Genomic DNA, 58,279 nt, shown 5'->3' with positions numbered 1-58,279 from the left:
TCGTCTTCTCCGAGAGAGATCCGGCGACGATATCATAAAATCAAGACTGCTGCTTATGCATCCATGGCTTGTGCTGTAGGGACAAGAAGGGCTTGGAGTAGAGCTCTGCTCTGGAAGATCCAAAACCAAGCGTGCAACGGCGGCGTTGTGAGGAGATCAATTGGCAGTAGCTCTCACTACTCCATGAAGAAAATAGTTGAGCAGAACAAGATAAATGAGCTGCGGAAGGTCGTACCGGGCGGTGAAGGCATGGATACTTGGAGCTTGTTGGAGGAGACTGCTCATTATATGAAGTGCCTTACCACACAGGTAAAGGTGATGAGCACAATTGTGGAAATTTACTCTCCTACTACTTGAGTGATCTTGATCGATAATATATATTCTGATAGCAAGAATAATATTGGAAACAATTGCAGGAAAAAAAAATACAAAAATTTGTATAATTATGCACTTTATGGATGGTATATATAGATCTCAAAATTAAATAAATAAACTGAAAAAAGGAGATTGATACTATATAGAACTTTGATCTGTAATTAATGTAGAAGTGATATTTGTCAATAGAGAATTTATATATGTATGTGCGCGTGACCGGCCGGTGTGATTTTACTTGTAATTAATTGTGTTAAGCTTCACAATCTTCACTTCTGAAATTTTGATCAGCTTCATAAATAAATTTGCATTTATCACCTCATAATCAACAATCAACAATTAAGATATATCTTTTATTTAAAGAAAGGAGATATATAGGAAATTGGCTGTTTGGTTAATCATTGTCCGATGACCCGTGATTTGCTTTGTCCAGTTACTCATCCTTTAGATGTGTCGATAAGAAGTCACAGAATTAATGTTTACTTTGTAGATATTTGCTTCACATGTCTTTCTTGTGGATAATATTCATGTAATTAACTAATCCGAAAAGAATAAGTGTTTGTAACTCAGTTGATTAAGAGCAATCTCCTTCGCACCTACGATCTCGAGTTCAAGTCCCCCTTCCCCAATATGGTTAATTTGTATCCAAAAGCTAAACTGAAAGAAACCAGGAAAAGAAAAACCATTAAAAAGCCTACATGCAAGGCTTATATGAGGAAGACCGAGCATAGTTATGGAAGGTAACGTTTAGACAAATAGCTCTCATATGTTTTGTTTAGTACAGACATCATGAGGAGGCTCCCGCCATTAATTTGCATCTGCTGGATTTGGCTATATATTTGCGTCCATGCAGATAATAAGTATGTAGTAACGAATCTCCAGGTCTGCTTGCAATAGTTGGGATGTGTATGCATGTAGAATTGTTTCTTAGACATATATATATATATATATATATATATATTTTTATGTATGCATTTAGTTTAGAATTTCTTTGCTTGTAACTAATTAAAGACATTTTGTTTGGGGTCGTAGCTAGCTAGCTAGTGTTCTCGCATATATAGTAAGTGTTCCATAAGGAGGCGACTTGGATAGCTTTATTATGTATTTAGGAACAGTATTTTCTGTTTGGGGGATACCATTACCAATTACCAAATTAAGCTTTTTATGCCTAAAATTTTTAAGTTTGCTTGCGTTGATAATATAATTGGTTTAAGTACGCTTGCTGGCGCTAAGCCGCAAGTATATTGACCTTGTTACTGTAAGTGGTTGAGAGAATACTTTATTTTCTAGATGTTGTTAATGTGCCTCCTCTTGGAATTTTATTGGCTCTTTGTGGTTAGAATATGAACTCTTGACAATAAAATTATGTACTAGTTCACATTCTAGGTATTACAACTTTACCTTACTAGATGGATTGCTAAATATAGCACTCTGCTTATCCCATCAAAATTCTCTTAGAGCTTTGGACTTAATTGAACTATGGAGAGGAACATTTTTTTTTTCTTTCTCAACCCAACTTTTATACATGCTAGTGACATGACTTCCGCCCATGGATGTAGTTATCCTTCTTTGATTTGAATTATCAAAACGGTAAAGATATACATTAGCTAGCCAACTACATGAAGATTGAGGAGGTATGTTGATATGTACTTATTATATCAACTATGGCAATCTCGTGTGATCACTTAATGTGGTCTAAAACTAGAGTCCCCTACATTCATACTCTTAAATTAATGAAGTGCAGAACAAAATAATCAGCTAGGAAAGAAAATAAAAAAAGCAACCCCTTCTGTTTACTCCAAACAGTAAGGACCTCATCGTTTGATAGTGGTATGCCGTTTTTTTTTAATTAATGACAAATCTGCTTTGGGATCTTTAGTTGTGTTGGTCCATTGTGGTAGCCGTATAGGGGTTTAAAATTATTTATGAGTGTGCAAATTATCTCCAGACCAAAAATTGGTCACTGAAGCAAATCTGGCACCTATTGTATTTGATTGGCCTTAGTAATGAAACACTCTAAATCGCGTTTGTTATAAGAAAAAGAATCTTTAATCAACATAGATTTTATGCTGGTTTACTATGAGGATAGCTATACTAGTAGTCCACCTTCATAATTGAAGGATGAGAGAGTTGGAGATCCTAGTGAGTTTTGATACAATCTATATACAATAGTAGGGATGAGATTTACAAGGTAAAAACCATCCGCATTGATTGTATAAGGTATACATTATGGTTGCAATGAAATCTATACAAAAGTAGGGTTGCCTGCAACACGCCTGTAGCTCCGACCTTCTATTTGTATATTATATACGTGAAGGCATTACAACAAAAAAAGTTGTTTAGTGAGAAGAAAGATCGTCTCTGCAAATTCTCACTTCATCGATCGTCTTTGCGGGTCTCTTTAACTATTTCAGCTATTTGGAAAGATCAAAACAATTTATTTTTAGGGCCGTTCAATCTCTATCCATTTTCTTTGCATGTCTATCATTTCTGGGCTTGTTCACGGCAAAAGGTTTGTTCTTGGATACTATTAAGGTTTAGATACTCATATCATTTCTTCTATAGGATTCGGTTTATTCCTCAGACTACTAGTATTTCCGTGTTATGGCCTACACCTTGGTATCTTGGATTAAACTTAGTACAGATGGTTTGGCTAAAGCAAATCCTGGTCCTGCTACTTGCGAGGGCATTTTTAGGGATTGTTGTAGTCAGTTTCTTGGTGGTTTCTATCAGGGTATTGGCCATCACAATTCTTCTTTGTTACACAATTATTATTGGTGTTGAATTCTCTTATTAGGGGTTGGCATTGTTTTTGGTTGGAAGTGACTTTTTAGTGTTATTTCCGTTCTCTGTTTGAATGATTTTAATTCTCCTTTGCTTCTTCGTATGCAAAGGTTTAATTATTTGTTTGGCCCGCATTAGCGAGATGTCTTCTTGTTGTTCTCACGTCTTTCAAGAGAAGAATGTTGTTGTAGATAGCTTAGCTAATATAGGTTTGTCTTGTTGGAGTTTGAGACCCTCTTGTCCCACATTGGTCAACAATATTTTTTCACTAGCCTTTATATAGGCTTATTCCTTTTTCTTAGTAATTAGAACTTGGACCATTTGGAAATAGATTGAAGGTTTGGGCCTTATGGTTGTGTGGATTATGCTTGATGATTATACTATAATATTAATATTAATTAATCAAGACAAGGGCCTTGGGCCTTGTGGCACTTGGGGCCAAGGAATTAAAATTAATCTGATCAATTAGTTTTAATTTCGAATTAAGTTTTTAATTAAATTAATTAAAAACGTTTTGATTAATAGACACAACTCTTTGGAAAGAGTTGTATAGCTTCAGATACATCCAAAAGGTGTTTGAAGAGGTATGAAATAGCCTATATAACTGGAGTCCTCAGTTCCATCAAAAATTATCTTTTCTTCCTCCTTATCTTCTGTACAAACTTTCCAGAGAGTAAACACACAAAGCAATTTGCTAGAGTTCTATAATCCAGTGCAGGTTGTAGAATTAGGTAGTTGTATCCTGGTCGAGCAGACATTGTAGAACCATAAGCACACGAGTGGGACGGAAATACTATTCGAAGGACATAGTTTTTGCGCTAGCCTCTACCTTCAATTCATTCAAGTTAGTATTATATTAATTTTTTGTAATTATTGTGTTATTGCATTCTGTATTGCAAGTATTTGTGAATAATAAAGTATAAGTATTTTGGTTCTGTATTTCTGTTATTTTATTGTTTCTAAATTGTTCTCCACATGTCTTCTCCTAATTTGGTTTGCATGATTCTCCTTTGTTGGTGTTCGTGCTGCTTTGTTTTCAGACTTTGCTGGCTTGCCTGACTTCTGCTTCTCAAATTAATGCATATTGCAGCTTTCAGGTGATGGATTGCTTAGCTAATTATGGAGTTGATCATCAAGGTGGTCTTTCGCTTTGCTTGGTTTGGGACCGTGGTTCGAGGAATTTTTTCTTTCTTCATCCATTTTTCTTTTTTCTAGTGCTGTATTATTCTTTCCTTTGCAGGTTTTGGCTTCCTCCCCCTGCTTGAATTTTATTTTTTTATTGCTATTTCTTTATTTAATAAAATTCGGAGATAGATGATAGGGGGTCATTCTATTGGGGAATTAGCCCTTTCTAATTGCTCTGAGTAGGAAGGAAGTAGGCTACTTTGTAGTTAATGACCAAATCCATGGGTCCTAGTTCTTTATGACCACCTTATGCGGGTTTAGAGAGTAAGACTACTTTGGTAGACTAATGACCAAGCCTTATGTGTAGTTTGACTCGCCTAATCCATTATCATCCTTTTCTTAAAAAGATATATAAAAGATTTATAAAAAAAAATATATGAAAGAGAGAGGAGTTGGAGAGGGTGTAATAACCATGAATTTTCTTTTCTAATATTTTCTCTCAATTATTATGCACGAAAGGGTGTAATAGTATTTTTTTTGGCCTTTTAATTGACAAAGAGTATTCTATTAGGAAGGAACATAACAATAAGCTAAAAAGAAATCCTAGGTATGCTTAATGAGGATGCACACACCAAACAATGAGTCAGCATGCATATTAGTGGTCCAAATAATGCTAATTAATTAATTAATTTGGAGGCAGGCACATGCTGGTCCAACTTAATTTGAATATTAAGCCTAATTATGAGTTAGTTAAATAGTCTAATTCTAGAATTTTGGTGAAGGTTATGTCATCTTATATAGGAAAAAATAGGCCCACCCATGTTCTTATTTTGCAACTGATCATATCAAGTGCAGTAGTGGATATTCTTTTGGTTGAAAAGCTCCAATCAAGTGTGCGTTTTGGCATGCATGCATATCTGTCAGTTTGTTCTTTACAAGTTGTTTAAGGTCCTATTTAATAGGACATATGATTAAAGTAAAGTAACTAAAATTTATCCGTTGAAAAAAATTGTCCCTGGCACTTGAAAAGGTGGACTACAGTGGTGAAGCCATTAGCTGCATCTGTTGAAAAAAATTTATCCGTTACTCTTACATAACGATCTTAAAATATTCATGTTGTAATCTTCCTGCATTCGTGCAAGACTTTATTAAACTCTTTTCTTAAATATTGATCCTTATTGGAGCCATAAACATGCGCATTTGTAGGTTAGTAATTTGGTGTCTAATCTAACATCTAATCTAACAAAATCTATGTTTTGACAAAAAAAAAAAAAAAAAAAAACTAGTACTTTGCGATATAATCTTGGAGCCATGTGATCCTTCAACACCACCATGCCTTTATACCGATGAAAAATGATTATTTGAAGTTTTTCTTCTTCTTCTTTTTACAATATATACTAGCATATTAAGACGTGAAAATATTGCATATTAGTCGTTAAGTGTTTAGGGTGAATACTTTTAGACACTTAGCTACAAGCCCTTAGTATGATACGTTTTGTATTTTTGGAGTAGTTAAATGTTTTAGATTTAGGTTTTATAAATATCAATAGAGAATTTGAACTCCATAACAATACATCGTATATAATTTCAACTGCTTAGGGTGAACTTATTAAACATTTGGGCTACAAACTCTTACTATAATATATTTTGGGCGTTCAAAATAACTAGTTAAGTGTTTTAGATGTAGGATTTAAACTGAGCAATGAAACCTTAAAACATAAAAACTTGCATATTTGAACTCCATAACAATTATCCTGATGGTAGGACTTAGTTTGATCTTGGTCACTAGAACGTGTGGCTTGATCATCACCGTTTGCCTTTATCATTTGGTCACTGATTACCAAAAATGAATGACCAAAAATTACAAATTTCAAATATTGCAAAGTTAGCGTAAGCATGTATCCATTTACTAGGAAAGATCCATATAATTAAAAAGAACAAAGAGAGGAAATGAGAAATTAAGGTCCCACAATTAATCCAAGTGGGTATTGCAACCATGTGCTCTCATATGGTGGTTGGCCCTTAGCAACCCCACAAGACCCACTTTTCACCTCCTAAAACCCCAAGCTAGCTAGTAGAAACTCCAAGAAGAATTAATGCATTATTTGTAGTATCTTAATAGAATTTGATTCTTTACGAAGTATTTGTAGCTTAATTGATTAGGAATTTTATTTTGATGTTTGAAGTCTTGAGTTCAAATTTCCTTTTGCAATATTAGTTGTATTATAAAATAATAATAAAAAAATGATTCCTGGTTCTCCTTAATCTTTATACCCTCCCAGTTTCAACCCCTCTCTCTAAATACAAACACAACATGCATAGACATTTGTGTCAGAACTTGATTCTCCTTTTGTCCTTGTGAGCTTTAAGAACTAGAGGATCCCTTGTGTCAGAATAAAATCTATATCTCCCATCTCTTGTTAGTCTTTTGGTCCATCCCTATAAGAGTAAAACCCTATTCCACACCATGAATCCAAAGCGCTTGTCTTTGAGGCCTAATTATACCACGTTTAAATCTAGGTTCGCAAAAGGGTTTCTTCAAGCCTTGAAGAGAATAAATACGCAAAGATCTATATCATCAACGAATGTACTACCACCTTCTCCTAGGGAGGTGTGTAGAAGGTATTTGAGTGTTAAGAATGCTGCTGATGCATCTATGGCTTCGGCTGTTGGGACTAGAAGAGCTTGGAGCCGTGCTTTGCTTACGAAGATTAATCGAAGCTACAAGGGTTCACGGATTTATAATTGTTCATCAAGAAGAACTGACAACAGTAAGAAGATGATGATGATGACAATGATGAAGAAGTGTGATGACGGTGATGAGGAGGAGGAGGAGGAGGAGAAGGAGACTGGTATTGTTTGCGAGGTGAACCAGCTTCGAAAGTTCGTACCAGGTGGGGAAGCCATGGATATTTGCAGCTTGTTAGACGAGGCTGCACATTACATCAAGTGTCTCAACACTCAGGTAAAAGTGATGAGAAAGATTGCAGATATCTGCTCTGCTGCTTGATCAGCTATATATATGTGTGTGTGTGTTTCATTAATCATGGATTGATTCTATAATATAATAAAGCGGGGTTGTTCCGTACTAGTTTTTCTGTCCTGAGATTATTACTTTTACTGTTGATATCTTTGATGTCTCTGTAGACGTTTTGATGTACGGTCTGAAGTATGTCTAATGAATATTGTTATTTTTCATGAAGGAAACTTTTCTTTATACCTACCGGGAATATAGTCACGGAACTTACCATTCTACATAACTCATTTTTCTTTTCTAGTTTTTTCTATTTTATTAAGAAGTTGCTTGATTGCCCGGTGGCCGGTCGCTGGTGGCCATGCCGCCTAGCTAGCTAAGGGGAGGGAGCGAGAGAGGCGTGGCTTATTCCATGCACAAAACCTCCAGGTACCAGCTGCATTGTGATTGTGCAATAGTAGACAATCTGATTAAAAATATAATACGTGGATATCTTTATGTTCGTTAGATGCTGGCTCTAGCTTCTTTTGCGAAGCCAAGAACCAGCAACCAAAAGCTTGCAGATCCAGTAGTTTAAAGCGTGTGCAGGTTATAAAATTTAATTTGAGGCCACAAGAATATAGTCTATATATACACGCCACTGAAGACTTCACTCATTGATACATGCTACTTGTATTCCTATGATACGCTTTTTTCAAATTTACAAAGATCATGTGCACATCATTTTGCATATCTCTAAATTGTTTCATCGATCTTCGTAACAAAGAATTGCATCCATGGTCGAGTGCCTAGCATGAACCCGGATTGATTGTCTGATACCTGTGTCTCTTGCCTCATTCTATGCTCAATTACTTTTTGCTAAAGCTTCCTTATATGACTCATAACCTAGTACTCCTAGTCCCTGTTTGGTGGGCTAGATGAGATATGTTATGATCAATTAAAATAGACTTTAGTTTAGTCAGTTGTTTGTTGTGTCATATGTGAGACAAACATGATTGAACATGATGAGTTATGAGTTCACAATAAAGTGAGTTATCTAACTTATTTTTATACATGAGTTACAAGACCTGTCTTATAAGTCTCTGGCAATCCAATCTTATTCTTAAGGCCCAATCTCATCCAACCCACTAAACGGGATCGTATAGTTCATACAATTTTGTATGTCGCATTTATTCTTATAGATAGGCACCAAAGTGCTTTTTCGCAATTCATTGGAGATCTTCTTCATTTTCAAAATCATATTGAAAAGGTTAGTAAGTCATGCTATACCCGTCTTTCCCATGACCTTCCACACTTCAATCGGCAAATTGTCAAGACCCACTGCTTTTCTATGCTTCATCTTTTTTAGCTTTTCTATGCTTATTCTTATACATAAGCACCATGGATATCAAATTCATGATTCATAATTAAGTAGGCAAATCGCTCAATTAATAATAGAAACATAAGCATATAAACTTTATCAAAATAAGTATATAATTAACTTACAAAATTCTACTCAATTATTAATCTCTAAATCCCTTACCTCGAGTCCATGCAAGCTAAAATCTCTTCCTTAGCTTTCCCTAGTTCTTAAGCACCGTCGAGTCTAAAGCCGAACCTCAGGGGTAAAAGAAACAGGACAAACAAACCAAAATTAAGAATATTGTAACATAAAATCACTTCATTAACCCTACCAAATAGAAATTGCAGAAAATTGAACTTTGTTCTAGTTTTGTGGACATAAAACGAGCAGCCTTTTGCCTAGTCAAATCTCAATGAAAACTTTTGATTTGAGACTTGTTTGAAGCTTGAAGAACCATCTTTCCAACTATATAAATTAAGGAAAACTAATGAAAATTATAAAATAAAGGGTAAAGTGAATAGTACCAAGATTGATTTTTTAGTGTAAAAATATGATTTTTTATTTAAAATAAACAGTACGGTAGACTTTTCGTTAAAACTCCTTATAAATTATGTTAAAAACTGAGCTTTGGAATGAGAGAAATCACGAGTGAAAACAGCAAGTATGTGCAGAAAAGCTACACAGAGTTTTACATGGATTTAAAGGCACCTTTTTGAACATTCCTCGAGCACTGAAGTACTAATTAGTTTGTAATTCTTACCCTTAAGCCTTCCTCTGCAAATTTAAACCTCTTTCTTTCTTCTTCATTGTTCTCACTCAAATTTTCTCTCTGTAAAATAAACTGAAAGAACTTTGCTATGGAAGTTTCTACTCAAATTGCATCTATTTATAGGGAAATATGTCATGATTGGAACCTAGCCCTAGACCTTCCACCACCTGCTTCATAGATTGGGTTACTCAGCTATATAGATTGCTTGTTTACAGAATCTAAAATCACCATGGACTGCCACCTTCTGCTTAAGGTTTCCTTCGTTTTCTATAAATCCGCCACCTTCTCCTTAGATAGCCTTCACTAGTCAGCAATGATAGAAGATATTTACGTAAGAGATAAGAAGGAAAGGTAGATGATACGAGAAAAAAAAATTTCTCATTGTTGGTTTGTAGGTTTAGAGAGAGAGAGAGAGAGAGAGAGAGAGAGAGAGAGAGAGAGAGAGAGAGAGAGAGAGAGTGTGTGTGTGTGGGGCTTCTCTCTCATTTGTTTGGGCTGATTGTAGTCTAATGGCCCTACACAAAGTGTTGGGCTAAGGCTAAAAATAAAATTGGGCTGAAACTATTTTTTTTTTGAGATAAAATAAAAATTATAAATTAAATTCCAGATGTTTACAGTAGGATTAGTACTCTCAATAGTCATCCAAGTTTTAGTCCAAGAAGTCAATAGGCTTGAACTTAACTAAATTCGCTAGAACTTTTTTATTTGTTTCGCACTTAAATTCGAATGCACAATCGCATCATTTGAATTAATTTAATTTAAACTATTTTATGTATAAAAACAAATATGTTGGATATGAATTTTCCGGAAGGTGGTAATAAATACTAAATAGGATATTTTTATCTGGTCCATTTAACTAGTATATTATATTGTACTCGCTTTTGAGTGCGTCTAGATAGCACTCCTCTTGTTATAATTTATGTGCAAGTATAACAGAGTATCATGTGGCTTGGTATCAAGTAATGGTCAATTCAACTATAAAAACTAAATTATAGTCAACCTAAACCAGTTGATTCTGTTATAAAAAAATAAAAAAAATAAACTTCAGTACTTGATGCTTGCAAATGTTTGTAAGTAGTTGAAGATTGTAAATAATCTTGATTGAAGAACAATATGCATATATGTAAGTAGTTGAAGATTGTAAATAATCTTGGTTGGGAACAAGACATTTTAACTTTTGTGCCAACTCAAACAATGTCAAACGCAATTTAAATCTTAATGATTTGTTCAAGCGTGACGTCTGGTCCTCCAATGGAAGCTGTGGTTTGAAATGATAATGGCTGAGAAACCATGTGCATTGTTGGCCTTGATTGCGGTTGCGAATGCCTGCATGCGATTGCGCTAAACTTGCAATGGTTGTCAGTTCATCTTCAACTTCAGGTGTAGGAGGAGGAAGCCGTTAGTCCAATACATCATTCAACAATTTGTTTTCACACATTGATGGAGACGAAAAGGACGAGATTAAACCGCCTAGTCGCTTTCCCATGATCACTTCTAGTGCCAGCATTTCAGAGCTATAAACGTCACATTGCTCAGTTACCTTCATTGTGTAGGCCAACTCTGCATAAAATTAAGGGAGAGCAAAGCATTAGTATATGTTTAACTTTATGTTATCAAATTTAACATTATATTTTTAACTGTTTTACTTTACATGGTGCTACATATCCGTATGTGCCTACAAGGGAGCTCCAAGTCAATGAGTCTGGATTCAAAAGCATAGCAGTGCTGAAGTCTGAAACACAAGGCTTGTAGTTGTAGTCTAGCAAAATGTTGATGCTTGATACGACTCGGTGTACAATTGGCGGCACACAATCATGCCGCATGTAAGATAGTGTCGAAGCAACGCCTTTCACAATTCTCACCCTTCTACTTCAATCCAATTCTTTAGCTTCGTCTTCTTTAATCAAGATTGAAGCCAAACTACCCTTTTCTAGATACTCATAGACCAGAAAAGAGCTGCAAATTTGAACAAAAACCACAATGTTTCAATGTCGTATATTGATTAGTGCACTTATTTCATTGTGGAACTCTTCCTGTGATATCTCCTCGCCATCAAGTTTTTGATGGAGTTTCTTCAATACAACTATGCTGCCTGATGGTAGCTTTGCCTTGTAGACATTTCCAGATCCTCCCTTCCCAATGCAAAATATGTTGTGAAAACCATTGGTTGCCCAATACAATTTTTTTTTTTTTTTTCCATAAAAAGGAAAGATTGAAAAAAACTTCATCATGGATATCATTCTTTTCTGTTTCGGATTTTTTCTTTCTTCTTGTTTTGATGAAGACAATGCAAGTAAAACTGCTCCCAATCATTTGACTAGAAACAGAAATTTCTTATTCTTACTAATCATCATATGGAATTTGAAGAAAAACCATGCACTACATTTGCCTTCTTTGAATACTATAAATTGCCCAACGAAATGAACGTTTTGTGGAAACGTTTTTATGTGGTCATAATGAAAAAAAAAATGATAAAAGAAGAAGATAGTCACTTCAAAGAAAAATGTAATCATAACTACTATTTTTATTGAAGTGTGAATGTGGTCACAATAGTAGCAGTCTTTTGAAAATTTGGAACAAAATCATAACTTATTTTCCCAAACTATTAGTATGAAATTTGTGACCAAAACCCAACTTCAACCTACTACCAATCATTGCTCTTATATGTTACAGCAAGGGTTGTAAAAAGTTGAAAGTCAAAGTATGACTTCAATCCATTCAAGCAAGATTGATAAAGATATTGCGACTTTTCAGTTTTTCAAAGTGTTTTTTTTATGTATTATTATTATTATTTTTTTTTATAGTAAAATTTTGTCTTTTTATATCAAATTCAAGTTATTTTTATTAAATGAAGTTATTAGTGATTTTTTTTTTATTTTAAAAAAGTGAGAAATGTTGTACACCTATGTAATTGAACGAATCTAGGATTTAGAGAAAGAGGGGGGGGGGGGCTACACTTAGAGAGGAGAGATTGATTTAATTGTGATGTGTGTTTGATTCACCCCGTTGTGTATTTATTTATAGTAGTAGGATAGGTAAAAACTTTTCCCCTTAGGATTACAACAATTAATAGGTAATCAACTCCTAATATGAATATAAGATACATTCCCATATCTACTAGGATTTACACAATCACATTCCTATTCTAAATATGACTGCAACACTCCCCCTTGAGTGTATAAATACTTAACAAACCATTGCATCAGATTTTCAGTAGATAAGGTAGAATAGTTGATGAAGTCATCGGCACAATGGGTGATCGCGAGTCTCAAATTTAATTGAAGTATGCATTTATAGTAAAACTCACAAAACCTTGCTATGGTAAAACCCAAGGCATGGGGAAAATCCATAGACTAAGGAGAAAAGTGAGAAGTGTGCATAATGTCTTTAAACAAATGTCAAACAGGACAAAGGTAGTGAACTCAACGGAGTAGGATCATCCCAGGATGGGTGCCTCATTAAAACCTTGTTAGGTAGCAAAAACCCAGTGGGAAAAATGCTCCTAATCATAGGAAAACGAGTACACTAAGATTATGTGAGTATGCTTCTAGATACTCCCCCTGAGTTAGACATAACTTCTAAATAAGAGAACTACAGGCGATTCAACTCAGATAATTTACGCATACCGATTCCTTGGATAAGTTTCTGAAATGTAGACTTAGGCAATAACTTGGTGAAGAGATTAGCCAGGTTGTCCTGGGAACATATTTGCTTGACTTTAATGTTCTGATGTTGATGTGATTAACTGCTCGATACATGTTGCATTGTCTTCAAAGATTGTCGTAGGAAGGTTAACGACTGATGTAAGACCACTAGTGATTTGGATATATTCCATAACTTCTCTCAGCCAAAAGCACTCACGCGATGCTTCATGTAGGGCGAGAATCTCAGCATGGTTCGATGAAGTCGCAACTAGCGTTTGCTTGGTAGACCTCCAAGATATAGCGGTGTCTCCAACGGTAAAGACATAGCATGTTTGAGAACGTGCTCTATGTGGGTCAGACAGATATCCAGCATCTGCGTAACCAACAAAGCGAGAATCAATCCAAGGACCATTGGGGGCAGCAACACTCAGAGATTTGTGGGTATAGAACAAGCCCAAATCCGTTGTACTCTTGAGGTAGCGAAAAAATGTCTTTAACACCATTCCAGTGCTTGGTGTGGGCGTATTGTTGTATCTTGCCAAAAGATTAACAGCAAATGAGATGTTAGGTCTAGTGCATTGAGCTAAGTATAATAAACTCCCAATTACACTTAGGTAAGGAATTTCGTGTTCCAAAATCTTTTCCTCATCCTCTTTTGGACGGAAGAAATCTCGTTTAGCATTTAGAGTCCGAAAGACCATGAGTGTACTCGAAGGCTTCGTTTTATCCTCATTAAAACGTCTCAACACCTTTTGGGTGTAGTTCGATTAATGTACTAGGATTCCATCCGAACAATGCTCGATCTCCAGACCAAGATAGTATCGAGTTTTCCCAAGATCCTTCATCTCAAATTCCGATTTCAAGTGTGCAGCAATTTCCTTAAGCTCTGCATGAGTCATAATGAGGTTCATGTCATCGACATAAACTGCAAAGATTGCAAATCTGGAATGTGACTTCTTTATGAACACGCATGGGCATAATTCGTTGTTCACATAACCTTGACTTGTCAAATATTCACTCAGATGGTTATACCACATCCGCCCGAATTGTTTTAATCCATAGAGTAACCTCCTCAACCTAATTGAAAGAGTGTTCCGTGGTCTATAACTATTTGAACTAGTCAATGGAAGTCCTTCTGGAACTTTCATGTACATTTCCGTATCTAAATCCCTATAGAGATACGCAGTTACTACATCCATAAGCTGCATATTCAGTTTTTCAGAAACTACTAAACTGATTAGGTAACGGAACATTATAATGTCCATTATGGGGGAACATGTCTCCTCGTAATCAATCCTAGGACGCTGAGAGAAGCCTTACGCTACGAGGCGTGCCTTATATCGCACTATTTCATCATTCTCATTATGCTTCCTCACGAAAACCCACTTGTAGCCAACGGGCTTCACATGTGGTGGTGTAAGAACGATAGGTCCAAATACCTTACGTTTCACGAGCGAATCGAGTTCGACTTGGATTGCTTATTTCCAGTTTGACCAATCGGTTCTACGTCGGCATTCATCGGTGAAACGTGGTTCAATGTCATCGTTGAGCATGATGTCAGTAGTTACTGAGTACACGAATGCATCATCAACGATCATCTCATTCCTATTCCAAACCTCATCCAATATTGCATAGTTGACCGAAATCTCGCGATCCTTGGGAGGTCAGCATGTTTCTTCTGAAGCATCATCGTAATCTAAAATAGCCTCATGTGTTGGAATGGATGAGTAAGCGATTGTTGGATTCAAACTAGGGTCACTATTTGGTGTCATTTTCCTCTTCCGGGGTTGTGAATCCTTTGAACCAAGTGGTTTTCCACACTTCAGAGTCGGAGTAGATGATTGGCTAAGCACCAATGTACCTTGCCACGTGGAAGGTGCAACGTCCCCACCTTCGGGGACGGTCCAACCTTCCTAGACGAATTGTTGACATGCGCGGGGTACATCTATCCTTGCAGGTGTGTTTGCAGCGGGTATATGTAATTTTGCCACCTTTGCTAGATCATTAAAAGCATCTGACATGCTTTGAGCAATGCTCTGAAGATTTATAATTCGTCGCACCTCAGTTTCAAACTGGGTAGTTCGAGGATCTAAATGAGACATAGTGGGAGCATACCACGACAATTCACGATGTTCTATGGGAACGTTAGCATGCTTATCTTCCCCTAATGACGAAAAAAATGTCTCATCAAATTGACAATCCGCAAAACGTGCGGTAAAGAGATCTCCTGTCAAGGGTTCTAAGTAGCGAACAATTGATGGCTAATCATAACCGACATAGATTCCTATTTTTCTTTGAGGACCCATTTTGGTACGTAGCGGGGCAGCGCTATTGGCACATAAATGGCGCACCTAAAGACCCGTAAATGCTAGACGTTAGGCTTGTATCCAGTGACTAACTGTAACAGTGAATGTGGTTGAGTAGCGGTGGGCCTCAGGTGGACCAACATAGCTATGTGCAATATTGCATAGCACCAGGCAGATACTGGCAGTTTGATTCTCACAACCAAAGTCCGAGTTATCAATTGAATGTGCTTTATGAAAGCTTCTGCCAAGCCGTTTTGGGTGTGAACATGGGGTACAAGATGCTCCACATTAATCCCTTCTGACATGCAATAATCGTCAAAAGTCTGTGACGTAAACTCTCCAGCATTATCTAGTCAAATCGACTTAATTGGATAATCAAGGTGGTGAGCCCTTAGCTTAATGATTTAAGCTAAGAGTTTAGCAAATGCGGCTTTGCGTGTGGACAACAGGTAAACATGTAACCATTGTGTCAATGCATCAACCAACACCATAAAGTATCTAAATGGTCGGCATGTTGGTTGGATAAGTATACAAATGTCCCCTTGAATCCTTTGAAGAAACTTAGAGGCGTGGTGAATGATCTTTGTATGTGAGGGTTGAGCATTCAACTTCCTCAAAGAACACGCTTTGCATGGCGGAACTCCAACATAGGGATGTAACTTACTCTCGTGTGAAGATTTAAGGATACGGCACATCATGTCACGTCCAGGATGTCCCAAACGGTCATGCCAAAGCAAAAAATTATCTTGGAACTCAGGCATAGGGCTGGCCACACTGTGGGCTTTTATGCCGCAAATGGTTGTGATGTACAACCCACTCGGCAAACGTTCGAACTTCTCATGAATATGTTTCTGGCCATATTTGTACGAAGTGATACAAAGAAATTCAAAAACATTATCTTCATTAGTTTCAAGATGATATTGATTATTTCAAATATCTCTAAAACTCAACAACATTCTTCTGGAAAGTGGAGAATAGAGTGCCTCCTTAATGGTCAAAATTGTACCATTAGACAACATGATATGTTCCTTTCCATGTCTTATTACTGGAAGCTCGAACAGATCAATGTGTGTTCTTGGGATATGTGTTAGGATATAAATGAGTGGTGTGATATCACAAGACAAAAATAAGGCTGTTCATTTATGGGCATGTGATTCATGATGAGAAGGTTTTTCCTTTTCAAGGTTCAGTAAATTTCCAACAATTGAATGAGAGTACTCAATCTACTTGTAAACATCATATCCTTGTTCCAATAGTGTTGCCTGTGCATTCCAGAAGTATATCTCAGTCTTCAAGTATTGGGGTTCCACAACAATTAGCTTAGTCAGTAGGTGATTCACGGGTTTTAGATTCTTCATCAACGGTGTCTACATCTTTGGATCAGCGTTCGAGTGGTTCTTTTCAACTACAGGCCCCATCTCTGAGTACAACTTATTCCTCCTCTCCCTCACAAGATGCCATGTTACCTATCCATAACCCTATTCGAATTGAGGTACCTCTCTCTCTGGAATCTGATCATGCAACTTCTTCAGTTAGTCATACTCAACATCATGAATCTGATGTCCTTGTTTCTACTCATCCGATGCAAACACGACTAAAAACTGGTGCTATTACTAGGAGAGATTATAAAGCTTTTTCTGTTATTACACATGGGTGTGAGAATTCTGATTGGTTATCATGTAATATTTCTTGTATTGGTTTCAATGCGGTTCTAAACATTATTGAACCTACTGAACCATCATCATTTAAGCATGTTGTTGTTATTTCTGAATGGAGAGATGCCATGACTGAAGAGTTTCTTGCTTTACAAAAACAAGGAACTTGGGAGTTAGTGTTGGAAATGTGCCCTAAAACCAATCATATGATGATACTTTACGGACATTTCAAACTAATGTAGTTTAAATGTAAAGGGCAAAGATTATTGTTTGAGCCGTCTCATATAAATGTTATATGCTTAAACGATAAGTCCAAGGAATATGTGATTGGAAGAATGCGATCTAAAGAAGTTAGATTCATGAGACCATTCTTTCGTTGACACATCCTAAACGTTCCTGATCATAGGATTGTCAATTGGGCATTGACAGTCCGTTAAGATCAGTACGTGCTATGTCTTCTCTCAGGGAGAGTGACTAGTCTCGAGTCATTGGTGTGTGTGACATCAAGACAAGTACGTAGGTGCTCAATAGAGAATGAGTTCACTGAACACGATCAACGAAGAGTTCTCATATTCATGTCACATGAGAACTCATGGTTGGGATAATGCAAATTAGTCTTTTGACCTGAGGCATCACAGTTGTCTTGTGGTTAGGTCCTTAATCTTTGATTATGTCAAAGTCACTCCATCAGGAGGGTGTCCACGGCATCGTTGGGGTTAAGCCACTTAGCCATGGAGGCAAGTGAATGCGCAACAAGGGATCTCTAACCTTCAAACTGTTTGAGGGAGAATACTTTATGATATGATTTAGAATCTCTGGCCAGAGTATGAATGAGATGTTGGAATGCGTTCTAGATCACATTCAAGGTAATCATATAAGCACAAGACTCACATTGAATAGTAGACATGAATAAACTATCAAACCAAACAATGTGGTCAAGAGTATTGTATTAGAGAAAGACCGTATTGCATTTGTAATTCTAAAACTGAATAGGTTCTCCACCTCTTCTGATTAGCTTGGGTAACCATGACATGCTGCTAGGCGTCAACCATGGTTTGTGGAAGCCCTAAAAGTGTATTATCACTAACGGGAGAATTGAAAGTAAGTTCCAATTCACAATCGATTTGAAAGAGTTTGAATCGCCCACTGCCTCGCTAAAAGGAACCTAATGGATCGTACACCGTGTAAGGTAGAGATTGAAGATTCAACGGAGATGAGTAAGAATAATTAAATGGTTTAATTATTTATGGCAAGGATTAATTAATATGATTATTAATCAAACGAATAAGTTCGTTAAAAGACCTCGGGATAGTTTTGGACCTTAAGGCCCAATGGGCTTCGAACGTCAAGTCCATTGACTTAAGTTGTGTGACAACTTAATGAATAATGATTCACAAAGGCCCAAATAGCCCAATAAATCTCATGTTAAAGAAGGAGTGGTTTTGGACTTATTTACAAGTTTGCCACTCAAATGAATTAAGGAATAAGTATGACTTAATAGCCAAAATTCATTGAGGGTAATTTTTGGGGAAAGGATGAGAACACAAGCTCTCCTTTCTCTCTAAAATTTCAGCCACCTTGGAGGGATCATCTAGCAATCAAACTCCTCCAAGGTCACTCATTTCTTCTACAATATGCCTTGGTGTGGAGACTTAGAGGTTTTCAATTTTGGGAACTTGGAGAAACCTTTTCATCCATCCAAATCCATGGATCTAAGATGCAAGGAATGAAGGCCCTCTCTTTGGGTGATTAGCCTTTGCTTATGCAAAGAGGAATCTACAAAGGTATTGATTTCTCAACTCACTTTGTTTTGAGTTGAGTCTTGGTTCACCTATCTACTAGGCTTTGAAGTTCATGGGTTAAGTTTTGTTTTTGAGTGCATAAAAACATGATTCCGCCTTTTAATTGTTAATTGCATGTTGTTGATGTTGCTCAAATGAATTTGTTTTTCACAAATCTTCCTTCAGTTAGTTCCTCAACCCTCTAGCAAGAATGTAATTGGTAGTAAATGGGTTTATAAAATTAAGAGAGATCAAGAATGGAAGATATCAAGGTATAAAGCTTGGTTGGTTGCACAAGGGTTTAACCAAAAACAAGGTTTGGATTATGAAGAAACCTTTATTCCTGTTGTCCACCATAGTACTGTGAGGATTGTTTTAGCACTGACAACTGCAAATAAATGGTTTTTAAGGCAATTAGACGTGAAAAATGCCTTTCTTCACGGGGAATTACAAGAGGAAGTTTTCATGAAGCAGCTTCAGGGCTTTAAAGATTCAAACCATCCAGATTATGTGTGCAAATTGGTCAAATCTCTATATGGCCTCAAGCAAGCACCTCATGCTTGGAATTCAAAATTCACATCATATTTGCCATCTTTGGGCTTTATTGTCTTAAATTCTGATACTAGTCTGTTTGTCAAATATGTGAATGGACATATGGTTATTATGCTGCTATATGTTCATGATATAATCATCACTGGATCTGATACTGTGTTAATTCAGCAAGTCATTGATGAATTGGGTGTTGTGTTTGAAATGAAAGACATGGGCAAACTCACTTTCTTTCTTGGGTTGCAGATTACCTTCAAAGATAATTGATGTGAAATATTCTAACACTCAAATTAAAACCCTATGATTATAGTATATGAAAATAAGGATCGTTTTAGACCGGTGATTAGAAGGGATGCTAATCTACTCTAAACTGACTTAAAAACACAAAACAAAACTTAAAAACACTTAACTAGACTTATATGACTCAAAACAAACTAAAAAGACTCAAAACATCACAAAACAATCAAATAGACTCAAACTAGACTCTAAAGGGTGATTTGGACGAATTCTAACTTAACTTTGAGTCAAAACACTTAAAAACATAAATTTGGACAGATTTTGACTAAAAGACACAACCAAGTAAAGGGGGATTGGATTTTGGACGAAATTAAGGTAAAAACAAGCATATTGTAAAGACTCTAAACAACTTGGACGAAATTGGGGAAAAATATGGGTGATAAGCTAGCTAGAGGGTCCTTCTCCACACATGACACACTTGTATACAAATTGATTTCCAGTTGCTTTTCCAATAAACCATGAACCTCAACACCCTAGATTAATCGTGAACAGCACTAATTAACCCTTAGATTTTCCTTAAGTCATTGAATTGGATGGAATACACATCGGCAACCAAATTATTCTTCAATGGTTCCCTACATGAACAGCATAATAGAGATACAATCAAAGATCATTAAGCTTTGTGAAAATCATAAGCATTGACAAGGCATTCATAACTATGAAAAACATGATGTTCTTGCCAGGAATTTACTTAACACAATTGTGACTAGCAACCTCCACTACTTATAAATATAAGTTCATAACAATTAGGTGAAACTCCCTTATATTTTAGCATCAAATTCATGCATGCAAACTAAGCGGGCGCTCTTAATCAACACACAAGAATAAGTTCTTAATCAAATAATTAAGTAAATTGTATTCACGATTTATGAAATCACAACTGAAAGTAATCAATTCATATTGCAAATATAATCATGGTTTCAAAGTCTCCTCTAGCTAAAACAAGTTTAGCTCCTCATGTTCGCAAAACAAAGATAATTAAACTTAAACATTAAAAACAAAGATAGAATACACCTAGAAACACTCCAGGTGGCTCCTCCTTCCTTCCTTGCTGCGCACAATGAGGATTTGTGTGAATTTAGGCTCTTAAGGTGCGGTGTGAAATTGTGGTAGAGGGTGGTGGTTTATGAGTGTTACAGCATCATGTATTTATAGGGTGAAGGGAAAGCACGAATTTGGGCTAAAAAGGAGAGGAATTAGGACTCCAAATCACCAAAGAACAAGGACACTTTCAATCAGATTCCAAGGAGGACAAGGAATGGTCCTTGTGGCAGATTCTAGAACTTCTAGAAAGGTTACATGTAGCATAAGCTTAGGGCACAAAAATAGGGCTTCTAGAACATGATATTTAGGTGATTTAATGTGAAAAGGAGTCCTCTTTGCAGCTGAAATTAAGGTAGGAAAAGATTAGGATAGGATAAGATAAGATAAGGTTGGATAAGGTTTGGATAAAATAAGGAAATTTGGATAATATTCCTTCTTTGTAGCTGATCCCTTATCTTCCAAGTCTTCAATTTAATTCTTCCAGATGTTAATCACATTCCTAGCCTCTCTTGATATTCAAATTCGTCCATCCACCTTGCTCCATGCATGTGCAATCCATTCCAAGCCCAAAACTGCTCCAAATTGCACTTTCAATTGAACCTGAAAACACACGAAAATAGCTTAAAACACTCTAACAAGTAGAAGTTAGCTATGTAAATGCAAGAAAACAAGCTAACTAAGTCGCATAAAATATGCTCCTATCAAATTCCCCTACACTTAGCTTTTGCTAGTCCCCGAGCAAAACAAAACAAACAAAACATAACCTAAACCTTCCAACATTTACCTCAGGGATTTCCAATGCAACATGATATGTTAAAAATCACTACTCCCACAGATTTTAGCTATCCTTACTCTTGAGCATACACTTAACCGTAGTCACCACTTACAGCTCGCATTTAATCAATTAAAACAACATTTTGAATGCAGTAACATGCCTTAGAGAATCCCTCAATTCTTCATTGGATATACTCTCTATTTTCACACAGATTTTCTGACTACTCTCCCTACACTAAGTATATGTGAGAAGATTGATGTAAACATATAGGCTAATACTCACATATGTATAATCAAATAAGGCTCTTTTCTGGAATTATTAACATGTATATGATATGATCTCATGAACGGAATGCCACTACTTAGACGCGAGAACCAGGGATACCATATGCTCTTACCAATTTTAAACTTCACATATTGAAACACATAACAATCAAGATTGAAGTCAAAGGGTTGTAACGGGGCTAAGGTATTGGGTAACAAAGAAAGGTGAGGATAAACAAAAGTTCTTAAAGCAATAGTAAGCAAAGTAAAAAAAATAAACACTTAAAATACACTTTTGAATGCAGAAACCAACTTTAAACACGAAAGGAAGATTCACACATCACTTAGAGCCAGATTCAAACTTTTGGATCCTTTCTTCAACAACCAATACTTGTGAGTTCATTCTCACTTATTTTCAACCTCTTTTTTCTTTCTTTTCTTCAAATTTTTCTTCTTCTTTCTTCTTTTTTTTTTTTCTTTTTCATGTTTTTTCTTTTCTTTTTTTTTTTTTTTTTTTTCGTGTCCTTTTCTTTTTCTTTGGCACATAAAACATGCATCCTCCTAGATTTCCATGAAAAACACCTTCCCCCACACTTGTTTTTCTGCAAATTGTAGATCAAAAGGAATCCCCTCTAAGTCATGCTCCACTATTCTTTAAGAACAAGGGTACGGATAGTCCTATTCTAGGTTAGGTAAGGATAATGTGGCTAACAAATAAAATAGGCTAAATAAGGCTCAAAGGGGCTCAACCTACAATACATATGCAAAGGGTAAGGCTTTTTGGCTTTGGTTTTAACTAAACAACTTCATCTTGTTATATGTTATGCACTCAATTTTATGTTTTGAATGAAACAGGCATGGGTTCTAGTATTTGGAACTATAGTGATAAAACGCATTCTAAGTAGCAACCAAGCAAAGAATAATGAGATCGTGCAATGACTTTAGAAAACAAAAACATCAAGATTAATAACTCTCCAAACAAAGTTTAGGCTCAAGTCTCTCAGGGTTGTAGCATTAGTTTAAGTTCCTTCCTTCAAGCATGTTACAAAAACTGATTTTTTTCCTTTTTGTGATTACATGTGAATTCGTAAATGACAACTACAACTAAGCATAAACCAAAGAGCATATCAAACTTCCATCCATGTTTGTAACTTTCTTTAACAGTCATGCAATTAAAAACCAAATCCTCATCATTATGTTGGAAGGTATCCTAAGACACAAACAAACATAAAAACAAAAACGACTCTAAAAACAATTCTTTTTGGGTTTTTTAAACACTATTTTTCAATTTTTTTTTTCAAATTTTCGGATTTTCTATTTAAGGCACATAAAAAAACTTCAAAACACACTAAAAACACTTAAAAACAGTGAGAAATAACTTTAGAAGTGATAGGTGATAAAATCCAACGAATTTTCATGAAAAACACTTTGTTTACCCCCCCCCCCCCAACACTTAAACCAAACATTGTCCTCAATGTTTCAAACAAAGACTCACACGCAAACAATGAAACAACACAACTAACAAACATGACAATCATGGCAAAGTAAAAGCAATAAAGAGTAGGTTTAGGAACGCAAATCTGGTTGTGGAGCCGGAGATTCCTAGGTCTTCTTTATTTGAATGCATGGATTGCCTCCCAAGAAGCGCTTGCTTTAACGTCTTCCAGCCAGACGATATCTCCTTTTAAGCTACCCTAGGTCCCATGGCATGGAATTGATCTTTGAACGGGAGGTGATACTTGAGATGATCCGGTAATGGTTTAAATTCTAGAGTGGGTGCCTAAATATATTTCCACTTCTGATCAAGTTGCTGATATATTTACCAAGGGACTTCACGGATCATTGTTTTTGCAACATTGTTCAAATCTCAAGCTTGGTTTTCCTAGTTGAATTTGGAAAAGGGGAGTATTGAGTGATGATTGGGTGTTTACTATACCAATCACAAACTAGAATTCTGTGAATTCCCAGTTTGGATTAAAGGAGAGTATTGAGTGAAGATTGGATAGTTAGGAATAATCTTGTAATGCCAAGTATCATCATCTGGTAAACTTAGTTAGTTAGAGAGAAAGCTTACTCATTAAGCTACTAGATTACTATAAATACCAAAGAAGGACTATATTGTAAAGTTAGTTTTGCAGAATACAATACTCTTTCGCATTTCTCTCTTTCTCTCAGTTTATACTTTCTTCTTCATTCTTTCATTTCTGGTTTGTTATGAAATAAAACTGTAGATATCACATGTTGATGAAATTATGTAAATTTATTCTTGTAATTATGGATTTGATGAGAACCACATCACAAAACTCCGCTTTTTAAAGGGTCACAGTGTCGTCGAGCATACTACGGCTAGTTTGGCTGTTGGTCGCTCATGGAAAATGAAGAAGAGAAGAAAGGCCGGCCTTTAAAGGTATGGTTTTTCATGACTAAACCCTAGAACTTTCTCACTATGTTCCTTTCTATCAGTTAATCAGCCAAAAGTTTTTACCGACGATTTGTTGAGAGTATAAATCTCACATCGGGTAAAAAATGAACCTTTCATGTGCTTATAATAAGTAATTGGGTTAGTCTATATTATCAATTGGTTTTATGGTGGAACCTCAACTTCTTCATGGTGTTAAAGTAGGTTGTCCTATGTGTGAAGCCTAATGACCACACCTGCTTCATGTCACCCCGTTTGTGTTATCCACGTGCTAAGCTTGAAAATTCCTCATACGCGTTGGAACGTGTTGAAAATGAATTTGGTGATAGAAAAGACCTTGCATGGGCCTATAAGTAAGTTGGGTTATTGCCCATATTGCCAATTAGTTTTATATATGGTGGAATCTTAACTTCCTTTCAGATACCAGAGGTCTCATGTATGAAGTCCAACGGCCACACATACTTCATATTACCCAATTTGTGTTGACGTGTTAAAATTCGCCACACATGAGGAGGCGAGTTGAGAGTATGAAACCCACATATAGGAAGAAAGTATATTGCATATGCTTATAAGCAATTAGGCTATATAGCCAATTAGTTTAATAGTGGAACCTTAACTTTCTTTCTGATTAATTGTATGAAGTACCTTATTTATAGCATTTCTTTATATGCATGGAATACTTGCCTAACAAGTAAAAAATAATGTAATACTGTTGACTCTGAAAACTACCAAGCCTACGTGGCACGCAGGCTGAGTAAGTAATAAGCTAACTACGCTCTTCGATTATGTGCTGGGTGTGCCAACTTGTCGGTCAAGCTTAGCTGAGGAGTAAAATATGTTGATGTGGCGTTGGGAGTACTGCTAACTTCTTGATCTTGCAACTGTGGCTAAAGAAGGAACACGTCTCGGCCTTCGGGTTCTAGAGCTTGAAGATAAGGCTACTAGTTATGCGAAGTTCAAATATTAAATTCGACTTTCAATGTGCTGAATGTAGTAATCTGGTAACACCTCACTTTGTTGAAAAGGATGATGAGATGACCTCTACCAACATAGACTCGAGAATCCTTGTTGACCGAGACTTGGATAGGTAACTAGTCGGCCTCAATGCAGTGTTGTTTATCCAAACTGAAGGTGCTCCTTCGTCGGTTGATTCTACGGCTCCAGTGCTGTTTATCCAAACTAAAGATGTCGCTGGTTGTCTTCACAGTGCTGTTTATCTAAACTGAAGATGTGTTTGCGGAAAAATAAAAATAAAAATCTCAAGGTTGTTGAGAGGTTTCTTATAGAGTGAGGGTTTGCGCATGGCAGATTGTGTGTTGAATTGGAGGGGGTTTGAATGATGCACTCCTTTGTATATTTATAGCAACAAACTATCTCATGGCCAAGCTAGAACCACACTCGGATTAGGACTCCTTAACCTAATCTAACTAGCACTCGGCCAATTTTAATTCAATTGGGACTTTGAACCCACGTTTAATTCATTTCCCGAGTCCTAGCATCCCTAAGACTCCTTATCATACTAGGTCTCAACTACTTCACCTTTATCCGAAATAATCCTCTTTGTAGCAGGACTTGACCAACCTTGACAGGGCCGGCCCATGACAAGATTCTAAACAAACGCCTTTGGGCCGAGAATATTTTTGAGCTTGGCCCAAAATAACATTTTGGGTCTGAACAAATACGAGTCCAAAAAGGGAAATGACTAAGAGCATCTCTAATGAGATTCTCTATTTAGGGACTCCAACCACCACATATGAAAACTCTTTTAGAGACATAAAGGAATCTTTGAGTCGCTCAAGAAATTTGAGCTCCAATGGATGATCCTCATAGTATAATTCTTAAATTTAGGACTACAAGATTAAAAAGTCCAATAAAAATGTTGAATCATCGGATCCCATTGGTAAAGGAAGAAGGAGGAAAAAAAAAAATGTGTGGGACGCCTTGACGGTTTGCCAGGCAAGTAAGCTTTATTTGCGCTTTTTGGTAGGTTTGTTATTGTTGCACAACAGCTTCATTTGTATTGCACGCAGTGGTTACAACTCACTCGCAATTCATATGGGGCCCATGTAGTGATTTTTATATAGACTCCTGCCAATCCCTCTACTATAGGGACTAGAGCTCCGCCCGATTGGAAGCCACAAAGTTCTTAACTTAAAAAACATATGGTGGTAGAGGGTGATAAGGACTCTATTTAAGGACTTCATTGAAAATGCTCTAAAGAAGATGTTGTGGTCGTGTTACTTGGGTTGCCAAAAAAAAACAAAAAAAACAAAAACAAAGAATCTGGCCGGCGTGGTTTTAATGTGGAATTGCCTCAATTGAAAACTACCACTAACACACAGGGTTAAGTAGTATAACAAAATCAAAGCATTAACGTTTTACTTTCCAGCTGTTCTTTTTATTTTTTTGGGGTCCAAAGGTAAAATTTTCATTATCAAAACAACTAACATTTACATATTAGAATCTAATTACAAATAAAGCCCAAAATTAAAATATGAATCCCAAAAACATAAGAAAAACAAAAAAACTCTTAAGTACACGACACCGTCGACCACGAAACACCGCCTCTTGCAAGCACCCGAATCCAGCTAAACGAAGCCTCCAAATCGAAAATCAAGTAGGTTCCACCCACCTTCATCATGCCACAAAACTCAAATCTGCAGCCATCATGAGAATGAAACTCATGGGAAAATATATCCCACAAGTAATCGTGCCAACAAAAGAACACAGACGGAAGGTGGTGGTATGACCACCCGAGCAAAAACCCTACACACCTTCCGGGATAGCCGAGAAACGCGGTTAGAGGATACGGTTGCAGGTCTGAGAAATAGTGGGATCGGGAGGGGCCAAAACCATTGGGGATAACAGGGCACTACTTACGTCCCTGCTATTTAGGTCTATAACGTTCTGAAAACTGACCAAATAACACTTAAAACTTGCAAATTGTAACACCATTTGGTCCCTTTGTCCGTCAAAACCCCCTGCTTCCGAACCTCATTACCCTGGATTGATGTCACTTCCGGTATGTTCTGTTTCTATGTACCTATAAGGTTTTTTTTTTTTTTCTTGAAAAAGGAAAAAGGTCTTATTTGTTATCAATGTGTCATCGAACTAGAGTCCGTGTAAGCCAAAGACAGACCAGCTACGCGTCCATGTAAGCAAAATACAGACCAGCTAAGCGTCCATGTAATTAAGCATAATATAGACCAGCTGAGAGTTCTATGCGTTCTATGTTGAAAACGCAAAGGATCACTTTGCCGTTAGGTTGACAAAGAGACCCTTAGTAACTGATTTTTGTCAATTTTACAAGGAATAATCTGTGTAAACAGTGAACTCTTACTATGCACAAGATCACAACTAACAAGCACTCCGTGGTCAGCCCATAAAATGTCTATCTATGTTGGGCCGGAGAGAGAGGACAACATTTATGTATACCTTTGGATCATTACTTACAAAGTAACATAAAGATACACACCTATAGTACAAGAGCTTTACAACTTTACAGCTCTAGCCTAAACTATGTTTTCCCGCCGTCTGTCTGTTTTCGGTTCCCGATCCTCTCTGTAAGCAGTAGTTGCTTTCCAAACCAGTTGAGGTGGTTCAACATGACAGCGATCTTCCTTTTTGTTGTATCGTCCTTGTAATGTTCTGTGCTAGTAACCACGACCATCAGTGTGTACTAACTTAGCGTTATCTATGCCCCATGAGTTCTCTGATTGTTGTTTTCATTGCTAAGCCTTCACTGGAGAACCTGTTCGAGGTGTTAGTAGGGATGGAAGGTCTCTGATTTGAGAGCCGGTGCCCCAGAAAGATGCAAGAAAAAGGCCCAAGATGGCCATGGCAACAACCGAACATGCTGGAGGAACGGCCTGGCTGCTCCCAAGGAATTGGCTTGCAAGTAACCCTGCCAAAGTGGAACTCTGCATTCCCGTACATAAGGAAAGTGTCCTGCTAACTTCTTCTTCTTGCCTGAGGTGACAACAATAACATTATCTATAACGGAACATGGGGATATTAAAACACTTCTGACACCAGCTTTAAATTTCTGAAATGTAACATTTCTTAGAACCAAGTGAGCTTAATGACTCTCCTAGAAACTATTAGCAGACGAGTCTTAGATACTTGCTAGAGTGAATGAATAACATGATTTAGAATTTGAGACTGGGGATGCAACGATCAACCATGTAAGCCAGTTGCAAGATCGTCAAGGGATAAAAGATAAACACTTAACTATGGACCTCCACTGAAACATGGTGGCGGAGGAATTAAAGTGCAAAACAAGGGTAACCGGCAACAAAGGTTGTTATGCCAATGGCTCACAACTCTTCCTCACAGTGGACAACACATGACTTCCAAGCACGAACTTTTAACATTCTATGACAGAGGAAGATTTACCTCAAACCTGGAGTTTTGGATACCCAGTATCCAAGTGTAAAGGCCACCGCATGAAATGCTATGACTGGAAATATCAACCGGAAACCCTCTACAGATAGAATTTGACTCCGGTTAATTGCAAGAGGACTGCCAATGCACAATGAAGTGCATATCATAGCAACAACTGGCATCACTGGTCGAAGGAAATTGACAACTGGTTTTGCATAAGTATTGAGCACAAGACCAATTGTGACCGGAACAAGAACCACCTACATGTAAAATAACAATGTCAATGTCTATTTAAGCATAATAGCCGCAGAAGGTAAAACACTGTATTACTAAACTCCAACTACCTGCAATATCGACTTTGACATGGCAACAGCATCAACCGGAACAACAGAACCGATTAAAAGGCCAGTTAGTAAAGGGGTTACAATCACGGAAGCAATGGTGCTGGTGCTGGTGAGGAGAATGCTCAAGGCCACGTCTCCTTTGCTCAAGAAACTAGCGTAGCTAGACAGCTGAGCCCCTGCAACACAAGCAGTGAGGACAAAGCCAGCGTAGAACATCCTTGGCACGCCAAATGCGTTAGCAATTAGTACCCCAAGTACCGGTTTCAGTACATACTGCGCGATAAACCCAACAGAGAGGGGTAAAGGTCTGCAGCAGATGAGAAGTAAAGAATATTGGGAGCACACTCAAAACCTCGCTAACATATTAGAATAAATAAATGACAGTGAGAAGAATATATACACAACGCTGAATAAAGATATTACCTTTTGAATGCAAGAGCAAAATCATCAATCGACAGTTTGACTCCAATTGACAGCATGATCCCACCAAGAGCAGGGGCATATAAATCCTTGGATACCCTATATTAATTTTGAGTTAATGCATCGTTAAACTAAATTAACAAAAATCAAGTCTCTCATGTGCCTAAAATCAAACACATGCAAGCAGTCCCAGACTCCCAGCTCACGACCTTTAAATTTTTCTAAACCAAATTCTCAGAAACTGAGAGTTGACTGAAATGATCCAGGATTAATTTATAACTTTAATCCTTGATTATCCCAGCAAAAACGAAAGTAATATGTATCCCTATATAAAATAATCCAACTTGGACTTTCATAAACTACAAAAAACTGAATCCCACTTGCTAATTCCACAAGAGTTCGACATGCAATCATTCAAAACCAAATAAAAATTCAAGAAAACCAGAACCTACCAATTGAACGTTGAAGGCTGAGCCAGAGCAGCAATGGCGGTAGCAGCAACGACGAAAGGAAGCATTGCAGATAAGACCTGAGACGACGACGAGTCGTCGGAAGCCCCTTTCGATATTTCAGCTGGTGGATTTTTCCCAAACGACAGCAGTGACGCGTTGCCTTCCCTCCTCTGCGACCCGACTCTGCCGATAAACGGCGACGTCGAGCAAGCTCTTATCGACAGAGCAGCCCCATTTCTGAATACCCTATTGAGGAAATGATAGGAGGATAAGAGAGAGCTTTTGGTGTGGGAATTCGGGCGTGCAAAGAGTTTTGAGGCTGCGGTGGTGGGTGCGAGAGAGAGAAAGGGTCTTGAGGTTATTGGATAGGAGATGGGAGTGGTGGACATGGTAATGGGTCGGTGGCGAAAGGGGGTTTTCCGCCGGAGAACAGTTGTTTCCGGCGAGGTTTTGGGTGGTGTTGGGAAGAGATGAAGTGATAGACTGAGCGGATTATATTTGTATAAAATTCGATTGAAAAAAACAGAGAGAAGGAAGGTGGGGAAGTGTTTTGGACCCCTGGTGCGTGTTCAACAGGGTTTCTAGCTTTTATGGGTCTCTGTAAGTTGGGTGCAATTTGGATCATAGAAATGGACGGTCCGTGATGGGGTAACGTGCCGGGTGAAAAAGATGGGAAATTTTATTTTATTTTTTGAAGAAATGTCCTTGGTTTTGTTGTAATTTTAAGACTGATGTTCTTGTCGTTGTCTGCGAGCTTTCTACATTTTCCGGTAGAGGGGTCCCGTCTTTTGTTGTTTTATGAGTTCTTACATGCGTCTCTTTCAATTTCAACTATAAATACGATGATTACAATCTTGGATATGCCTGCACTAAATGATTCGATGCTAAATAATAATGCTTCATGGGGTGAGTGGTAATGACAACTCGTTATGTTTGATTCATCAATTTCTATATCATTTAGTTTATAAAATATTGTCCACAAATTTAGCGTGACTGAAGAGAGAAGCAGAGTCAGAATTGAATTGGGCTAATTCAGTATGGGTCATTTGGATTTGCCGAGGCTGGAGAGCCAAGCAGCGGTGTAGAAAGGGATACCGTACTTGTGGTAGTGGTTGGAAGGGTCCATTGCCACTTGAGGATTTTCATATCAGATCTATCTCTTCGGTGTAAGAGTCGATGGTGAAGAGATCAAAGTTCTCGTTTTGCTCTTTTTTTTTTTTTTTTTTTCTTCTCAAAACTGAAGTTGCTGTGAATACAATATACATGTCAAAAGCTAAAATAAGACACAGAGAAGCCGCATACGAATTTGAGTGCAGAAGGCTTAAACTCTAAAGTGAGTGATCCTGTGCACAACACTTCAAACTGAAGCTAAAGCAACAGTTCCAATCAAAATACTACATATATGAAATTCTGCCTCAAGAGAGCTCTCACTACATTGTTAGTCTACCTCAACTATTCGAAGGAACACATGTAGCTAAAATAAAGTCATGTAAGGGGCTCGTAGTTCAAGTAACTAAAAGCATTACACTTACATTCGAAGTCTCCATACTTTCGCTTGCATAAAAGAACAAGGTAAATGCTAAGGAGACTAATTCAAAGTGGGACTTTTCATAGATTTTCTGTTACTTCACAGTTTAACTTTAATTCTCGTACCAGCATTATAAAATATTGTGCTAAAAACATGAGATGACAGAGTACATAAAGATCCCACTTTTGAGAGAATCTCCCTAACATTTCTCAATGAACAAAATAGTACACGTATACCATCTGTAGAGCTTCTGCTCTGACAAAGAAGAAAAGGATGAAAGAAACCAAAATTTGATGGGACAAAAACTTCCCGGAACAAAAGTCCAGTGCAAAAAGAATTTACTCTGATTAGAGTCACATCAGTAATCAATCAAAGCATCTGCTCTAACTCTCTCAGACAACTGACACACAGTCCTTCAAGGTTTTAGACCTGATCATAATCATAATAAGTTAGATCCTCAATTGAAATTGGATTTGCAAATAGAATTAGACAACATAAGATGGGTTAGCACTCTTCCTCTCATTTACTCCTCTATTTACATGTAACCACGTTAGCTAGAGCAGTTATGCTCCTTTCCACAATAATATGCTTCTTTTAGTTTAGATTAATTTAATGTAAAACGTAACGTGTGTATCGATAAAAGAAAAGACCGAGAATAAAACCTTCACATACAATTGCTACAAAACATAAGGATTTTTATTGATAGCTTTTATACCATTTTCATGATACCAGTTATGAGCTTAAAAATACAACATAAAACCTGTTTGCAGATGCATCACCTGATTTGGGGTTCATCTGACTACATTGTTTCTTCTGCCTCACTCAATCTTCTTGCAGTGGAGACAACAAACTGACTGTGTTTGAACTCTGCCTCCTCCAATCTTCGGTTTCGAATCGAATTCACTGGCCATTGAAAACCGAAAAAAAAACTCAACCCAACACACACTAATCCAGACTCTGCAAAACTCACAATTCCAATCCACTTCTCCCTCCAAAGTTCTACACAAAATATCTCCCACCGAGTTCATAATTGAGCTTCGACCGCAATTTCCCCGATTTACTCTGCACATCAAGCAATCAATCACACAATTCCAGTCTCATTTTTCATCAAAAATCAATCCAATTATCAATTTCCAAAACAAGTGAGAGACTAGATTGGAACTTACCTTGGAAACGGTTCCAATGGCTTCAAAGCTGCCGGAGGCGGCCGTGCAATCAGGCGGCGTTTCAAACAGCGACAGCGAGAACTGCTTATACACGACGCCGACATCGAAGTAAATGATGCCGGAGCTGGGCACGTCGATCCGGATACCCTTAACCGGAAACCAGAGGAACAGCTCCTGCGCCGAAATACCCGACAAGGATCTGATCCGCCCGAAACTCAGCGTCCCCGAAACGTTTCTGTCGTAATGCAACTCGCTCTCGAACTTGGCATTGCAAGCCTGATCCAGGTGGGCCGTAAACCTGCCGGCGTCGTCGACCTCGAAATCGACGACCCCTTTCGGCAGCAGTCCCATCGGAAGCCCGTGGGCCCGCAGCACGTCGTACACCGTCGTCGGCTTCGAATTCGAGCACGTGATCAACGGGAGCAGTAAGAGGAGGAAAAAGCAGGTGAATTGCGGCAGCCGCAGCATGTTGAAGTGTTTGTTAAAATGCCTGAGTCAACTAAAAAGCACGAACTGAAGTGACAATTTTGTTTTTGGTAGTGATATTTGCAGAGGTTTGGGGAATTAGGGTTAGGGTTTTGGAGGAGGGATGGATTAGAAGATTTTGGGAATGGTGGTAGTGATCTAGTAGAAGTGGAGAAGGAGACGGCGGTGCCAGCTTGAGTACAGAGAGGATTGGGAGAGTGATCAATTAGTGGTGGTGGTAAGGTGGGGCCCGCGGAGCTGTGAATCTCTGTGTTTTTTGACTTGTAGTGTGTAAGTGGATGCCGAATGGGGGCCTGCCATGTGGGTACCTAAACGGTAGTTGTGGTTATTTGGCGGGAATTTTGTGGTATTTTTGTCGTGGAATCTGATAAGCACGAGGAGGAGGAAAAGGAGGCGGCGGAGGAGGTGGAGAGATTTGGGATAGAGTTTTGGAGAAGAGATTGGGCACGAGAAGCAAGATCTTGGTTAAACAGTTAAAATGTACAGTCCAAACCTCGTAATTTTAGACGTCTTAACCAACCAAAAGCGCTGTCTGTCTTCCGGATTTTTCTTCAATGTCTTCGTACTTTGGTACATGTATGTCATGTAGTGCTGACTACTGGCGAAACTAGAAATTGTTGTAAGAAGAGACGAAATTTAAACAAGTTATAATTGTGTTGGTAAATTATATGTTATAAAAACATCGCATAATAAACTCACTATTAATAAAAGTAATTGTTTTCCAAATATTTGAAGGAAGATTTGAATTAACCATACTATTTGAAGGAGGATTTAAACATAGTTCCCCGCCTTTCATGGTGATTTTCGATGATAGGAGGGCGGCCGCCCCTCCTTGTGCTAATGTGGCTATGCCACTGGTGCTAAAAACTATTTGATGGTTAAATTTAAGGGTAGTGTTATACTTATCATCTATTTGTACCATCATGTGTATTATCTCTCTAATAAAGCTAAAGTCCTCCAACACATATAGGGTACATTTGTTTGGTCTCACTAATTCTCACTGGATGAGACCGGACCATTTATTAATGTAGTCCAATGTTGGTTACACTGTGGGACTAAGTTTAATCGCTTCACATAAGTTCTTCGTGAGAGCTTGAAAAGGAGGGGGACTGCTAAGACCTTCTTCCTTCTCTGCACTCTTCCGCCTTGCAACTCTTTCTCTTCCGACAATATCCATAAACCTCCACCCCCTGATTGTTGTGGGCATAGATCAGCCATCATGGGCATAAATCGACCCTCATTTTGGAACTACTTAGACCAGAGGCCATTGACTCATCTACGAAACCCTCGCCTTCGACTCACGCGACCCTTGCTCATCATCTTTCTTCTGCACCTCAAAATCCACTCAATGCTTGAATCAATTTCACGTTTCAAGAATTAGCCCATTAATTTTTATTTTTTTTAATGGAGTAAGTTAGGGATGCGATGAAGGAGTTGGGGCTTTGATGGAGGAGTTAGGACTGCGATGGAGGAGTTGCTGCTGGTTGTGGCTGAGGAGTAAGGGCTACGATAATGGAGGAGTTGAGGTTATGATAGTGGAGGAGTTGTTAGTTCTCATTATAAACGTGAAAATCCTATAGCAAATAACATGAGAACACGTGCACAAAATAATAATTGTACTAATGTAAATGTGGGGTTACAATCTCTTTGCAACTTGATCCTTTGATTCGATCTCTGAAATGTAAGGTGTGTAGTGTTGTTAATCAAAGAGTTGTGATGACTTGATCTTGGTTGAACGGGTGCCGCAAGGTTTTGGCTCTTAGCAATAGACGAAAGGGCATGTGTAGGGGTGCTTGGTGGTTCTTCACGGGTTTGACGAAGAACATGGAGGGTTTGACAAGTCTTCTTGAGTGTTTGACTGTTTGGAGGGTTTGAGTGTTTAAGAGCTTTGGAGTTTCAAAGCTTCAGCGTTTGGGCGTGAATGATTTTTTGGTCCTTTTTCTTTGTCATGGAGCCTCGTATTTAACTCTCCAAGCCTTACCTACAGATGGATTTCGCCTTGATTGTGAGCTTGATTAATTGACAAAAGGACTCGATTTGCACGCCGATTCGTGATTTTACTCCAGCAATTAACATTTGATGAGTTTCGGAGTCTTTCTTGATGACTCGCCCGATTTTGACGAGTCACATTTATGTGTACGATTTGTGAAACACATGTCGCATGCCACGTATGTCCTAGCATGTTGAAACTTTAATGTGTTATTGAACGTTTATTTTACCGGAAGTTGGTCTACATTCATTTTATTAATCATAAAGTTGGGGATGGAATGGAAGATTTATTAATCATATATATTTTGGATTTTATAATTTTAAAAGATTTTTTTAACAAATTTAAAAAGATTAATTACTTTTTCATTATCCTTCTCCTTAGTCTAACAATGCACCAAACGCTTTACTAAATTAGTCCAACTTAATCTATTCTAAGTCAGTCCAACATAGTTTTTGAAGCTAATCTAATCCGAGACAGTCCGATCAAATAAACGCACCCATAAGTCTCATCTCTATTGAAAATATAGTACAAATAGATAATAAAAATAGCATTTTGTAAATTAAATTCATTGCTCAAATGTTTATTAACATTGAGTAGTTTTTGGTCACTCTCCCACTGCAAAGAAAATTGGACCTTGACCCTTGTACACAAAAAAGGGATCAACGATGCGTTAAAAAAAGGAAAGGTTGTTTGTTGATTTGTATAGAGTATGCGATTTTTTTCGCATATAATCGTTTGTATACAATTACAAATTGAGTAATGTTAAGAAGATTAAATTTACAAACTAAATGATATGTCACTAATAAAAATAAGAAAAACTTTATCCACGTGTAAGTAAACCAATAATCAACTTCTATTTCTTTTAATTTTTAAAACTTTACCTACAAACTTAATATTCTTATCATTACTCTTATACATTTATCGTTCAATTGGTCATGCATAAAGTTTAGCGTCATGTCATTAAGTGTCGTTTTTCTTTCTTTTTCCTACGCATACACCTGTGTATTTATCCCTTAATTGTTGATGCGATAGTTTTTTTGTCGTGACATTATGCATGCATTGCTTTCATGTTCATAATTATAAGTTAGCGACAAAATATGTTGATTTGACACATAATCATTGTTCATAGACCAATATGATATAAGATATAGCCGCGCCAAAAATGAGCAGGAGATATGTCTTTCTTCACATGCATCATGTATGGTCCAAATTTCGTGTTATCCGGCTAACTCGTACATTGATTTGACATCTATTTTACTACATGTCTACACAAATTAATTTGTAGGCGACAACATATTTCCAGATGCTTCTATAGCGAGCCACTTTGTCAGAATTCAATCGGTAACAAACTCATTACAGTCAGTATTTTTTTAAAGAGTAAATTGTAACTATAGTCCTTTAATTTTAATTCAATTAGAGCAATGATCTCTTAACTAAAAATCTATTACTATTGGTCCCTCAACCTTAACTCAATTAGAGAAATGATCCCTTAACTTTAGCTTAATTGTGGCAATGGTCCTTCCAACATAACTTGTTTTGACAAACTTTTTGACGTAGTTGATGAAAATGATCATAATTACACACTTTGATGAGTTGAGAGACCCTAATTGTATAAATGGTCATTCCAACATAACTTAATTTGACAAAATTTTGACGAAATTGATGAAAATGACTATAGCTACACATTTTGATAAGTTGAGAGACCAATGGTAATGAATTTTTAGTTGAGGGACCATTGCTCCCATTTGATTAAAATTGAGGAACTATTGTTACAATTTACTTTTTTTTAAACAAATAATATTATCTGCATTATAGTCTTCCGATACGTTAAAAATTTCGAAAGGTTATGAAAAATTATAATATTGTGACACATGGGAGGCCAAAGGTAGCTTGCGAAAGATAATAACAATATTACACTAAGACATTACTTGGGTATAAGTTATTATGATTTTGTCTTGGACGAATTTATGGACACTAGCTTCAGTGATCGATTGAAGACAAGTCTGCTAAACAAATCTTTAGGGGATTTTTTTTATTTTTGGTCTGAAAAGTGAATTTCATTACTTTGAAACAAGGTTACAATCTCAATGCATTGTGGAGAGACATATACATAAAAGTTTGGCCCAATTATATAAGCAAAAGTTAAAGCCCACATCCTAATATTTGACTATAGAAAGTCGTATTCATCATTGTCACCACCACAAAAGTCTTGTCAGCAGCTACCCAAGCAGCAACACCAGAGAAAATGACCAAGACATCGCAGCAAAAAAATACCAAACCTGCAACCAAAAGAGAAAACTCGAAAGTGTTTGCAGTTTGGGAAACTGGAGAGAAAACGTGTTTTTGACTTTAAAGATAATCCAGTTTGGTTCTATCCCTCACATGATCTGATTATTTCTCTCATTTCTCTCTCTGCTCCTGTCCTCCTCACAGACCTCTCCTCCGAATCTTTGTCTCCTATTTCTCTCTTCTCTCTTTGCTCTTTCCTTTAGGGGATTATAACGTGTATACATTTCAATTATTGGTTCAACTCTCTACTTTCTTCATTATAATTATAAAGATCTTATTCGTACATTCATAATATAATGTTATAGAAAACATCATTCCGCTTGTTTGGAATTATTTTTAAAATAATTGAAAATTAATGTGTTATAAAAAAAAATTGATTGATATTTCTCTCTTAAAAAAGTAACAACACTACAACAACGTGTGCCAAATACACAGAATAATTGCTCTAGTTGTTGAGTTTTGTATCGTGGATTCCATCATTTGAGAGGCCATTGATCCCGTTGCCGTATTATGCTCAGCGGCCTTCGTCCCAAGCCGAAACGTTGAGTCCGATAACTGGGTTGGATAGTGCTTCTAGCCTTCTAGGCCATGATGTTGGCCCAATATAATCATTATTATATTTTTTTTATACAATAAGAGTGATGCTATAAATATTAAATTTGTAGACAAAATTTAAAAAACGAATGGATATAGAAGTTGATGATTGGTTTATTACTTAAGTTTTTGATAAACCTGCTCATTCATATTGGTGACATGTTATTTAGTTAGCAAATTTAGTCTCCCTAACATTACCCATTCAATAATATTATACTCTTAAGAAGATGTGATATTTTATAGAATATAGGAGTGAACTAGATTACATAATAAGTCAATCATAATTAGAAATCTAACTCAACAAAAAGAATGTATCTTCATGTGGTTTATGATTTTATGTAAGTCGAATCTCAAACCTCTCATTTACTAGTGAATAAAAACATGCTAGACTATAGTCTTAATTGGTAATTATTCTATTTTGGAATCAAATCCAATTTAGTTATTTACTTACAACCCCTTGTGGAAACTACTCACAATCACTAACTAGCTATCTAGTGATACTTTTTCTTTTCAACGTTGAAAGAGGTATCAATTTCGAATGCCCTGTCGTATTCATCTTCATCTTTGCTCTCCAATCTCCATTAATCCTTGTAGAGTGCTCATATCGTAGATAGATTCAATTCATATTTTTGCTCACAGTCATAACTAACTTCCGTTGTATCTGAGCCCAACTTATGTATGGTTGTAACAAACTTCAACATTGTCCATATTGAGTCCACTTTTAAAAATTTAGGACCAACTTAGGACGAAAAAAAATCATAAACAGTTGAAGGTGGAATTTTCCTGCTGGTGCTGCCCTCCAAACCCATAAGGATCTTTTTAACACGGTGAAGTCACTGTTACAGATGTATACATCATCCTCAATAGACCCGCAGAAGTTATAAATGGGAAGTGGCGCACTACCCTCAATGGTATTTCGTACATACCACATTCAACACCCCTTAAGCTTGCCCAAAAGTTCAACATTTCAGTGGTTTACAAGCTTGATTTCCCGAATATACTGATGAACAGACCTGCCAAAGTCGACACATCCCTGATTAATGGTACTTTCAAGGGTTTCATGGAAATCATCTTTCAGAACAATGACACCACTGTTCAGAACTACCATTTGGATGGCTCTGCATTTTTTGTCGTGGGGTGAGCTTTTAGTTTTGAGTTCGTAATCTGTCTCTGTTCCTAATTATGGAACTGCCAAAGTACAAACATGATCGAATAATTTGATGTTGCCCTGTAGTATGGATGTGGGAGTGTGGACAGAGAATAGCAGAAGCACTTACAACAAATGGGATGACGTTGCTCGCTGCACAACACAGGTACACCTTGGTTCAATGGGCTTGTTGCACTCGTGCACATTTACCTGCGCATGGAATGGAACAAGATTCTTGGTTGATCCACTTTTAGGTTGATTGCGTATTGTTAATTCTTTGCTTCATGCTCATATGGCTATAGGTCTTCCCTGGATCTTGGACAGCCATATTGGTTGTTCTTGACAATGCCGGAATTTGGAACCTTCGTGCACAGAATCTGGACTCATGGTATCTAGGCCAAGAAGCTTATTTGAGTGTCGTGAATCGCAACCAAAACGAAAATTCTTTGCCTGACAATACCATATATTGTGGACTACTTTCCTCTTTACAGAAGTAAGATATCAGAACTCCTCCAAGTTTTTGTCCATTTATTTTACTTGTCCATCGAAATTTATATTCATAGAATGATTAAATAAAGACAATAGCATGCCAAAGATTAAAAACCCTTATTTCAAACTCTGCTAATGCATAGCTTTGTTTGGTTTTCTTCTCCAGAGACCAGACTCAGAGAGGAGTCAAGTTCTCTAGTGCACCATTAATCTTAGCATGTGCGGCTTTCATTCGGTAATCAAGTTACGATCAGCTATAAGCAAAGCGCGCTCTGCGATTCTTTCTACCGAACTGGTACCTTACGCGCAAATGTAGTTTAAGGGGATGGTAGAAATGCAAAACATACTGAGTGAGATGAGAGTAGGAAAGTTGGGATACAATCCATATAGCAATATAACTACTACGTACCATGTAATTTAGTATTACATTGCAAACTATTTGTAATTGTAATTTACCTCCTTGCAGGTAGTTTTAGGCAGTAATGCATGAATTATTTTTCAAATTTGCTTTGCATTAAGGAACTGTTTATCCGAAAGTCGACCTAAAACGGCACGAAAAGGAAGATGAACTGTGTAAAGTTGCAAGATGATGAACTAAAGAGACTTGAAGCTGAAAGAGCTTCAACTAAAGCTTGGGTTATTTGTTTGCCTCTTATACTGAGTGTAGATTCTCTCTTTTTAAAAGAACCAATATTCAACCAAACCATATATTTGAGATAAGAAGAAATTGTAGCAATGGTCCTTAACTTTAACGCAATTAGAGTAATGACATATTAACTAAAATTCCGTGATTATTGATTCCAAAACTCATCATAATGTGCATCTATGATTATTTTCGTCAATTCCGTTATAACGTCTATCAAAATGAGTCACGTGCATGCACATGACGTTGAATCAAGGGGCAAATATGAAAAACCAAATGAGAAAAATTGTAGCAATGTTCCCTCAACTTTAACCCAATTGGAGAAATAGTCCGCCAACTTTAACCCAATTAGAGCAATGGTTGCTCAACATGACTCATTTTGATAGAGTTGGTAAAAAGGATTATAGATGCTTAAGGAGCCAATAGTTACGAATTTTTAGTTGATGGACCATTGTTACAATTTCCTCTTGAGATAATTAGGATAATATCTTATAGCTAATTTCCCTGGGGGTACAATTATTGGACTCCAAAAAACTAATTTGCACTCAAATTTTTTCATATAAACAAACAAAGACTTATTCCACTAAATAGGGTGGTTGTATGAACCTTAGAACGCCATTGGACTTAGTTTTGTGCTAAGTTTTTCGTTAGCTTCAAGTATTTCATGTCTTTTCTTAGAGTTCATTTCCAGGTCTTCCTAAGTCCTCCCCTACTCATTTTGCTCTAAGACTCTATTTCATAATCGTATTTTCTAACCGGAGTATTTAGAAGCCTGCGGTTTACATGTGTAAACCACCTTAAACGATTTTTTCTCATTTTATTTTCAATTGTGACCACTCTAAATTTTGTATATTTGGAAAAAAAAACATTTACAAAGAGTGTAAAATAATTTCTTTGGAGTTCCGTTAACATCTTTGTGTCTTGGATTGTCTAATATCATAAATCAATCAATTTCAACAGTTATTCTAATTATCTTGATTGAAAAAGTGGCTATTGAGATAATTGGCTTAATATATGGATCCTCCCCAATTTCTGCCTCTAAAGTATCTTCAAATCTTTTATTTGGGTGCCTAAAATTAGAATATAGGTGTGAAAAATCAGGTGCAAAGACAAGCATCACGGTCATTCTCTGATAGTGAAATGGTACTTGAAATAAGTCATGATTTTTGGGTCCCTCACTCTTGTTTTGTTTCTTTGTTGTTTGTTTGAATTAAGGGCTCGTTTACGTAATCGTAATCAAAATAGAGGAATTGGATTGAGAAGAAATTGAATTGAGGAGGAATTGGATTGAGAAGGAGTCATGTTTACTTAAATATTCTGGAATCGAACTAAAAATGAAACAAAATTCATATAAATTGTTTACTAATTCGAATAGAAATCAATATGATCACTAAAATGCCCTTATTTTTTTGTTTTATTTCTTTTTGATATTTTTTTAATAACATTTTCACAAAATGTCATTATTGTAAACCTTCATCTATCAGACTTCCCCAATAGAAAATAAGAACTCCTCCCTCCCCTTTTCCCCCTCGCTTTCATCTTTGCCACTCACCCTACCCCATAATCACCACCCCTCCTCCCTACCAAGTATTTCAATTTCAAGATTTTCTGGGTTTTGAGTGATTTCTTCACCGGATCTGTGGGTTTATTATTTGGGGTTTGGGTGATAAATTCTTGAATCCTATTTGGGGGATATGTGGTTGGGTTTTGTGAGGCAGTGGCAGGGGAGTAAGGCATGGCTACACGGGGAGGTGGAAGGTGTGGCACAAATGATAAAGGTGAAATGCAGGGAGCAATGGGTTTTTTGGGTTGAAAAGTAGCCGAGCCCCAAATCGAAACCGTTCGACATGGCAACACATGTGGAGGCAAAGAGGGATCTAGGCACTGTGATTGATAGCGAATCCCTTGTATCCTCTTATGATGATTTGCCGAATCCTATGGAGGAGGACGTGGACGATTTTGGGGTGGTGGAGCGAGAGGAGGTGGCAGAGGAGCAGATAGCTGCTGGAGAGGATGGCTGAGGACAACGAGAAGATGGAAATGAGTACCGAAGGTGTAGGGTATTTTGGGAAGGAAATTTTGATTTTAGATGGAGCTTTCTCTTGGGAATACAAGTACTACCTTCTTCTAGGTAATCCTATTTCGGCAATATCATGAATTGAAATCTTGATTTTATGTGGAGCTCGCAGAACTGTACATTCCGCTAAAGTTGGTAAACGGAGGAATAATCAGGAATGGGGAATGACTCCCATTCCGCCATATCCTTTCCCTATATGTAAACACGCCATAAAAGAAAAGGAAAGGAGATTGAAAACCATCATCCTAATCATCCCACTCAAAATACTTAAAAGAGTAAACCCCACACATAATCGATATTCTCTTATGAAGGTAGGTGGGAATATTGTAGGGAGTTTTAACGAAACACTTCCGGTACTGTTCACTTTTAATGAAAAACCACATTTTTACCTTTCCCTAGTACTATTCACTACACCTTTATTTGTCATTTTTCATTAAAACTAAATTTTTTTTTGAACTTTTCGTTAATTTTCCTAATATTGTAATAGTTGAAGGAGAATCAACTGTTAAAATTAGGAAGAGTTGTGTAAAAAGGTGAAACATGATGTGTTGAAATTATTTCTCGTCAGCAATCTAGTGGATGAGGATTGCTCTACTAAGCCCTAGTTTGGCTTAGCTTAACTTAAAAAAAAAAAAAAAAAAAAAAAAGTGGGTATGAAAAAAGTTGGAGCATTTTGAGTGTTTGATAAACACTTTAAATCAGTTTTTTTTTTTTAAAGTTATGGGTGAAAATAAAAGCTGAAAACCAGAAGCTGGAAATAACAGCTTCAACAAAACAACTTATTTTGGTAAAACACGGGTGAACAGTAAAAAATAAATAAACTTTTCAATTTTCCAATCCTACCTTCTTTCTCTCTATCATCAGTCGTGCCTTCCTCTTCTACTTCTCTCTCGCAACCTTCTGTGTTTCTCCAGAAAAGTGTTCCCGCAGAGTCTCAAGAAACCTTACCGAAGCTCTCTCTCTTCCTTTTCGCTCTTCTCGTCCACAGACCACTAGCCCAAGAGGAAAAGCTAGTGAAGAAAAAGCAACTCAACAAATTGATTGGGAAGGATGATGGGGGAGTGGCGGCAGCAAATAATCCACCAGAACTTGCACAACCTAGAAGAAGATGATGGGATTGGAAATGGAAATTGAGGGTTGTTCGTGAAGGTGATGACGGACGAGCAAATGGAGTAGCGCATTGGAAATAAAGAAGATAAGAGAGAGAGAGAGAGAGAGAGAGAGAGAGAGAGAGAGAGAGAGAGAGAGAGAGAGAGATTTATTAATTTTTAGGCATTAATTTTTTTTTTTTTAAATTTCTTAATTATAAATATTTAAGATAAAGTTTATAAATATTTTTATTTAAAAAATAAAGTATATTTAGTAATTCACCTTTATTTGTTAAAAAAATTAAATTAATGGCATATCTAGTATTATACCTTTTTTAGTCATTTCATATAATCATAGTTGTTTTACATAAAAGTTTACCAAACACTATCATATTCTCACAGTATAGCAGAATCAATGTTTTTTCAAAGCACATCAATACCAAATCAGCCCTAACTCAAGGGCTCAAAACGTGCTTAATGTGATGTTACCTAAAAACATTGGTATCACAAACGGATAACAATCACATCCGCCATTAGTTTGGTATTTACCATCTTAGAGCATTTCCATCGGAAGCAAAGGAGACCAGCACCCAGTGGAAAAAACAGATTGGGGCTCAGCCAAACCACTCTAACCCGTAGAATAGACTGGTACCCAGCCTAAGCCAGTCTCCAACCTAGCCTAAAATGGACTGACCAAGAGACAGGCCCGTTTGTTTTTTTGAGCTTGGCTCGTGGCCTTCACTCGCGAGTGGGCTCGATTAGCATACAACAAAATCAAAGGCGAGGCTCGCTAGCAAGCGCAGTCAAATTGCATCCGGGCTGGGAGACGTGGCCCACTCTATGCCGTTGGATTTCCAACGGTAAAAAATTTTTGAATTTCACTTTTAAACTGGACCGTTCGATCACAGATCAACGGTTCCCGTTTTTTCCCCCAAAAATAAAATTAAAAAAGGCCCAACAGTCAGAATTATGACCATTGGCCACGTGGCAACTCGTTGGCTGTTGGATTTGAATATTTTTCAAATCCAACGGTCCAAATTAATTAACAACATTAAAATTTATTAAAAATTAATTAAAAATTATGATTTTTTTTTTAAAATACAGAAAAATTTAAAAAAAATAATTTTTTTTTTCTATAAATACCTAACCCTCATGTAATTTCTTATGTAATTTTTTATTATTTTTAGAACTTTATTTAATTTCTTATGTAGTTTCTTATTTATTTCTAGAACTTTATTTAATTTCTTATGTAATTTTTATGTAATTTCTTATTTATTTTTAGAACTTTATGCAATTTCAATTTTATTTTTTGTACTTTATTTAAACACATCAAATAAGATTACATAAACTCATCAAATAAACTTAAAAAAAAAACATCAAATAAAATTACATAACCTAACGTTCTAGCTTAAAAAAAACACACTAAATAAGATTACTTAAAAAACAATACACTTTATTCTTCAACCACAAGCCTCATTTTAATTGTCCTCGCCATCGTGCAATCCCCATTGGTGCTTAATCAAGTCATTATGGCAGGTTACGTGCCAATATGGCTCTTGCAATGAAGTGTACCGTTGAATGATCAATTCATTATAACATTCATCCCGTTCCAACGACTCATGTTGCACGGGGATCTTCGGTCTAGTCATGAGCATAGTAGATTTGTGTTTTTGAGTTGTTCATCGGATCCAGCTCGTATTCATCGACGACATCATAATCATACTCGTCTTCAACAATCATGTTGTGAAGAATAATACACGTCATCATGATGGATCGAAGAGCCTCGACATCAAACATTCTAGCTGCAGCCCTGACAATCGCCCAACGAGCTTGCAGGATACCAAAACAACGCTCGACATCCTTCCTACACCCTTCTTGACACTTTGCTAAATGTTTTTCTTTTTCACTCTGTGGATGTGGCACTGTTTTGACAAACGTTGACCACCTTGGGTAAATGCCATCTGCAAGGTAGTATGGTCCCTCGTATTTATTACCATTAACCTAATATGTGCATCTCGGCCCCTTTCCTTGTAGTAGTTTGTCAAACACTGGAGATTGGGAAAGGACATTTAGGTCATTCTGAGCTCCTGGAACACCAAAAAAAGCATGCCAAATCCATGTATCAAATGAAACCACTGCTTCTAAAATGATGCTTTTGACTCATTTTCTATCGCCATAAGTTCCTGGCCACGCATTTGGACAGTTTTTCCAAGTCCAGTGGATGCAATCGATGCTTCCAATCATACCAGGGAAGCCTCGCATCTCACCCTTCCTCAGAAGCCTTCTCATGTCCCTTGTGTGGGTTTCCGGAGGTACTCATTGGTGTAGAGGGCTTCAATTGCAGAGCAAAACCGCATCAGGGAGTCCAGAATAGTTGTTTTTCCCATCCTTGTGATCTCATCCACTTGATTTGCAAATGCTCCATATGCAAGTATTCACAAGGCAGCTGTAATTTTTTGCTCAGGAAGAAGACCTAGAACATGAAAAGCATCATCTTTTTGCACAAAGTATGGATCATGGTTGCAAACAGCACTCATGATTTTGTCGAACAAACTTCGTTGCATTCTTAAACGACGTCTGAAAACATGATCACGGAAAACGATGTTGGGAATAAAATAATCTTCCAAGAGATCTTTACCTCGTCTTTCCTTTCTTTTACCGATGTTTGCCGCACGTCTGAGTTTGGCTATCTGACCCACAGCTTCCATGATACGGAGGGAATGTGAGACCTTCTGCCTTCTATGGTGATCATCCTCATCCTCCTCCATTGCAAAGGCCTTATCTCCAACTCCACCTTCGTCAAGATTGACCAATTTTTCCTGTTGTGCCAACAACCTTTTCTGCTGCTCTTGCAACTGTTTATACACTCTCCTTGAAGAAGACATAGTAAAAACTCAAGATTTGAAAACGATAAAGAAGGATTCTGAGCTAAAAAAAAGGATTGAGTTTAGTGTGAGGATGGATGTAAGGTTTATATGGACAAAAAAAGAAAGGATGAGGTTCTGGACAATGCCATGTGGCATTATGTGATTGGTTGAAAATCTTATCGAAATCTTGGGTAAATTATTGTAAACAGGAAGTGACACGTGACGTGTCGGGATTGGTTGAAAATCTTATCAGAAATCTATCCACAAAATAGTACGTTCGGATAATGACACGTGGCGTGACAAGATTGGTGGAAAATCTTATCGAAATCTTGGCTAAATTATTGTAAACAGGAAGTGACACGTGGCTTGTCGGGATTGGTTGAAAATCTTAGCGGAAATCTATTCACAAAATAGTAGGTTCGGATAATGACACGTGGCGTGACAAGATTGGTTAAAAATCCTATTCGAAATTAAAACTATTTTTTTTAATTTATTAATTTATAAATTATTATTAATATTTTAAATGGATTGGGTGCTAGCGCATTTTGTAGGGGTGGAGATCATTTGTGTCAGCGCATTTTTAGACTGGGTGCCAGCACATTTTTTTAGGGGTGGAGATGCTTTGGCCTATTACTGTTCATTAGGGTCTATTACTGTTCACTGAGTGGATAAATGGGCTGGGTGCTGGTGCAAAGTCTTTAGAGGTGAAATTAGTCTTACAAGTCACTTAATTTCTTGTTTGGTCACAAAGACAATGTTATAAAAAAAAAATAATAATAATAATAAAAAGACTAAATTTGTAGACAAAATTTAGGAACTAAATGATGTGTCACCAATAGGAATGAACACATTCATCAAAGCTTAGATAATAATCCAATCATCAACTTCTACATCCTTTAATTTTTAAATTAATCTCCTAGCATAACTCAAAAAAAAAAAAAAAAAAAAAAGAGTACTAGAAAAATGTACATAAGCAACTTAGAAAATCCGTTGTTTTCTACTCATAGAACTCTATTTTATCAGTTTCTTAGAAAAGCCGTTATTTTCTACTCATAGAACTCTACTTTATCAGTTCAGTAAATTGTAGTAATGGTCCCTCAACTTTAATCAAATTAGAGTAATGGTCCCTTAACTAAAAATCTATTACTATTAGTCCCACAACTCTTCAAAATGTGTAGCTATGATTATTTTTGTCAACTTCGTTAGAATTTTGTCAAAATAAGTTATGTTAGAAGGACCATTGCTACAATTGGGTCCCTCAACTCATCAAAACGTGTAACTATGGTCATTTTTGTCAACTTCGTCAGAATTTTGTCAAAATGAGTTATGTTGGAAGAACCATTGCTATAATTGAGTTAAAGTTGAGAGATCATTGCTCCAATTAGCTTAAAACTGAGGGACCATTTCTCCAGTTGGATTAAAGTTGATGGACCAATAGTAATGAATTTTTAGTTGATGGACCATAGTTGCACGTTTTGATGAGTTGAGAGACCAATGGTAATTAATTTTTAGTTGAGGGACTATTGCTCTAATTGAGTTAAAATTAGAAGACCATTGCTACAATTTACTCTTATTAGTTTGTATTCTCTTAAAACATGTGTAGTTAATTTTGGAAGTTGCCAAACGTGAAGCTAAAATATATTATCTTCTAATATAATAGTTAATATTTTATCAACAAATGATATTATCACATTAAGAAGAGTGGACTAAGCTTCACAATGAGCTAACAATAATATGGTTTAAATTTGCATTTAATGAGAATCGAACATAAAACATCTCATTAACAAATGAAAAAAAAAATTCATTAAACTGCGGTACTAAGTGACAACTGTTAATTAATTAATTAAACCTTAAAAAAGAGTCTTGGTCAATCCATTGGCATCACACATTTCTTCCCTGTCACTCACTCCCACCCTCACACGTTAAGGGCTAATGATGGCCGGAAACACCAAAATTGTCCCCACAATTATGGGGCACCTTTCCACTTTCAGTTGCCACGACACGTGATTGGTCAACCTCAACACGTGTCAGTGACCCATTGGTCCAGAAGACCACACTCTTGCTGCTGCAGCACAACAGCAGAGTTTTAGCGGCTTCAGCATTTGATGCTTTTAACAGCTCTCACTTTGATCATCCTTTTATTCCACTTTACTGTTTCTTTTTCTTGGCTTGTAAGCAACAGCTACAAAAGTCAGCAACTTGTATGGCAGACTAATCAATTCAATCACTAATCCGCCCACTTAACTATTATTTAATCCCAGAAAAGATCATATAAATTCTCTTCTCATAGTGTTTTGATTTGATATACGACATCCTTCTTGTTTTTCCAAATTTTATCAGAAGAAGTAATGGCTGGGGGAGTATTATATTTATTTTTTGTGCCATTAATTTACACCTTCTTGAGCATTTTGCCAACCCAATCAGCTCCTCAATCTGCACTCGTAACCCAGATTCCTGGATTCAGTGGCACTCTTCCTTCAAAACACTATGCTGGGTAAGTAAGATTTTTGTCAGTTTAAGTACGTGTGGATTTCTGGGATTGTTCGTGTTATGGTTGTTCATGTTTTTGTGGGTTTGTTTTGAAGGTATGTGACAGTTGACCAGAGTCATGGGAGGAACCTGTTCTACTATTTCGTCGAATCAGAGGGGAAGCCGGCGGAGGTTCCGGTGGTTCTGTGGCTCAATGGTGGACCTGGATGCTCCAGCCTTGATGGCTTTGTTTATGAGCATGGTATTGTTTCACAGTTCATTTTATTGCTTATAGTCATTACATGTTGTCTTCAAGTATTTGATTCTTCTATGTTCTTGGTTTGAAATAATGTGTCTACATTCAAATGGCTAAAACATATTGGGCTCGTTTGGTGCTTAGGAGTGAATTCAATCGGAAAACTCATATATGTTGAAGTAAGAAACAAAGGTAGAGGCGAAGTGTGATTCATTTTGTGGGATTAGAGGGGATACGTAATAAATTGTTGATATCCTACCATTTTCTGAGGATTGGAATAGATAAGTTTTCTACCCGAGTAATACATCTTCTACCGTCACCTTGAATAAAATTTACTGATGGGATAATTCTCATGAAGTTGAAAACTTTTGTTAATTTAATTAGCCTATGAAAACATTGATTCTGTCCATATTTTTCAGGGCCATTCAATTTTGAAAAGGCCATGACCAAGGGAAGTCTGCTCCAACTCCAACTTAATCCATATAGCTGGTCGAAGGTTGCAACTTTGAGATGTGAAATGAATATTATCTCTGAATTTTATTTCTTATTTTTCTTTGTATAAGTGAAATAAATTATTTTCATGTTATTAGGTTTCCAACATTATATATCTGGACTCTCCTGCTGGTGTTGGATTTTCTTACTCAAAAAATGAGACTGACTATGAAACTGGGGATCTAAAGACTGCCTCTGATTCCCACACATTTCTCCTCAAGGTGAAAAAGGAAACAACTTGAAAAGATTTTAACGCCGAAAAATCTAGATTACATCAATGTATGGTATACATTGTGGAATTTAACGGCTGGATGTAAAGTCAAAAATCAAAGAGAACTTAATAGGTGGATGTGATACATTTGAAAGGCAATGTATACTTTACATTGATGTATAGTATAAGAACTCGTTTAACATTTTGTTTGTTCTAATTTCCCAGAGTAGTACTAATGCATCTGCTCTCTTGTAAACAGTGGTTTGAACTTTACCCTGAGTTCCTCTCCAACCCATTTTTTATTGCTGGGGAGTCATATGCCGGAGTCTACGTGCCGACACTTTCTTCTGAAGTAGTGAAAGGTAAATCAGTCAATAATGTTAACGTTAGAAGTCAACTTACATATTGAAACCAAAATATAAGGTGGAGCTCTGGATGTTTCAACAGGAATTGATGCTGGTATAACGCCTGTTCTCAACTTCAAGGTATTTATCTGTATAGGTAGTCCCTTTGTAAATTTGAATAATATCTTGCTCCAAACCTCAAATGACTGCATAACACAGGGTTATCTGGTGGGAAATGGCGTTACGGATGATAAATTCGATGGTAACGCTCTTGTTCCGTTTGCACACGGGATGGGACTGATATCAGACGATCTATATGAGGTTTGTAAAGAATGACCAATTTGACACTAGCATTGTAATGCTAATTTCACCCCCTTTGCCCCCCATCACAAAAAAAAAAAAAAAAAAAAAAATCGTAGTAATTTGGGTGAGACGTGTTTGTACTTCAGGAGGTTAACAAGGCGTGCGGAGGAAGCTATATTTATCCGGTGAATGATAATTGTGAGAGCAAGCTTGAAGAAGTTGACAAGGTAATACAAATCTCAATATTTTGTGTATAACATGGAATGCTATGTTTTTATTTAACTGACTTTTAAGATTTTTGTTGATCCCAGAACATAGAAGATTTGAACATATATGACATTCTGGAACCATGCTATCACAGCACAGATTCGAGTAAGAACAGAAAAGTTACAAAGAGCGGATTGCCATCTAGCTTTCGACGGTTGGGTGAAACTGAAAGGCCACTTGCTGTCAGAAAAAGAATGTTTGGTCGTGCCTGGCCTCTTAGAGCTCCTGTGAGGGATGGTATTGTTCCAACTTGGCCGGAGCTGATGGATAATGAAAGTGTTCCGTGTATTGTAAGTTGCTTAGTCTGTTACAATTTTCATCTTTTGATCCGCTTTCCCATTGTCAGCCATTAATTTCTTGCTTCGATAGTAAGTATACTTCCCCGAAAAGGCTAAAAGAAAGTTGTTCAACTTCGATACTAGAATATTATTCTCATGTACAAGCAGCCTTAGATTTGATATGTCTCCTGCAGAATGATGAGGTTGCTACTGAATGGTTGAACAATGAATCTGTTAGGAAGGCAATCCATGCAGAAACGGTGAGGTTTATCAGAGTTAATGTTTTAAAACAGAAACGAAAGTTTGTGAATGTCTAGTCCTGCTGGCTCCGAGAAGCTTTGTAGCTTTTTGAAATCCTTTTTGCACTACGTAGGATTTTTCATGGGAATTATGCACAAGCAGAATCGAATTTTATCATGATTCTGGAAGTATGATCAAGTACCACATGAACCTCACTGCAAAGGGTTATCGGGCACTTATATATAGGTAAATTTCCAATTACAATGTCATCTATTAAAGTCATGCCTGTCGAAAATTCTCTAAGCTTTCTTTTCACCTTTGCATCAATGTTCGCTTTGATTGTGCTAAAATGGGAGAAGTAAATGAAAATTGAATGTTATAACTGATATGCATTCCTATTCGATTTTTCGTGGCAGTGGTGATCATGATATGTGTGTTCCTTTCACTGGGAGTGAAGCATGGACTAGATCACTTGGTTATAAGATTGTGGATGAATGGAGGCCATGGACTTCGAACGGACAAGTTGCTGGGTAAATATTATTACATATTTCCGTCATCAAACAATGTGAAATATGGTACTTGTGTAGTGAATAATCGAATGTAAATGGTCGCAGGTACACGCAGGGTTATGAGAATAACCTCACCTTTCTAACTGTAAAGGTCAGCGCACGAAAATGTTTTTCTTTCTACGATAGGCTATACTGAAACTGTATCTATATGGTCCTTTTGATTGGATTCAGTTATCGATTTTAATACATTCGTTTTAATGTATTGTTGCAGGGGTCTGGACATACAGTTCCGGAGTACAAACCACGAGAGGCGTTTGATTTGTTTAGCCGGTTTTTGGCTGGAAAACCACAATAAGAGAACGAAAGCAATGTTGCTATTTATTGCTTATGCTACACTAATTTTAGAGAGAATAAATCATATGATCAAAAAAAGAAAAGTTTGCATTACTATTGAATTAAACTACTTTTACATTGACTCTGCTAACATTCTCCTCTAGAAATTATCTCTGAAATGCTAACAAACAAGAATTAAAGCTAACAACTCTGCCATGAACTAGATCCAGCTGTTCAGTTCCTGCGACAAACCGCGTTGTTTGTTCATCAACTGCGTTCTCGCCTTGTCTAAACGAGAGTTCCTCCAAACTCTCTCCTTCTTTGTATCTTCCTTCGTTAGCATGTACGGATCTCTTTCTTTCGGTAAAAAGAAACGGGTCCTGCTCTTATCAGTAGTAGACACATACAATTCTTGACCAACCTCGGTGACTTCGTTTGGATCAAAATTAAACACCCTCCACAGCTTCTCATTTTCCTTCATGTGTCGTTCAAACCAATCAGCTATAAAAACCCTTCACAAACTGCCACTGAATCATCTGGTACCATGACGATACCTTCAGATCAATCCCATTGACCGTTACAGATGCTCCCGGGCAGCAAAAATTCTGAAAATAAATCATAATTTGGCGGACTTTCTTCGCAGCATTCACATCACCTCTCATGTTTGGGTAAACAGACATGAGTTTCTGTTAAAATGCAGGAAATAAACATGTTGGAATAATGTTAGGCTAGTCAATTTTCTTGTTCAAAGTTAGGCAAGTTAGGTTAGTCAAGCAAGTTAGGTAAGTTAGGCAAAATTAGGCTTATGATCTTTTTCTTCCCTATATATATGTTTCATCTTGTAATTGTTGAGATCAAGTAAATATACATCAAAATTCAATATGGTATCAGAGCCAAGTCGGTCAGGGATCGTTCTTGGTAGAGCATTGGTTGTAAAGTCTCTTGAAATTCCGAGTATGCTCTGTGGTTGCAGTTTTGACTGATCTTCCACATCAGAAAAGGTTTCTTGAGATTATTGCTGGGGTTATCACAAACCTTGAGAGGGAGCTTCTTTGTGTCCTCTAACACAGCTCTAAAGCAGCCACGAGGTCAACCATTCTAGGCATGGCCTCTCATTCAAAATGGGAAAGTCCCAACCACCCGCTCTATCTCCACCACTCGGATCAACCTGGTGCAATCCTCGTACCACAACCATTGGTGGAAGACAACTACAACACATGGGTTCAATCCATGAGTATGGCCTTAACGGTCAAGAACAAACTTGGTTTTGTTGATGGGACGATCAACAAACCAAGTGAGGATAATTTTCAGGAGCTGCAGCAATGGAATCGCTGCAACAACTTGGTCAAGACATGGCTACTAGGCTCCATGTCAAAGGAGATTTCAGGGAGTGTCATCAACTACAAGGATGCTCGACAAATGTGGACCGATCTGCAGGAGAGATTCTCACATTTGAATATAGTTCAGCTGTTCCATGTTGAGAACGAGATTCATGATTGCGTCCAAAGCAATATGAGTGTAAGTTCTTACTTCACTAAACTTAAAAGTTTATGGGATGAACGTGATACTTTGTGTTCCATTCCAGCATGCAGTTGTGGAACAAAGAATGAGATGAACTCATATGTTGAAACTCAGAAAACCATGAAGTTCCTTATGGGACTGAACGAATCGTATGCTACGGTTCGAAGCAATACTCTTCTTCTCGAACCACTGCCTACGGTGAACAAGGCATATGCATTGGTCCTTCGACATGAACGCTAGACAGAGGTTTCCAATGGAAAAAGCACAGAAACTGCTGCTTTTGCAGTGAAGAATCTGTCGCGAGAACCTACACCTGAAGACAAGGAGATGCGATGTGGAAAGTGCAATAAAACCAATCACATCACCAAAAATTGTCGTGCACATCTCAAGTGCACTTTTTGTGGATGGAAAGGCCACACCTTCGATTTCTGTCGAAAACGGAAAGCAGCCACAGAGACCGAATCCAATCGTCTCTTTTCTTCAAAGGGCAATCAAGTTTCACAAAGTAACAAGCAAGAGACAGTGCCTAATTTCCCGTTCTCTCAGGAGGAGTGCAAGCAAATCCTTCAGATGTTGAACAAGAACAAATCATCATTTGCCAATCAAGTCAGTAATCCTCCTAGTCATGAAGAACTTTCAGGTAAAACCTTCTCTTTTCCATGTAAAGGAACCAAAAGTATTTGGATCCTGGACAGTGGTGCCACGGATCACATAGTTTGCAGTCCTAGTCTCCTTACACACTCACGAGCTGTTGAAAATCATACAGTTAAACTGCCAGATGGTTCCGTTGCCAAAGTCACTCACATTGGACAAGTTGTTTTCTCTCATAATCTTATCCTTGAAAATGTCCTATGTGTGCCGTTCTTTAGGTTGAATTTAATATCTATCAGTAAACTAGCCTATGATTCCTTATATGTCACCATTTTCTTCACCCAATTTTGTGTCATTCAGGACCTTCGCTCGGGGAAGATGATTGGGACAGGAACTGAAAGGGATGGACTTTACTACCTCGACCCATCAAAGAAAGGAACATGCAACAATATTCAAACCGTCTCACCAAAGCTTTGGCACCAACGCCTAGGACACCCATCTCATAAAGCCACTTCGTTATTACCTTTATTTAACAATAAGGCTTGTGATTTGGAAAAATGTTTAATTTGCCCATTGGCCAAACAAACAAGATCACCCTTTCCTTTGAGCTCTATTTCTACCAAATCATGTTTTGAATTATTGCATATTGATATTTGGGGTGGTTATCAAGTTGCTTCTATTTCAGGTGCCAAGTATTTCCTTACCATCGTAGATGACTACACTAGAAGCACTTGGGTTTATTTGATGAAACATAAATCTGACACAAAAGACATTTTAGTCGGATTCATTCAAATGATTGAGACCCAATTCAATACCAGAGTTCAAATCATACGAAGTGACAATGGCCCTGAGTTTAAGCTTGAGCAATTTTATGCTCTCAAAGGCATCATACATCAATCTAGTTGTGTCAACACACCACAACAAAATGGTGTTGCTGAACGTAAACACCGACATTTGCTCAATGTTGCTCGGGCTTTGCTCTTTCAAGCTTGTTTGCCAAAACGTTTTTGGGGGGATGCAATCTTAACCTCAGCTTACCTCATCAATAGAACACCCACTCCACTTCTCCAAGGTAAAACACCTTACGAAAAACTGTTTCACAAAGCACCTAACTATTCCCATTTAAAGGTTTTCGGTAGTTTATGTTTTGCTTCTACACACGCCCAAAGGCCCTCTAAATTCGACCCCCGTGCAATCCAATGCATTTTTCTTGGGTATCCTTATGGTCAAAAGGGTTATAAATTGTTTGATATAAAACACAATAAGACTTTTGTTTCTAGGGATGTTGTTTTTTTTGAAAATCATTTTCCATTCCAAAATCATACCACTTCCGCTGCCCCGTCTCCATCAAACATTACACCCTCATCCATCACGTTTGACTTGACCTCTCCCATTGAGTCGCACTCAAGCCTTGCACCCGAAGACATAAACACCACCTCTCCTACACTTACCGACATCACACCACTCTCATCTCCTTTACCTACTACAACTCCACCACCAAATACCTTATCAACACCTCCAATCACTCCATCACCAGACCAACCACCTCCACTCCGTCGTAGCACTCGACCGACCAAAACTTCCACATTTTTGCAGGACTTTCATGTTGAGGTGGCCCTCCCTTCCCGTGTTGCTCCCACATCTTCCACAAGCATGGTCCAGTCATCAGGTACATCTCACCCCGTATCTCATTATTTATCTTATGACCATGTATCCCCCACTCACAAAACTTTTCTCACAACCCTCACCATTATCAAAGAACCCACCAGTTTTTCGCAGGCTGTTCAGGATCCAAAATGGCGTGACGCCATGCAAAAAGAGATTGTTGCCCTTCATGACAATCGCACTTGGACTCTTGTGCCCTTACCACATCACAAACATCCCATCGGTTGCAAATGGATCTATAAGGTGAAGCTTAAACCTGACAGCAGTGTTGAACGCTACAAAGCTTGTCTCGTTGCTAAAGGCTACAGTCAAATTGAGGGGCTTGATTATCGGGAAACTTTTGCTCCAGTTGCCAAGCTCACCACCGTCCGCGTCCTCTTGAGTATTGCCTCCATACGAGGCTGGCATCTTCATCAACTTGATGTGAACAACACATTCTTGCATGGTGACTTATACGAGGAGGTTTATATGTCCCTGCCTCCTGGGTTCGGACGAAAGGGGGAGACACGAGTATGCAAATTACACAAATCCATTTATGGTTTAAAACAGGCCTCGAGACAATGGTTTATCAAGCTGTCTAGTGCTCTCAAGACTGCTGGTTTTCATCAATCATTGTCAGATTACTCATTGTTCGTCCGAAACCGTCAAGGCAGTTTCATGGCATTACTTGTGTATGTTGATGACGTGATACTTGCAGGTAACAATTTGAGAGAAATTGAAGAGACTAAACTCTTCCTTTCCCAACATTTTAAACTAAAGGATTTGGGAAAACTCAAATACTTTTTGGGGATAGAAGTTGCAAGATCTAAACAAGGGATTGCCTTGTGCCAACGCAAATATGCTTTGGAGATACTAGAAGATGCTGGGTTCCTTGGTGCGAAGCCCTCACGATTACTAATGGAACCAAACCTGTCCCTTACACAAACTGATGGGACGCTCCTACATGATCCTTCTTCATACAGGCGACTCGTAGGGAGGCTGATTTACTTAACCATCACGCGACCTGACCTGACTTATGTGGTTAATATGTTGAGCCAATTCATGGACAAGCCACGACAACCACACCTTGAAGCGGTGCATAAGGCTCTCAGGTACATCAAACAATCTCCTGGACAGGGAATTCTTTTGCCTTCTACAGGTTCACTACAACTACAAGCCTTTTGTGATGCTGATTGGGCTCGGTGTAAAGACACTAGAAGGTCAATAACCGGTTATTGTATCTTCCTTGGACAAGCACCGATATCTTGGAAAACGAAGAAACAAAACACAATATCTCGTTCCAGTGCAGAGGCAGAATACCGTTCTATGGCTACTACTTGTTGTGAAGTTATATGGCTAAGAAACATTTTGAAGGACTTGCAAGTAAATCATGCACAACCAGTCACAATGTTTTGTGATAATCAAGCTGCCATGCACATTGCTTCGAACCCAGTGTTTCATGAACGAACGAAGCATATAGAGATAGACTGTCACTTAATACGTGAGAAGATTCAAATGGGAATGGTGCAAACAGCTTACATACGGACCTCGAATCAACCTGCAGACTTGTTCACCAAACCACTAAGCTCGGCACAATTTGAGGTCTTAATTAGCAAGTTGGGTGTCATCGACATTCACACTCCAACTTGAGGGGGAGTGTTAAAATGCAGGAAATAAACATGTTGGAATAATGTTAGGCTAGTCAATTTTCTTGTTCAAAGTTAGGCAAGTTAGGTTAGTCAAGCAAGTTAGGTAAGTTAGGCAAAATTAGGCTTATGATCTTTTTCTTCCCTATATATATGTTTCATCTTGTAATTGTTGAGATCAAGTAAATATACATCAAAATTCAATAGTTTCGTCAAAACATTCTGATAGTATTTGTTTGTTTGGATGATTTTGGTTATAGTTTTTGGATTGGTTTCTTAGGGGTAAAATGGCAGAGAATTAAGAGGATATTGGAGTGTGGTTTTCAGCTTCCAGGTTGTGCAGAAAAAATGCAGCAGCCATACTTCATTAAGTAGAGAAAATGTGTAAGGGTATGGTACATTTCCATCACCCATACTTGTGTAAAAGAGTGGGTGATTAGACAATATTTAAACACTAAAATTACCTTACTACTCCAGATTAAATCCTAGCCCTTCATTGGGATTTAAATGATTTAATCTGGAGTGTAAATTTATCACTCACACATTTAAACAACAAAAAACTAGCTGTTAGAGGCCGACCCTTCATTTTCTTCTTCTTCCTTCTTCGATGCAGACATGACCTTTTGCTCAGGAGCTCCCTGCTGCCTTCGACTGCTCGACTCCAGGAGCTGGTTAGCTTCCAACACTCCCTTCTAAACTACTTCTAGGAGTCATTCCAAGCAAACTGTAACATTTGAAAAATATATTTTATATACATACATACATATATATATATATATATATATATATTATAGGAGTAAGATTATTTTAGTTAAAAAAAAAAAAAAAAAAAACAGACAAAGGATGCTTTATACGTGGTAGACATCCCAACTCTTATTCTTCTTCCCAACCATTACATGGTGGGGAACCAAGATATCCAGATTCTGTCCATAAATGTTGGGGGGTGATGTGGTTAGTCTAGGGGGAGTGAGTAAGCATCCTAAACAGATATGCAATGATGGGATTAAAGGGAGTATTTCTAACTCTCTTTGAAGAACTAGAGGAGAGTGAGAGGTTTCGGAGAGGGAAAAGTGGGAAATCGGAAAAAGGGAGCTGATAGGGTGCTGGTGTATT

General features: G+C 37.4%; 7 protein-coding genes and 1 pseudogene across 7 annotated transcripts; 3 read left to right on the top strand and 5 right to left on the bottom strand.

Annotated features, from left to right (window-relative positions):
• Positions 1 to 6,381: 6,381 nt before the first annotated feature.
• LOC137727283 (transcription factor IBH1-like) lies at positions 6,382 to 7,504 on the top strand. The gene has a single exon (XM_068466148.1). It carries the CDS (start codon positions 6,749 to 6,751, stop codon positions 7,289 to 7,291), a length of 543 nt encoding a protein of 180 aa, XP_068322249.1. The 5' UTR covers positions 6,382 to 6,748; the 3' UTR covers positions 7,292 to 7,504.
• A 5,580-nt stretch (positions 7,505 to 13,084) lies between these two features.
• LOC137728333 (secreted RxLR effector protein 161-like) lies at positions 13,085 to 13,711 on the bottom strand. Its single transcript, XM_068467148.1, has one exon. It carries the CDS (start codon positions 13,709 to 13,711, stop codon positions 13,085 to 13,087), a length of 627 nt encoding a protein of 208 aa, XP_068323249.1.
• Positions 13,712 to 27,514: 13,803 nt separating this feature from the next.
• On the bottom strand, positions 27,515 to 30,272 carry LOC137729011 (probable sodium/metabolite cotransporter BASS3, chloroplastic). The gene is made up of 5 exons (XM_068467828.1): positions 29,699 to 30,272; positions 29,250 to 29,345; positions 28,827 to 29,133; positions 28,495 to 28,742; positions 27,515 to 28,068 (listed from the first exon to the last, which is right to left on the bottom strand). The coding sequence occupies exons 1-5, from the start codon at positions 30,085 to 30,087 to the stop codon at positions 27,831 to 27,833; spliced, it is 1,278 nt and encodes a 425-aa protein (XP_068323929.1). The 5' UTR covers positions 30,088 to 30,272; the 3' UTR covers positions 27,515 to 27,830.
• Positions 30,273 to 31,900: 1,628 nt separating this feature from the next.
• LOC137729698 (uncharacterized) lies at positions 31,901 to 32,994 on the bottom strand. Its single transcript, XM_068468705.1, has 2 exons — positions 32,393 to 32,994; positions 31,901 to 32,288 (listed from the first exon to the last, which is right to left on the bottom strand). Exons 1-2 carry the CDS (start codon positions 32,858 to 32,860, stop codon positions 32,226 to 32,228), a joined length of 531 nt encoding a protein of 176 aa, XP_068324806.1. The 5' UTR covers positions 32,861 to 32,994; the 3' UTR covers positions 31,901 to 32,225.
• Positions 32,995 to 38,754: 5,760 nt separating this feature from the next.
• Positions 38,755 to 39,395, top strand: LOC137728332 (monocopper oxidase-like protein SKU5). Its single transcript, XM_068467147.1, has 3 exons — positions 38,755 to 38,888; positions 38,986 to 39,064; positions 39,201 to 39,395. Exons 1-3 carry the CDS (start codon positions 38,755 to 38,757, stop codon positions 39,393 to 39,395), a joined length of 408 nt encoding a protein of 135 aa, XP_068323248.1.
• Positions 39,396 to 45,630: 6,235 nt separating this feature from the next.
• Positions 45,631 to 45,963, bottom strand: LOC137728331 (uncharacterized). Its single transcript, XM_068467146.1, has one exon. The coding sequence runs from the start codon at positions 45,961 to 45,963 to the stop codon at positions 45,631 to 45,633; it is 333 nt and encodes a 110-aa protein (XP_068323247.1).
• A 2,351-nt stretch (positions 45,964 to 48,314) lies between these two features.
• LOC137729621 (serine carboxypeptidase-like 20) lies at positions 48,315 to 51,873 on the top strand. Its single transcript, XM_068468601.1, has 14 exons — positions 48,315 to 48,556; positions 48,648 to 48,793; positions 49,207 to 49,283; positions 49,378 to 49,500; positions 49,750 to 49,852; positions 49,938 to 49,975; positions 50,054 to 50,155; positions 50,284 to 50,364; positions 50,449 to 50,694; positions 50,877 to 50,942; positions 51,056 to 51,168; positions 51,339 to 51,452; positions 51,537 to 51,582; positions 51,703 to 51,873. The coding sequence occupies exons 1-14, from the start codon at positions 48,411 to 48,413 to the stop codon at positions 51,784 to 51,786; spliced, it is 1,485 nt and encodes a 494-aa protein (XP_068324702.1). The 5' UTR covers positions 48,315 to 48,410; the 3' UTR covers positions 51,787 to 51,873.
• Positions 51,858 to 58,279, bottom strand: part of LOC137728330 (uncharacterized) — a 13,490-nt pseudogene continuing 7,068 nt past the window's right edge.

Source organism: Pyrus communis, chromosome 3 (genome assembly GCF_963583255.1).
Source record: "Pyrus communis chromosome 3, drPyrComm1.1, whole genome shotgun sequence".
Lineage (NCBI taxonomy): Eukaryota > Viridiplantae > Streptophyta > Magnoliopsida > Rosales > Rosaceae > Pyrus > Pyrus communis.
This window is presented reverse-complemented; position numbering and strand designations above follow the sequence as displayed.

Excerpts from the sequence above, each read along its gene's own strand:
- LOC137728332 (XM_068467147.1), top strand. The coding sequence starts at position 38,755 with ATGAACAGACCTGCCAAAGTCGACACATCCCTGATTAATGGTACTTTC. Across the intron at positions 38,889-38,985 it reads TCTGCATTTTTTGTCGTGGG|TATGGATGTGGGAGTGTGGA; the intron begins GTGAGCTTTTAG and ends GTTGCCCTGTAG. Across the intron at positions 39,065-39,200 it reads TTGCTCGCTGCACAACACAG|GTCTTCCCTGGATCTTGGAC; the intron begins GTACACCTTGGT and ends ATATGGCTATAG.
- LOC137729698 (XM_068468705.1), bottom strand. The coding sequence starts at position 32,860 with ATGCTGCGGCTGCCGCAATTCACCTGCTTTTTCCTCCTCTTACTGCTC. Across the intron at positions 32,289-32,392 it reads CCATTGGAACCGTTTCCAAG|AGTAAATCGGGGAAATTGCG; the intron begins GTAAGTTCCAAT and ends CTTGATGTGCAG.
- LOC137729011 (XM_068467828.1), bottom strand. The coding sequence starts at position 30,087 with ATGTCCACCACTCCCATCTCCTATCCAATAACCTCAAGACCCTTTCTC. Across the intron at positions 29,346-29,698 it reads CAGCCTTCAACGTTCAATTG|GGTATCCAAGGATTTATATG; the intron begins GTAGGTTCTGGT and ends AAATTAATATAG. Across the intron at positions 29,134-29,249 it reads TTTGCTCTTGCATTCAAAAG|ACCTTTACCCCTCTCTGTTG; the intron begins GTAATATCTTTA and ends CATCTGCTGCAG.
- LOC137729621 (XM_068468601.1), top strand. The coding sequence starts at position 48,411 with ATGGCTGGGGGAGTATTATATTTATTTTTTGTGCCATTAATTTACACC. Across the intron at positions 50,156-50,283 it reads TATCAGACGATCTATATGAG|GAGGTTAACAAGGCGTGCGG; the intron begins GTTTGTAAAGAA and ends TTTGTACTTCAG. Across the intron at positions 50,695-50,876 it reads ATGAAAGTGTTCCGTGTATT|AATGATGAGGTTGCTACTGA; the intron begins GTAAGTTGCTTA and ends TGTCTCCTGCAG.
- LOC137728333 (XM_068467148.1), bottom strand. The coding sequence starts at position 13,711 with ATGGTCTTTCGGACTCTAAATGCTAAACGAGATTTCTTCCGTCCAAAA.
- LOC137728331 (XM_068467146.1), bottom strand. The coding sequence starts at position 45,963 with ATGGAGGAGGATGAGGATGATCACCATAGAAGGCAGAAGGTCTCACAT.
- LOC137727283 (XM_068466148.1), top strand. The coding sequence starts at position 6,749 with ATGAATCCAAAGCGCTTGTCTTTGAGGCCTAATTATACCACGTTTAAA.